Genomic DNA, 60,948 nt, shown 5'->3' on the forward strand with positions numbered 1-60,948 from the left:
ATATCAAGTTACAAGTTCATCTTCATTGCTCATTTGTTACCAGTGACTTTTGAAATATTCATTTATCGGATTAAGTTATTATTCATTGTTCCTGTCATCCGTTATCCCTGTGTGTGTCAGGAATCGGCGCTCTGCTACGTCTCACCTACCAGCGCGCTGGTGTGCAGGCCTCTGGAGGTCATGGCCCCAGTTGCGGCTGCAGGTGTGTATGGACCGCAAGCGTCATCTTCCGCATTGCTGAGTACCCCTGAGTCTGGTCCTGTGTGCATTCTGCTGTGTGCCGGCGTCCTGCCTGTGTGGTCGTTGCCATGACTCCTGCACTCAGTGGATCCTGGTGTGCAATCCAGCACTGTGTCTCCACCCAGAGTTCAGTGACCAATCACTGCAGAGCCATGGGTATAACTCCCAGTCCGTGGCTCACTCACATTGCCTCAGACAATGAGTCACATACGGTGTGCCTTGTTCTCCGGACTCCTGTGTTCCTGTTTCCAGCGATCCCCCGTGGTTACCTCCTGTCATCTCATTTTACTACAGCTCACCTGTTTTCTTCAGATTTCATCCACAGCCAGTTACCAGCTCATCAAGCAGTAAGAGACTCTCCTCAGGTGTTGCATTCATTACTACCTGTGCACTGCTAATTGCATTCCATCTGTGCATCTCTGCAAGTATTTCATCTCATTGCATAGAGACTGTCTCCAGCTTGGGCCTAGTGCGGCCATAAGGACTTTGCTATACAGAGACTGTGTGTTTTTCAAGTTTTACCGGAGTTCTGTTTATTTCATTTACATTCAGCATCAAGTCACTTTATATTTCTGTTGCAAGAGACTTTTCAGTTGTTTTGGATTCAATTACCAATCACTGTTACTTTATTGCCTGGTTTCAGTTTATCATTCACTGCTATACCATCTACTCTGTGATGCCTGTGTAATAAACATCAGCGCTTATGCGCTGGACTTTCATATTGCCTCCCCGCTTTGTACATCGCACCAACACTGACCCACTAGTGCCCCCACCGGGGACAGACAAAACCCAGAGACCTGACAGTGTGATATTAAATATCAAGCGCACATGCGCGGAACTTTTCATCAGTCTCCCCGTTTCCTCTATCACTCCTACACGGACCCACTAGGGCCCCCTCCGGGGACAGACAAATTTACAGAATCCTGACACAATCCAGGGAGACGTCTTCCTTTAAAAGGGAGCTGGTTTAGGACAGGGATGCCAGTGCTTCAAGTTCCAACCCTGTTTTAGGTGCTTAGCCTGTGCTCCCAGGATTCCTGCTGTATTCTGGTACTTCTAACCCTGCTTTGCCAGTTCTCAGTTGCTGCTGTCCTGCCGTCCCTAGCCTGCTGCTGCCCATGGAGACGCTCTTGGAAAACCCGGTCCAGTAAGACCCTTTGGGCACGGATGACCCCGGGTTTCTTGCCTCATTCTCCAAGCCACAGTCTGCAGATAATTGCTCCCAGCCAAGTCCTCGAACCACCGTTCACAGTCCACAGCTCGTTATCTCCAGCTTCATCTTTCTAGCTACAGTCTACCGTTTTTAGTCTCCAGCCACGACCCAAACTACTGTCCACAGTTCTCAGCTCTTCATCTGCAGTCTCATCTTATAAGTCACAGTCCACGGTTCTTGTCTTCAGCCACGTTTTTACCCTCACTCACAGTTCCACAGTTCTTTGTCTACAACTTCGTTCTCAAGTCACCGTTCACAAACCTCAGTTCTCTACCTCAGCTCTGTACATAATAAATACTTTCCATTGACTCTCAAACCCCGCCTACGTTCTTCATTGCTCCCTGTCCCATGCGAAGGAACTACATCCAACCCCCTCATCTTGTTCTTCCACAGCCTGCCTCCTCCTTTAGCAAATCTCAGCTGTCGGATCCTCAAACTCTGCTAGACGTGGCCCTCTGTGGAATGCCCTCCTACACACAATAAGACTCTCCTCTAGTTTCCAAACCTTCAAGCGTTCCCTGAAAACTCATCCCACCAGGCAAGCCTATCAAATTCTGGAACTGCCCAAATAATCTTCATAAACTTTCCTATCCAATTACATCCCCACGGTAGTGTACACATATTTTCTCCTTCACTTTCCCATCCTCCTGACCTCAGGCCAACATTGCTGTGTGACCACTTCATACAGCCCACCAAGAACCTTTGCAATCTGGTGGACCATTATACAACAGATCACACCTATCCTTTTATATCAATGCCTACTTCCCTATAGAGTGTAAGCTTGTGAGCACAGCCTTCCCACCTCTATGACTGTCTGTCCTTTCCCAGTCTTGTGTTATCACTGTTGTTTCCAATTATAAAGTGCAACACAATTTTCTGAGCTATATAAGTGTAACCCTATTTATGTTTCAGTTTTCCTTGAAATAGAGTGTACCTTGTTTTCTTTTTATTTATTTCTTTTTATTTATTTATAGTGCCTCCACCCAAACTTTTATGTTATAGGTAGTAACCTATTATAGTAGGATAAGTTTGGGAAAACCTGAATTTATTATATAATGTTTTACAGATACAATTTAGGATTATCTGTCTGCTCCAACTTCACCGACTAGGATATTCCTCAGGTAAGTGAACACATCACAACACAAATTCTTTTGACAAAATAAATTACGTTTACTTAAGTGTAATATAGATTAATCTCTACAGCTTTCATAACTGGTATTGGTAACAAATTCATAAGAAAATTGACACACCATATTTTAACTAATAATCCACATACCTTATAAACCCACTGTAATAATGTCTACTACATTACTGGTTTTCCACTTTTTCCACTTGGGGTTTAGATTATATCCATATACTCTTCCAATATTACTATATTACATGACTATTCATTATAAGTATAATAAATTATAAGGTACAGTAATATATATATTAGCCTATACTAACACAATACCATATATTATGTCCATACACAATATATATTATATCCCTTGAAATGAGTTTATATATATGCATATATATGTAGGTGATAAGTAGTCCTCCAGTCCTCTGAGTTTTATAAGTGAATATATATATATATATATTATAATTCGGGGATTAATCACTTGTGGTAGTTATGATTTCCTGGAGTCTAATTGTATCCCTTGAAGCAGAATCCATCTACCTGTTGTTACTACTGGTTAATGGACACTTGTATCAATATGTCACTTCAGAACAAACAATGTTTTATTATTGTATCCAAAGGTGGGATAGATGCTGTTTATAAAAGAGAGCTGACAGGAAGGCTGCCTGAATTATCCTGTAGGGGTCACTACTTTTTCTTTAAATCAATGTCTTTTGAAAAGATCTCAACCTATATATATATATATATAGCGATATCACACTGTTGAATGGGTATAGTCTTTGTAGTTCTGGTCGTTAAATAATAGTCTTCTTATAATATAAATATACAGCTTGAATCCTTATGTCAGTTTATATTGAACATATTGTCTCCATATTTATTTGGAGTTAGCTGCCATGAGCTAGGGAAATATCTTGTGATATAGCTCAAATAATATATAATGTCACTGCTATGCCCTGTTCTAGGTACATGTGGTATAGTGCCTTGTGAAGGGGTAGCCCTGTGTGCGATGATGTGGTGCATCAAGTTACAGACCTCTGCTGTCTTCACAATAGGCTCCTGCCCATTGCCTTTAACTCCTTAAGGTAGACACGCCCCTTCGTCATATCATTGGTGGGCAGTGGAACTCCCAGCCTTGCGACTGGACAGAGCTGACTGGATGCTCACCGCTGCTGCAGACTGTAGGTCATGGAGGTCAGAGGCAGCCTTAGAGGATGACAGCTGGGGACAAATTACCGTTCCCTGCTTTGTCCGTCTCTCTGTAGTATTGCCGCTGCGGTAAGGATTCAGCTCCGGCTGAGCGCTCCCCCCAGCTGGTCACTATCTCTCTGCTCCGGGTCTCCGCCTCCTCTGATAGCCGCTCCTCCGGGTCTCTGCCTCCTCGGCTAGCCGCGCCTCCGGATCTCCGCCTCCTTCAGTAAACTGGCCGCACTCAGGTACACTCGCTTCCTTCTTTGGTGCGCTACCGCCAGCCGTCGCTGCCTCCTCTCTCCCGCCGTCCGCTGACAGTTTACAGCTACTCACAGCGGCGCAGTAGAGGGGGAAGCTGCTCCCGTGGCTGCGCACCCGACAACAACCCTCTGCAGTGGCGGCTCTCCGATATTTATATTCCTCAATCTCTATCGCGTGCCACTGATCTTTCCCGCCGAAGTCGCGTGGATCACCTGTAGCTGCAGGTGACAAGTGTCATTCCATTGTCCTGATCCGCCAATCAGGTACCAGAGCATCTCAATCCATAAGTTAGTATGATGTTCACCACACACCTACACTACCAGGGGACCGGCAAAACCAGTTTTATCACTACAATACTATATATATATATTTATATATGGCAGCACTTTCTATTGTATACCTACATACATAAATTACAGTGTGAGTTAGATATAGAGAGCGGTACAATATAAAGTGATATAACTATACACATATTATTCCTATTCTAGATATACAGCATTACATAAGAAACTGTTAATAAATAAATAATACCTCTCCAGAGCTGCGTCACACAAAGGTACATACCATCTGCAGATGTCATTAACTAATGAAGGAATGCTCTGAGAAGCCACGCCCAGTATCCATGCTCCCGTAGAGGTGGTTGCTGGTACCGGTTTTCTACTGACCACAGATCTTTCACAGTGATCATGAATAGCAGCCACCCATGATATTGATGTCATTCTGCTTAAATGCCAATCTAAGTAGGACCTAAGGTCTGGGAGAGTTTCACAAATAGTCTAGCTAATGAAGACCGAGGGACAAATTAAGGCCGAAGGTTCGTCAACGTCAAGGTTGTGACCGCCTAGGGATCAAGCCAGCCACCGCAGATGCTCTAAGAGGCCATGAAATCTCCATTTTGGTAAGGGTCTGGCTCATGTGCAAAGTACATCGGAATGGTTCCGGTATGAATGGTCAACCATGTTATGGTCGACAGTCATTAGGTCGACCACTATTGGTCGACATTGACATGGTCGACATGGACACATGGTTGACACATGAAAATGGTCGACACATGAAAGACCAACATGAGTTTTTAAACTTTTTTTGGTGTCGTTTTTTGCGTAAAGTGACTAGGAACCCCAATTAGTGCACCGCGTCCCCTCGCTTCGGGCATGGTGCCTTCGCTCCGCTACCGCTTCGCTCGGCACAGATTACCGTTCCAATCGTAGTCCACGTGGATTGTAAAGTATGGAAAAGTTCCCCAAAAGAAAAAAAAGTTAAAAAATGAATGTCGACCTTTTCATGTGGCGACCATTTTCATGTGTCGACCATGTGTCCATGTCGACCATGTAAATGGCGACCAATAGTGGTCGACCTAATGACTGTCGACCATAACATGGTCGACCATGTGAACGGATACCCATCGGAATTAGGCCCACTGTGCTGCAGACTGATATACTATATTGCAATCTCAGGGTATTATTCTGTAGTGCACAGACTGGTGAGGAGGGGGCATGTGGGTCACAGACTAATAAGAAGGAGGCATGTGGGTCACAGGCTGGTGAGGACGGGGCATGTGGGGCACAGGCTGGTGAGGAGGTGGCATGTGGTCACAGACTGGTGATGGGGCATGTTGGGCACAGACTAATAAGGAAGAGGCATGTGGGGCACAGGCTGGTGAGGAGGAGGCATGTGGGGCACAGGCTGGTGAGGAGGAGGCATGTGGGGCACAGGCTGGTGAGGAGGAGGCATGTGGGGCACAGGCTGGTGAGGAGGGGGCATGTGGGGCACAGGCTGGTGATGGAAAAGATACACTATATGGATAAAAGTATTTGGCTCCTCCTGTTAATGTTGAATTCAGGTGTTTCAGTCAGAGCCGTTGTCACAGGTGTATAAAATCCAGCACCTAGCCATGCAGTCCCTATTTGAAAAAAATTGTGATACAAAATGGGTCGTTCTGAAGAGCTCAGTGACTTCCAGCGCGGTGCTGTGATAGGACGCCACCTTTACAATAAGACGGTGTGTGACATTTCCTCCCTGCTGGATATTCCACAGTCACCTGTAAGTGATATTATTACAAAGTGGAAACGTTTAGGAACAACAACAACTCAGCCACGAAGCGGAACACACTGTAAAATCACAGAGTGGGGTCACCGACTGCTAAGGCGCATGGTGCGTAAAAGTCACCAACACTCTGCTGATTCCATAGCTGAAGAGTTTCCACTGACAAAACTGTGCGGCAGGAGCTTAATGGAATGGGTTTCCATGGCGGAGCAGCTGCATACAAGCCTCACATCACCAAGTCCAATGCCAAGCGTGGGATGGAGGGGTGTAAAGCACACGACACTGGACTGTGGAGCAGTGGAAACGTGGTCTGTGGAATGATGAATCAGGCTTCTGTATGGCAGTCAGATGGGCGAGTCTGGGTGTGGTGCATGCTGGGAGAACGTTACCTGCCTGACTGCATTATGCCAGCTGTGAAGATTGGTGGAGGGATAATGGTAGGGGGCTGTTATTCAGGGGTGGGGCTAGGCCCCTTATCTCCAGTGAAGGGCAATCTTAATGCTTCAGCATAGCAATATGGGGGTAATTCTGAGTTGATCGCAACAGGAACTTTGTTTGCAGTTGGGCAAAACCATGAGCACTGCAGGGGGGGCAGATATAACATTTGCAGAGAGAGTTACATTTGGGTGGGTTATTTTGTTTCTGTGCAGGGTGAATACTGGCTGCTTTATTTTTACACTGCAATTTAGATTGCAGATTGAACTCACCCCACCCAAATCTATCTGTCTCTGCACATGTTACATCTACCCCCCCTGCAGTGCACATGGTTTTGCCCAACTGCTAAAAAATTTCCTGCTGCAATCAACTTGGAATTACCCCCTATGTTCTGGACAACGCTATGCTTCCAATCTAGTGGTAACAGTTTGGGGAAGGCATTTTCTATTCCAACATGACTGTGCCCCAGTGCACAAAGCAAGGACTATAAAGATGGGGGGGGGTCATTCCGACCTGATCGTAGCAGCTACAAACATCTTCCCAGACATGCGGGGGGACGCTCAGCACAGGGCTAGTACGCCCCGCATGTCTGGCCGCCCCCCTTCCCCGCACAAGTATAAAAGCATTGCCGCTCTTGTACTTGAAGAGTAACTCCCGGCCAGTGCAGCTTCTGCGGCTGGCCGGGAGTTACTCGTCACAGCGAATACGTGTGACGTCACGCAGCCGCTGCAGCCCGCCCCCCACGCGGTCCGGCCGCGCCTGTGTTGGCTGGACCGCGCCCCTAAAACGGCGGTCAAATGCCGCCGTGCCGCCCAGCGACCGCCTGTGCCTGTCAATCAGGCAGAGGCGATCGCTAGGCAATGACAGCCATGCGCCGGTGCACTGTGGCGCCGGCGCAGTTCTGACCTGATGGCTGCAAAGAACTGCAGCGAGCGATTAGGTCAGAATGACCCCCATGGTGTGATGAGCCCTGACCTCAGCCCCATCGAGCACCTTTAGTATGATCTGGAACGGAGACTGTGAGCCAGGCCTTCTCCTCCAACATCAACGCCTGACCTCATAAATGCTCTACAGACTGAATGGGCACAAATTCCCACAGAAACACTCCAAGATCTTGTGGAAAGCCTTCCAAGAAGAGTGGGAGCTGTTATAGGTGCAAAAGGGGGACCAGCTCCATATTACAGTATATGTATGTGACTACAATGTCATTACAGTCCCTGTTGGTGTTATGGTCAGGCGTCTGAGTACTTTTGTCCATATAGTGTATGTGGGGTATATACTGATCAGGAAGAGGCGTGTGGGGCACAGACTTGTCAGGATGGTGCATGTGGAGAACAGACTGGTGAGGAGGGGGCGTGTGGGGCACAGACTGGTGAGGAGGGGGCGTGTGGGGCACAGACAGAAGAGGAGGGGGCGTGTGGGGCACCGACAGAAGAGGAGGGGGCGTGTGGGGCACCGACAGAGGAGGAGGGGGCGTGTGGGACACAGACAGAAGAGGAGGGGGCGTGTGGGGCACCGACAGAAGAGGAGGGGGCGTGTGGGACACAGACGGAAGAGGAGGGCCGTGTGGGGCGCAGGCAGAAAGGGAGGGGGCGTGTGGGGCACTGACAGAAGAGGAGGGGGTGTGTGGGACACAGACGGAAGAGGAGGGCCGTGTGGGGCGCAGGCAGAAAGGGAGGGGGCGTGTGGGGCACTGACAGAAGAGGAGGGGGCGTGTGGGGCACAGACAGAAAAGGAGGGGGCGTGTGGGGCACAAACAAGAGGAGGGGGCCTTTGGGGGGTAGACAGAAGAGGAGGGGGCGTGTGGGAAACGGACAGAAAAGAAGGGGGCACGTGGGGGGCAGACAGAAAAGGAGGGGTGTGTAGGGTGCAGGACAGTGGGGTGGGGAGGGGCAGTATACAGGGAGCACAGGGATGGGGCAGGTATAATTAGGGAGGGGGAGACTGGGTATAGAATGACTATTACAGTGATGCTGCTGCTGCTGCTGCTATGTGTGTGTACTATACATGTCACGTGTGACACTGACACATATACAGGAGTGTGACTGCTGCGGCAGTCATACAATGGGGGCGGAACAAGAGGGAATTACGTCACCAGTCCCCGCCCCCAGCAGCGTGAAGCAGAGGCCCCGCCCCTGTATGGTAATGAGGACTCAGTGACCGCACTCCCCGTATATAAAGTCGCCGCGCTGCATGCCGGAAGTTGGAGTTCCTGTACAGGTGTCTTGCAGGTAAGCGGTGCAGCTGCAGCATGCTGGGACATGAACTTGTTATTGCGGCCGTCGTGTTGTGCGGGAGGGGGGTTCGGCGGCGGCAGCGGGTGACAGGGGAGCGGGTGGGGTGCGCGGGTGATGGCAGGTGGACTAGGGTGGGGGGCGCCAGTTGTCCCGCGCCGCGTTCGGCAGTGACCATCGATGGTGCGCTCGCATATCATCATACCATCGATGGTTCTATCCGATAATCCCATTGATGGCGGGCGGCGCCTGTCCTCAGCTGTGCAGAAAGACACACGCTATTGGACTTGGCGATTGTCATACTGGTATACAGCAGCTGCTGTTTGGAATATGTTTATAGCTTAATTTCTGTAGCAGGGTACACTGTGTATTCCACAAGGAAAACATCGGGGTGTAGAGTGGGATCTTGTTCCAGAGAGGCACCAGCAGACTAAAGCTTTAGGCTGTCCCAGGATGCATTGGGGGCGGTCACTAACTGAAGGGCTGCCTGAAGAAAAATAAAAAAGACTTCAAGGGCTGCAGCGCAGTTACATGTCGGTGTAAGAGGGTGGCGCTGCGGTGTAGTGCCTGCTGCCGTGCAGGTGTAGACTCACTACTCACCAGGCGCCGCACTCTCTCGCCCTCAGGTCACGGAACCTTCAACGGACCTGGAAATCTTCAGTTGGATCTGGACACGGTGATCCCCTCTCGGAGCCGACGACGGACGAACTGGGGAGAAAGTAAACCAGCTTAAGGGGGGGTATCAATCCTTCTTCCACCGGAAAAGGGGATACCCCAGAGGTGGCGGCGTCCTTCACCGTTTGGGTGAAAGGTCATCACAGCCTCAGCCACCCAATTTTCACACACACACACACTCGCGCGTAGTTGATAAAAGGGGTTCTCACGTCCGTGAGCAAAACCCTATTTCGGCGTTCAGGGGACAGATAGACGGACACAGATGTTACTCTCACCGTTGCCAATCTTGCACTGCAAACTCCTTCTCCACTTACAGGTCCCTGTAAGGAGGCAAAGAAACAACAGCCGTGCAGGGCCCAACTCTATACTGGTGTAACATCGCTACACTAACTATAACGCCAGAGCCCTCGAACTAGCTCTGTGTGTGTGTGGTGCAACAAACTAGACACAAACTATCAGCAAACCTGCATGGTAACCACACACAACACAATATCACAGTACAAGGTTAAATGGTGCTGTCCTTTTAAATTCCTACCTGCTCTCTGGGGAGTGGGCGCCGTACAGCCTACCCACCTCCCGTACACTTACTTGGGCCTACTGCCCCCTTACTGACCACAGGCCAGAGGCCTGACTTTGCCCTTGGGCCTAGCGCCCGCCTAACTTTGGGCTCGTGGGGTGACCTGGGCCTAATGCCCAGGGTCACCTTATATCCCTAGTGGCCGCAAACTAGGGCCTAATGCCCTCTAATGTAGCTCAGGCGTAATGCCTGCTATTACCCATGGGCCTAGTGCCTGTCTGCAGCGCCACAGGCCTGTGGCCTGACTGTGCCCACGGGCCTAATGCCCGTTCCCTGGTGCTCTAGGGAGGAAGGGATTAACCGGTGCCCTCACCGAGGGCCTACCTGTTACGGTGGGAGAGGCACCAGGGGGGAGTGTCGTTGGCTCTTCTGCATTCCTCCCCTGGTGGCCTCTCCGGGTCCTCAGCTGCGCTGTTCTACCGCTGGCCCGTCCCACCGCCTCTTCTCAGCGCCCAGCCGCCGCTTGACATCTTCTCTCTAGAGCCCGGTGTCTTCTGGCCTCTTCCGCAGCCACCGGAGCTCTTCCCGCGGCGTACTCTCCTCTTCAGCACCGCCCGGCTCTTCGCCGTTCTTCAGCGCGGCCTCCCGTCTTCTCTTGCTCCCGGCGGCGTCTGACATCACACCCTGGGGGCGGGGCCTATTACGCGGTGAGCGCCGATTGGATCGCCGCACCCACCCGTGATTGGCCGGCGCCCCGCGAGCCGTGATTGGCTTGTGGACGGCGCCGGATTTGAAATCCCGCTGCCAGCGCTTCAGATTGGCTGCCAATACCACCAAGTTTGAAGCGCCGCTGCTGCGGCTCTGCTCGTCTCCGCCTCTGGTCCGGTGCAGGGAACCAATACGCGGTCCCTGCACCGAACAACTGTCGCTGCTGCTCTGATGTGCCCTGCGATACAGGGCACATCTCTACATCAGAGTGACATTCAGTGCTGCGTCTCCGTCACCTCCCAAGTGGTGTCGCATACTCCCGCGGCTCGGTTCGTTGGTACTTGCGGCGGATACTCTCTGGTTCTAGGCACACGGTTGCAGACGCGCTTCTGGTTCGCGTGGCTGCTACAAGGAGGAGATCAGAGGGTCCCCTAGATGGGACCCTCCACTAACTCGTGCTATGATCGCAGTCTAGGGAGATGGACTGCGACGCCATCTTCGTGGCTGTTACGCACAGGGACCCCACTATATCCACCAGGACATAGGAGTACAGGTCGGGTGTTCTAACGCCCCTGTTAGTAAGGCTGCGTAGTACCAGGCAGTGAGGCCCAGCATAGGGGAGCCGGCACTTGACCTGTAGCCCCTCCCCAGCCCAGGGCACCATCTACTCCCTCACTCCCTGACTGAGACGCTGGGCGTCATCTTAGGAATAGCTGCAGCTGGTCTTCAGGACTGCAGGGCAAGGTCTCCCTTGTAAAGCCGCCTGTATACAGCGCTGTGGCTTTACAAACACTTGAGTATTCTACATGTACAGACAGCGTTCATTAAGAAAAAGTGTACCAAATACAGGATATATTGGGGGTCATTCCGAGTTGATTGCTCGCTAGCTAGTTTTAGCAGCCGTGCAAACTCTGTGCCGCCCCCCCCCACTGGGGAGTGTATTTTAGCTTAGCAGAAGTGCGAACGCATGTGCAGCCGAGCTCTGCAAAAACAGTTTGTGCAGTTTCTGAGTAGCTCTGAACCTACTCAGCGCTTGCGATCACTGCAGCCTATTAGTGTCCGGATTTCACGTCATAGACCCGCCCAGCCACGCCTGCGTTTTTGCAAACACTCCCTGAAAACGGTCAGTTGACACCCAGAAATGCCCCCTTCCTGTCAATCTTCTTGCGGCCGTCAGTGCGACTGAAAACATCGCTAGAACCTGTGCACAACGACAACGGGCTTTGTATCCGTATGACGCGTGTGCGCATTGCTGGACATGCGCAGAAATGCAGATTTTTAGCCTGATCGCTGGCCTGCGAACGGCAGCTAGCGATCAACTCGGAATGACCCCCATTGTACGAGTATTGTGATATAGATAAATACCTCCGGTCTAGGACTGTACTGTGTTAATAAAAAAGAAAAAAATTATATATATATATATATTAGTATTGTATACTAGTCCAGTGCAGTTTTATTGTCATAACTGATAATTATCTGCATTGTCACTGTGACTGTGTGTGCCTGTATCTGCTGTGAGGTTTCACTTTCCCTAAGGACTAGATGCGTCGGGGTCATTTATATACCGCGTCACAGTATTTACCTTTTACGGGTGTTCTACTGTGTATTCAGTCACATAATACCAGAATTAATCACAGGTGTTGTGTACTGGGGACTCAGTCACATACTAACGGATTTATTGGCAGGTATTCTACTCTGTCTGGTTTCATCTTACGAAATCGCTCTGTGTTGCATTTGTGTACAATGTCTTACAGAAAGAGCGGGAAATCTGGGGCGCTCCTGCATCGTGCAGAGTATGCTCCACAGATTTACCTGAGCGGGGAATCTGTGTATGATGGTCTGTTTACTCTGTCATACTTTCCTCAGTCAGTCCGTACCCAATCAGGAGCCATACTGGGCTACGTTCTCAAACCTACTGGGTACTCTAGTGGCAAGCTTGACGCCCCCTATGGGACCACCTGTGCCATTACAGCCTCAAATTGTCCCTGTGATGAATCCGCCTTGAGCGGATGGTTTGTCTAACCCAGAGGTTCTCAAACTCGGTCCTCGGGGGCCCACACAGTGCATGTTTTGCAGGTCTCCTTACAGAATCGCAAGTGAAATAATTAGCTCCACCTGTGGACCTTTTTAAAATGTGTCGGTGAGTAATTAATACACCTGTGCACCTGCTGGGTTACCTGCAAAACATGCACTGTGTGGGCTCCCGAGGACCGAGATTGAGAACCTCTGGTCTAACCAGTTGCGGTTAATCTACCTCAGGTCACTCCCGTGTCTCTGGGTCATCTAAGCGGGCTGCTTCTTCCTCTGAATCCACGAATCTCTCAGATGTTTCATCTGAAGAGGAGGGTACTGTCCTGTCAGACACTGAATCAGTTTTTCTGACAAGGACTCTGAACTGCAGATTGATGTTCCTGCTCTAGTGGTTGCTATTAAGCAAGTCCTACAAAAAACTGATGATGATGAGGAATCCACTACTGTCACTAAAAAAACTGATATGTTTAAGAGGCAGAAGGTGGTTAAAGATCTATTACTCCATTCTTACAATTTGGTGGACATCCGGCAGGAACCCTGGGCTAATCCAGGGAAAAAAAGTTCCCTCTCTCTCTAAGCGGGCCTTGACTCTCTATCCTCCCCCTGCAGAGTTATGTAACAAGTGGGGAAAATTCACCGCCGGTGTATTTTCATGTCACCCGCCTAGTGGTGTCATCCACTCTGCCTGTCACTACTGTCACTTCTCTGAAAGAAACGAAAGATAAGTGTGTGGAGGGATGCCTGAAATCCTATTTGCTCCCTTACAGGTGCTGTACGTAGACCCACTATTGCCGCCTTGGGCTGCTAAAGGTTTTGAAGCATGGGTTCAGGCAATAGAGGATGAGCTGCCCGACGATATATCTGTCAGTGCCAGACAATACCTGTCTCACATTACCAGCGCCACCTATTACAGGAGGCGTCCTCTGAGGCGGGTGCGTTGGCGGTCAAGGTGTCGACTACCTCTGTCCTGGCTAGCCGTATTCTGTGTTTAAGGTCATGGAAGGTGGACCTGAACTCCAAAAAGACCTTTGGAGGTACTCCCTTTTTAAGGGAGACATTTTAGTTGGAGAAGACCTAAATAAAATTGGGTCTGAACTGGCGGTTGCTAAGACTGCCTTCCTCACAAATACTAATTCTTCTGCACAGAAGGCAGAAGGTACCACTTTTCGTTCCTTTCGGCCTCAAGGGAAAGCAAAAGGTCAGGCATAACCACTTAGCTCAAGACAAAGCAGTCCTGAGCGCCCCGTCAGCCTGCGTCTAAACAAGACAAGCCTGCCACCTGACGGGGCGGGCTTCCCCCTGGGTGGGAGGCTGACTTCTGCAGTTCACCCAGGTCTGGTTAAAGACCACTTCAGACGCATGGGTGCGAGAAGTTGTCTCTCACGGGTATGTAGTCTCATTTAAGAGGCGTCCCCCCTCACCATTTTTGCGCCACTGTCATCCCCTGGGATCAGTTACAGGCGCAAGCTTTGCAGCAAGTTGTGAGTTCTCTCCTGGATACAGGAGTGGTAGTGCCGGTACCTCTATCCCAGAGAGGCAGTGGTAACGACTTGACCCTGTTTCTAATACCGAACCCGAATTGGTCCTTCCGGCCTATCCTTAACCTCAAATCACTAAACAAGTTTGTGAGAGTATGTGTACCTGCATATACCTATTGCCAAGTCACATCAGCAATATCTGCGGTTTGCTATTGGCAATTTACACTATCAGTTCCAGGCTCTGCCATTTGGACTGGCTACAGCTCGTCAGATTTTCACCAAGGTCATGGCCGTAATGACGGCGCATCTCCGTCGTCAGGGAATCAGGATCCTGCCATATCTAGATGACCCTGCTGATCCTGGCAAACTCCCACGATGTCCTCCTCAGTCATCTACAACTGATAGTAAGCTTCCTACAAGCCCACGGGTGGCTGATCAATTGGAAGAAATCCTCGCTGGTCCCAGCTCAGAGCATGGTGCACCTGGGAGGACTCCTGGACACACAAAGTCAATGTCTGTTCTTGTCTCTGGAGAAAGTCCTGAAACGTCAGGACAGGATAAGATACTTCCTTACCTGCTACAGAGTGTCGTTACACTCTGTGATGCAAGTGCTTGGCCTAATGGTGTCGACATTCGACATGGTGGAGTACACCCCATTTAATTCACGTCCTCTGCAGAGGTTAATCCTTTCCAAGTGGGATGGCCTACCTCATCGGATCAGGTCTCACATGATCACTTTGACTCCGGAGGTTCGGATATCACTGACCTAGAGGATCCAGGATCAGCAACTGACCAGGGGTCATCCCTTCTGGATCCCCAACTGGGTCCTGTTGACAACAGATACCAGCCTGCGGGGATGGGGTGCGGTGTTGGAGCAACACTATTTCCAGGGTCGCTGGACCAGAGAAGAATCACTCCTTTCGATAAACATTCTGGAGTTGCTGGCGGTGTTCAATGCGTTAACCCTCGCCCCACCTCTACTACAGAACAACCTGTTCAAGTACGGTCAGACAACGCCACCACGGTGGCATACAAAAACCATCAAGGCGGCATTTGAAGCCGCATGGCAATGTTGGTAGTGTCAAAGATCCTTTGTTGGGTGGAACGCCATCTGCCAGCAATATAGTCAGTTTTCATACCGATCGTCCTAAACTGGGAAGTGGACTTCCTCAGTCGCCAGAACGTACATGCTGGAGAGTGGAGTCTTCATTCGGAAGTCTTTCAACTCCTAGTGGACAGGTGGGGCCTACCAGACATAGACCTGATGGTGTCTCGACACAATCACAAAGTTCCGGTCTTGGGATCAAGGAACAGGGATCCTCGAGCAGCGTTAGTGGACGCACTAGCCATTCCATGGAACTTTCGGCTGCCATACGTGTTCCCTCCAGTGTCACTCCCGCCGAGTGTCCTGCGGAAGTTCAAGCAAGAAGGAGGAATACTAATTCTAGTCGCTCCAGCGTGGCCTAGACGGCATTGGTTCTAAAACCTGCAGGGTCTGTCGACAGAGCGTCCTCTTCTACTTCCTCAACGCCCAGACTGTCATGCCGCCGCCGTAATTGCCTCTCCGGGGGCGCTGGATCTCCGGGCAGCCGTCCTCGCTGGCGGTCCCCGGCTCCCGGCGCTCCGTCCAGCGCTCATAGTGTGAACGTCACGGGTACGCCCGGCGTTCACTGAAGGTGCGGGTGACGTCATCAAGCGCTTCTCCAATCAGACGCTGGCGGGAAGTTCAAATTCGGACGCCGGGCAGAGCTCCGGCGTCTGAGTATCATCTATTCTGCTACAGAAGCTGTGACCTCCGTGCCTCCAAGCACCTCCGTGCCTCCAAGCACTTCAGCGCCTACAAGCACCTCGGTGCCTCCAAGCACCCAGTGCTCTCAAGCGCGGTTGGTGTCTCCAGCATCTGATACTCTTCACCGATTCATCAACGCCTTTTCAAGTTCTGTCTTTCAGGAGACCTCCAGCGTCCACACGTGCCTCCTGTCTGCCGACCAAATCCTGCATGAGGAAAACCTATATTCGTCCGTCTCTGCTGCGTCCCAGTTGCGGTTCCTCTTCCCGGTCAACGGAAGAAACCCCGAGTCCACAACACCTCCAAACCAGGTCAGTGATAGTATACTCAGGCCTCATGGACCCGGGGGATCGGAACACGGACTGAAGTGCCATCCAGAACTTGGCTTCCCGCGTGCAAAGTCAGGAAGCAGCACAGGGCTAAGTGATGCAGTACCTCCAGGAGTTGTCCGGTCGTCTGGATCAGATTCAAGCATCCTTAGCTTCTGTAATTCCGGCCCTGATTCCCGTAGCCGCACCAGTTGCCGCCCCCAGCAATGTTCAACCATTGGCTGGTATCAGTCCGCACCTTCAACTCTCTACCCCTTCCCATTATAATGGGAATCCCAAAAATTGTCGAGGTTTCTTAAACCAATGCGAAGTTCATTTCGAGCTACTCGCACATAATTTTCCCACAGACAGGTCCAAGGTGGCATATATTATTTCTTTGCTTGAAGGTTCTGCATTGGATTGGGTGTCTCCACTATGGGAACGATCTGATTCATTGGTTTCCAATTACACTGAGTTCATCACGTCCTTCCGAAGAGCCCGGCAGGATGACCACGGCCTCTTCTGACTTGCTACGCATCCGTCAGGGCTCCCGATCCGTGGGCCAGTACGTGGTTCATTTTCAGACCATTGCTTCTGAACTTCGCTGGAATAATGACGCCCTGAGAGCTGCTTTCTGGAACGGTCTCTCTGATCTCCTGAAGGATGAGCTGGTCACTAGGGAACTCCCGGATTCGTTGGACGAACTGACCTCTCTCTGCGTCAAGGTGGATCTCCGGATGCAGGAACGTGGAGATATTTTACAACTGGATACCAAGTTAAAACCACTGATCAAAGATAAACCACAGATCATATATAAAAAGGCACAGAATCTAAAACAGAGTCTGGTTAGAAGTTATTTACCATCTGAAGATAACAAATTAAAGGAAAATCAGGGAAGTTTCTTTTGCTTAAAATGTGTAGCATGTAAGACAACCAAGCAAACATCAGTACAGCCCATAAAGAAATTCAAATCCAATGTCACAAAAAAAGAATTTGATGTAAAAGGTAGAATTACTTGTGACACCGAAAAGGTAATCTACATGTTAGAGTGCCCTTGTGGACACCGATACATAGGACAGACTAAAAGAAAATTGAAGATTCGCATATCTGAGCACATACTAAATACTAAAAAAGGCTTGGAGACCCACAGTGTGTCCAAACATTTTTTAGACTGTCATAATAAAGATGCTTCAAAGTTTAAATTTATGGGCATACAAAGGGTGGAAAATAATTGGAGAGGAGGCGACATTTCACAAATTTTGAGACAAAAAGAAACCAAATGGATTTATTTCATGGATACGTTAACTCCCAAGGGTTTAAACATTGACCTAGAACTTAATGCCTTTTTATAAATTAGTATAAATATATTATATACATATCACCTTATTAGAATTGCGCAAAACCATATAAACATTGAAAGAAAAAAGTAATTTTATGGACAGCTTTCTGCTTTTTCACTCCTAACAAAAAATCAGGACACATGGTAACCGCCTGTTTTAATTGAATTTCCGTTTTTTAATAAAGTTTTTTTATCCTATAAAAAGGGATTGAGGAAGTCCATCAGTTATCCTAGATGAAGGGCTTATGCCTGAAACGCGTTGGATTATACACTAAGGAACCCCTACTGTGCACCGAATTTGCAAAATCAGACTGTGGAACACGGACGGGGAACCAGCAGCCAGCCAGCCGCTAATTAAAGCCGCCAGCCGCTTGGACGGGGAACTAGCAGCCAGCTAGCCGCTAATTAAAGCCGCCAGCCGCTTGGACGGGGAACTAGCAGCCAGCTAGCCGCCAATCAAGTCCGCCAGCCGCTGATCAAAGAGCGGCTAGACATCAGCCGCCTACCTAACAACAACACCTTGTACCATGGGTGTCGGGACCGCTGCTAAGAAGCAAGAACGAACAGGGTTAAGATACTCCTAATATAAATATCAGTCATTTACAACTTACGGACTAATTATTTAGATAGGGGTAGATAGTTATCCTGATCTTCTTTTTGGCTGAACTGCAATCCAGTCCCAAATAGTCCAAAAAGGGCTGTAAACATTTTTTACTAATCTTTCTTTTTTCACAGGTTTTGCGCATACACATATTTACACATATCAAGCGCTTTTTTACTTTTACACTATATGAAAACCTTGAACTGAGCTGCTAAAAAAATCCCGTTCATAGCGCAATTTAGTACTTTTTATATTTTGGAATTCTTACTTCACCTGGTGTGCTGATAAGAATTTTGATGCCTACAGATTCAAAACTTCTAGAATCTTGGCTTTTCTACAACAAGACCTGGGTTTAGGCCTTCATCTGGCCTCCCTCAAGGTTCATTTATCTACCTTGTTGTCTGTTTGTTATGCACACCAGTGCCTGCAGGAATGTACTGGTGTCTGAGCTGTTATGCACACCAGTGCCTGCAGGAATGTACTGGTGTTTGAACGGATAGGGATGCAAAACAAATGAACTCACAGACAGACTGGGGAATATGACATTACGTACACAGAAGGTGATAGGGTAACAAAATAAACACAAAGTGAACAGAGAAGCCCAGAGGCTAAAAAACTGGGTGTCTCCCTAGTATTAGTAATGCTCAGATGGAAAAAGCAAGATGTTGTGTTTTAATACGTAGAGAACCCGAAATGCTGTTGCTAAGGGCAACAGCAAAACCCTAAAGGGTTACCAATGGGTGTGGCAGTAAACTCCTTGGTCAGAGATGGAATGATAGACACAAGGAGAGTCTCCACAATCCTAATCCTCACTTGCAGTGCACAGGTTCAGCTTACTGCCACTAAACTGACACCTGAACACCTTGCACAGTGAGACAGGATTTAAGCAGGCAAATCTGAGAATACAGCCGCAAACTTGCTAAGTTCACAGAGTAGCAAAAGAACCCCAGCAAGTTAAACGACTGACTCCAGTCTTACTGCTAGGTCTGGATTGGCAGAGTGTAGTACCAAATCCCCAGGCCTATTTGCAGTAAGCAACAACAAATACAAAGCTACACAGTACTGGCTAACTTTCAGGAACTGACTAACCAACAAAGATTCAGCATCTGCTTAACCTGAGAAGAGGCCTTATATAGCAGGTGCTGTCCACGCCCCACTCAGACCTCACAGACTGTGAGCACAAAAACCAGCACCGGATCCCCTGCCGTGCACAGAGCCTGTAACCACTGCACAGCAAAAGACCCGAACCGGAGTATCAGCTGCGCTCAGGTTACTCTGCTAGCATTTGTCTCCCGGTTGCCTTGACGACGTGGCAGCACAGGGCAGGAGACCCTAACACTGTTTGGTTTCAGAAAAAGATTGCATCTATTCCTGAAGTTCATACATTCACTCAGGGTGTGTTAAGAATTCAGCCTCCCATTGTCCCTTCTGTGGCTCCATGGGATCTGTCTATTGTTCTGAAAGCCCTGCAAGAGTCTCCATTTGAACCTCTTGAGATGGTGGACCTAAAATGGCTCACGACCAAGGTCCTGTTTCTACTGGCTTTTGGCTCTGCTAGAAGGGTGTTGGACTTAGGGTGGACGACAGGACAAAGCGCCTGTCTGATATTTCATCATAACCGGGTAGTTCTTAGAACTCTCCCTGGTTATTTACCTAAGGTGGTGTCATCATATCACCTTAACCAAGAGCTTGTTGTTCCGGCCTTTATCTCTTCTGACTTATCTCCCAAAGAGCGGTCTACGGATGTGGTAAGGGCTGTCCGTGTTTATGTAGAGAGGACTGCCTCTATTAGGAGGTCAGATAACCTTTTCGTACTATATGGTTCCCACAAACGTGGCTGGCCTGCGAATAAGCAAACCTTGGCCAGATGGATTAGAATGGTGATTGCACAAGCGTATGCGCATGCTGGACTCCCAGCTCCTGTTGACATTAAAGCCCATTCTACTCGGTCTGGTGGACCTTCGTAGGCGGAACACCGTGGCACATCCACGGAACAATTGTGCAAGGTGGCTACGTGGTCCTCAGTGAACACGTTCATAAGGTTCTATGCCTTTGATACTTCCGCCTCCCAGGATGCTTCCTTTGGACGCCGGGTTCTCATACCCGCTAAGGCGCGTCCCCTCCCTTGAGGAACTGCTTTAGGATATCGCCCGACGTTTTCCCTGTGGAACACAGTGTTCCCTGCTGCAGAAAAGGGGATTTATGGTAGACTAACCATTGTTAAATCTTTCTGTGAGGTACACTGGGTTCCACTGGGCGACCACCCTGACGCACCTAGCTTCTATGGGTTTGTATGGCATTAGCTGCTGGTACCTTCTCCTGTCGTGTGACTAACATCTACCTTTTCTTTTACCTTCTCCTGCATTGGACTGGTTAATAAAACTGAGCTCACAGTGCCTGGAGGTGGGGTTATAGAGGAGTGTCCCCCCCCCCCCCCCCCCCCCCCAATACTTCCTGGGACAGCCTAAAGCTTTAGCTTGTTGGTGCTTCTCTGGGTCCACTCTACACCCGATGTTTTCCCTGTGGAATCCAGTGTACCTCGCAGAAAGAGCTTTAACAATGTTAAGTCTACCATAAATCTCCTTTTTGAGCTTCATGGCAAAGGCTGTGAATACTTATGTACATGTGATTTCTTAGTTTTTTATTTGTAATAAATTTGCAAAAATCTCAAACTTTTTTCATGTTGTCATTATGGGGTATTGTGTAGAATTTCGAGAGAAAATAATTTGTTCAATTTTGGAATAAGGCTGTAACATAACAAAAGGTGGAAAAAGTGAAGCGCTGTGAATACTTCCCGGATGCAATGTACTCTGGTGTACTTAGGTCAAAAGGCCATTCGGGTCAAAGGGTCAACAGCCAAAAGGTCGACACTTTCCAGCCAATTGCCTCCCCCCTCTCCTCTTCCCTCTTCTCGGGCACTACTCCACCATCCAACCTACTAACCCCAGCATCCTGCGGAGAGGTAAGGTTGGGGGAGGAAATGTGCACGTCACCTAAACAGTGCTGGAAGGGTCCGGTGGCAGCTCAGCAGCTGGGGGAACGCTGGACACGCCCCCAGAGTGATGGGAACCGGGTCATGTGAAGCTGCTAATGATGGCGCCCAATTGGTGGCAAATGGGAATAGCGCCCCCATTTATCCGTATATAGGAATACAGCAGGAGCAGTGCTTATCAGCACACTTTACACGCCACATTGTCTCTGGGATGAACAATTGGGGATGGGCACTTTTATCTATATGTTTGGAGATAAGATTTTATTTTTATGTTTGCGTCTGTTTCATGGAGCAGGTCAGATGCCGGAAGCCACCTGGGGCCTCATTAGCTGCACAGTCCACCCATTAACTTCAATACATTTCCATTGTGCTGCGATCATTAGTGTTTTCTGCACTGTCAGGGAAGTAACGCCTCCGGCCGCACTCCAGTCTCATCTCAGGCAGCTATGATGGGAGGGAGTCGCAGCTCCAGACCTGACAATGCGGATGACTGCGAGTAGGTCAAAGAGATGGGATTTATTTTAATAAAAGTTCCAATTTGGGATTAAGTATCAGACTGGTCTGTGTCCGTATTCAGACCGTAATCCTGAATGATTCTTCCCCAGAGATCTATAAGGAATTCTAATGTGTGAGACTAGAAGAATGAATTCTGCAGACAGTAATACAGAGTTGCTGTATGACTATGGTACTTGTAAACTCTCTCTGATATTTATTTTAATTATTACATTTATTCTTAGACCATTTAGCTGTGAGGAACCGGAGACCTTTTACTAGAAGTCACGTAAATGATGTCACGGAAGATGGACAAGGACAGGAGTCATGTGACTGAAAGGATATTAAACCTCACTGTGGAGGTCATCCAGCTGCTGACAGGAAAGGTGAGGGGCAGACAGACAAACGTTCCCGCACAAGTTCAATTCGACGGTTACATCCCATTCACAATGTCAACCCAAAAGAAATTGTAGCCATGTATGGGGGCGTGCTACCAGAGGAAAGGTGGTAGCATTATTGTGCTCAACGGCGATTAGAGTTTCGCAATCAATATCAAATATATCTTTAATTAATAAATAAATATATATATAGTAGAAATAGTTGGCACTCAGGAGCAACGTGGATACAGACCAGGGTGCCCTCCTCAGATGCATACACGGTGTGAATGTTCGTGGTGACTGAGGCCACGGACCATGGACCCCCTCACCACAGAAGCAGGCGGCACTCCACGGATTTGATGGTGAAAAAAAATTTTATGAAGCAAAATACATGACAAGTCCAACGTTTCAACACCGCGATGGGTGTTTTTGTCAAGGACACATGGTGCAAACTTTCAGTGTGAATACAAATGCTCATCCCGGGAGTGTCACAGTGACATCACTCATATTCGTATTACTAACACAGGGACCTGACTGGGGAGGTGAGATCTGGGAGTGTCTAACACAGGGACATAACTGGGGAGGTGAGGGAGAGTGACAGTGACAAGTGTCTGCACTTTCAGTCCTTTTCCAAAGATGACTTTCATTCCGGCTGTGCAAGCTTTCCTTTAAGAGGTCCTTCATATACTCCCGTCATACATTCTTCCTATCCCTTCATGGAATTTAAATTTTAGTTATGGAGACTCTTCACCTCCTTTTTGAGCCTCTTGAGATGGTGAAATTCTGCTACTTTACCTTGAAGGTGGTTTTCCTCCTAGGTATTGCCTTTTCTGTGAGGATATTGGAATTGGTGGCCCTGTCTTCTAAGCCTCCCTTACTTATCCTTAATTCTGATAGGGTGGTGTTACGGACGAAGACCTCTTTTTACCTAAGGTGCTTTCCATTTGAACCAAGAGATCTTGCTTTCAATTTTTACTTTTGATCCTTGTGGTAGCTCCCAATTGTGGCTGACTAGCCTCCAAAGGATCTATTGCTCAGTGGATTACTGCCACTATTCGTCAGGCATATCTATCTCCCGATGCGCCTGTCCGACGTCCCTCTGGGCTCATTCGACTTGTATGGTCGTGGCCTCTTGGCTGGTTTGCCATGGTACCCCACTGGAGCAGTTGTGGAGAGCGGTGACATGGTCCTTTTGCATTCTTTTACCAGGTTTTACTTTTAACATACTGTTGGTTATAATGACGCCAGCTTTAGGCATGAGATATAGATGTCGTTTTCCATTCAGTTTTATTGATGGCTCTCTCAATACACAGGATCACACAGTAGTGAGGAAGACATCTGGGAAGTGTGGGACACCCAGTAGCCATCCTTGTGTGTCAGGAGGACTGAGCAGGACCCAGAGCCCCATCACGGTGCCTCCACCTCGCTCACTGACACATGAGAGGCACAGTGACCAGAAGATACTAGAACTCGCCAACAAGATCATTCAGCTGCTGACTGGAGAGGTGACTGCTGGGAATGGGGCATTATACAGTAACACCAGGGGATGTGTCTGGAGAGGTGACTGCTGGGAATGGGGCATTATACAGTAACACCAGGGGATGTGTCTGGGTGATGACTGGAGAGGTGACTGCTGGGAATGGGACATTATACAGTATCACCAGGGGATGTGACTGGAGAGGTGACTGCTGGGAATGTGACATTATACAGTAACACCAGGGGATGTGTCTGGGTGATGACTGGAGAGGTGACTGCTGGGAATGGGGCATTATACAGTAACACCAGGGGATGTGTCTGGGTGATGACTGGAGAGGTGACTGCTGGGAATGGGGCATTATACAGTAACACCAGGGGATGTGTCTGGGTGATGACTGGAGAGGTGACTGCTGGGAATGGGGCATTATACAGTAACACCAGGGGATGTGTCTGGGTGATGACTGGAGAGGTGACTGCTGGGAATGGGGCATTATACAGTAACACCAGGGGATGTGTCTGGGTGATGACTGGAGAGGTGACTGCTGGGAATGGGACATTATACAGTAACACCAGGGGATGTGTCTGGGTGATGACTGGAGAGGTGACTGCTGGGAATGGGGCATTATACAGTAACACCAGGGGATGTGTCTGGGTGATGACTGGAGAGGTGACTGCTGGGAATGGGATATTATACAGTAACACCAGGGGATGTGTCTGGGTGATGACTGGAGAGGTGACTGCTGGGAATGGGACATTATACAGTAACATCAGGGGATGTGTCTGGGTGATGACTGGAGAGGTGAATGCTGGGAATGGGACATTATACAGTAACACCAGGGGATGTGTCTGGGTGATGACTGGAGGGGTGACTGCTGGGAATGGGGCATTATACAGTAACACCGGGGGAAGTGTCTGGGTGATGACTGGAGAGGTGACTGCTGGGAATGGGACATTATACAGTAACATCAGGGGATGTGTCTGGGTGATGACTGTATCATTGTGTGTGTCAGGTTCCTATAAGGTGTGAGGATGTCACTGTCTATCTCTCCATGGAGGAGTGGGAGTATATAGAGGAACACAGGGGTCTGTACAAGGACGTGATGATGGAGAATCACCAGGCATTGAAGATGGATATGACAGAGAGGATAATAAATCTCTTCCTGGACATCATCTGTCTGCTGACTGGAGAGGTGAGGGATTCTGGGAATGTCATGTCCTCTTGTCTCATACATGACAGCAGAGGCCTGCAGATTATAGGCAGATAGGACATTGGTGATAAAATAGTGAAGGAGGCGATTATAGATTATTTTTATATGTGATGTTTTCATTATTTATTTCTCCAATCAAACTTTATATGAATATTCTTTTAATATTTTAAGTTTTGTTAATGACCCTGAACTGACCAGAATGTGCAAAATCAATTTACTCCTTACTATCTGATATATCGGCCCAATATGCAGATTTTGCTTTCTTCTAATGCAGCAGGTTTTATTAGTATTAATGACACGGTACAGGTATGTAAGCATCTACTGTTCACATGGTAGAATTTAATGAATGTTGTACACAGGATCACACAGTAGTGAAGGGAACATCTGGAGAGTGTGAGACACCCAGCAGCCATCACCGTGTGTCAGGACTGGGGAGGACCCAGAGCCCCATCACAGTGCCTCCACCTCACTCACTGATACATGAGAGGCACAATCACCAGAAGATCCTGGATCTCACCAACAAGATCATTCAGCTGCTGACTGTAGAGGTGACTGCTGGGAATGGTAGATTATACAGTAACATCAGGGGATGTGTCTGGGTGATGACTGGAGAGGTGACTGCTGGGAATGGGACATTATACAGTATCACCAGGGGATGTGACTGGAGAGGTGACTGCTGGGAATGTGACATTATACAGTAACACCAGGGGATGTGTCTGGGTGATGACTGTATCATTGTGTGTGTCAGGTTCCTATAAGGTGTGAGGATGTCACTGTCTATTTCTCCATGGAGGAGTGGGAGTATATAGAGGAACACAGGGGTCTGCACAAGGACGTGATGATGGAGAATCACCGGCCCCTCACATCACTGGGTAAGAGGAGACTGTCGTGTAGTGTAATGGAGAGAGCAGCTATGGGACCACCTAGATACACATCACCTGATAATCACATATATACAATGTACTCAGTCACTGTGCGTCTCCTACAGATGGGTCCAGTAACAGGAATACCCCAGGTCCTCTTTATTCCCAGGACCATGCAGAGGAGAATCACAGTGTCCCACAGGAGAGACGGGTAGGGTCTCACACAATACTGAAATACAGATGAATATACACTTAAGGATCTGTACTGAAGGTGTTTGAATATTGAACACTGATATTTTTATGTTATTTAGGGTGAAGATCTTATTGATGTTAAAGTAGAAGATATAAAAGTAGAAGAGCAGACGCATGTGATGGGTCATCAGCAGTGTAAGGAGGAGGAAATCCCTACAGATATCAGCACAGGTGAGTAATAATCACATATTCTCCTTGTTCAGTCACTACAGCAATCTGTTATTCTCCACCACCTACTGTTAGTACAGACTAATAAGGGCAAAGTATCTGCCCATTGGAGGAGTCAGGAGCCATCAGCCCCTATTATACTCCTGCTCTCCCCCTCACATCATGTCACTGTGTGTTACCAGCCCAGAGATCTGACCAGTCTCCTCCCCATACTCTCTGGTGTATCTCATACATCAGGAGCCATCAGCCCCTATTATACTCCTGCTCTCCCCCTTACATCATGTTACTGTGTGTTACCAGCCCAGAGATCTGACCAGTCTCCTCCCCACACTCTCTGGTGTATCTCATACATCAGGAGCCATCAGCCCCTATTATACTCCTGCTCTCCTCCTCACATCATGTCACTGTGTGTTACCAGCCTAGAGATCTGACCAGTCTCCTCCCCATACTCTCTGGTGTATCTCATACATCAGGAGCCATCAGCCCCTATTATACTCCTGCTCTCCTCCTCACATCATGTCACTGTGTGTTACCAGCCTAGAGATCTGACCAGTCTCCTCCCCATACTCTCTGGTGTATCTCATACATCAGGAGCCATCAGCCCCTATTATACTCCTGCTCTCCTCCTCACATCATGTCACTGTGTGTTACCAGCCCAGAGATCTGACCAGTCTCCTCCCTACACTCTCTGGTGTATGTCATACATCCGGAGCCATCAGAACCTATTCTACTCCTGCTCTCCTCCTCACATCATGTCACTGTGTGTTACCAGCCAGAGATCTGACCAGTCTCCTCCCCACACTCTCTGGTGTATCTCGTACATCAGGAGCCATCAGCCCCTATTATACTCCTGCTCTCCTCCTCACATCATGTCACTGTGTGTTACCACCCCAGAGATCTGACCAGTCTCCTCCCCACACTCTCTGGTGTTTGGTATACAACACTAGGTGTGACATCTTTCTGACCTTTGAAACATTGTAGCCATTCATTCTCTGAATAGTGGAAAGAGATGTGGTGTCACATATCCCAAGATCCTCCTGACATTACATATTGTCCTCCCTTTGCAATAAGAGTAATAATATCTGTATATGAAATACTTTTCTGATTTGCGTCTGAGACAAGTCGTATACCAGCACTAATGTATGTTATACATATATATGTGATGCTATGTAAATGCTACCTCAAAGCTGATTGGTTGCTAGGGGCAACTTTTCTCGTGGTCCACATCTCCACTCTTTCTCTAGCATCCATAAGGGATATTGGGGAATCTAGTACGATGGGGTATAGACGGGGTCCAAAAGAGCCAATGCACTTTAAATTTCTTCACTGGGTGTGCTGGCTCCTCCCCTCTACTGTGCTTACTGTGAATCTTGGGTAAACACAAACTATGCCGTGTATGCCACACCAGATTCTCTCTATTGTCATCTGATTCTGTTTCTTTGTGAACAATGCAGCCAATCTTCACAAATCAGTGAAGGGGCTGTGGGAGAGGGTCCTGGGAACCGGAAAATACAGACTACGCTAAAATCTATTTACGTGGCAGCAGGTGTATCACAGAGGCCGGTCATAGCTGGATGACCCATGTCATTCATATGTGGGTTACTCAGATTCAGGAGGGCCTCTCCAGAGCTATGTGCCGGTCACTATGGTGACTCTCCACAAGCACATTCAGGACACTACATGCGTCCTGTGTAACTCGCTCAAGGAGATGGGAAATATTAATGCTAGTACTTCTGCCATGGCAATGTCGGCGTGCAGGGCTTTGTGGTTGCGTCATTGGATTGCGGATGCAGAATCAAAACGCAGTGTGAATTCCCTCCTCTTTTCGGTGGGAATGGCTCTTTGGGGTTGAGTTGGATGCGTGGATTTCCAAAGATACGGCTGGGAAATCCACGTTCTCCCCTCTGTGGCCCCGCCGGCGAGACGCTCCTGCACGGGGCTGTCTATGCAGTCATTTCGGTCTTACAGATTTCGTTCTAAGGCCAGAGGTGCCTCAAATACGAATAGAGGCACCAGATGTAAGTCAAGAAAACCTGCAAGCACCAGCTCTCAGGAACAGACCACCAGTTCTGCTTCCACTAAGACCTCAGCATGACGGTGCCCACCCACCCCGAGGGGATCTCGAGGTGGGAGCTCGACTGCGTCACTTCAGCCGCGTCTGGTAGGCTTCCTGCCAGTATACCTGGGTCAGAGATCTCATTTCTTAGGGCTACAAGCTGGAGTTCGACGGTGCTCCTCCCCAACGATTTTTCAAATCAAGCTTATCAGCTTTGATGGCTATGCAGGTTATGTTGCAACAGGCCATCCAAAAGTTGGTCCAGTCCTACGTCATTGTTTCAGTACCAATACCACAACGAGGCAAGGGTTATTACTCCAACCTGTTTGTGGTACCAAAACAGGATGGTTTGGTAAGGCCCATTTTGAATCTGAAGTTCTTGAATCCTTACCTGAAGGTTTTCAAGTTCAAAATGGAATCCTTGCGAGCAGTGATTGCGGGCCTGGAGGAACAGGAATTCATGGTCTCCTTGGACATCAAGGATGCTTACCTTCATATTCCGATTTGACCACCTCACAACCGTACCTGAGGTTTGCCCTGCTGGACGATCACTACCAGTTCCAGGCCCTGCCCTTCGATCTGTCCACAGCTCCGAGGTTAATCGTAAAGGTGATGGCGGAGATAATGGTCCAGGGGGTCAATGTTGTCCCTTACCTTCACGATCTTCTGATAAAAGCAAGATATAGGGAGCTTTTATTGCTCCATATCGACCGCACTATCCACCTTCTGTCACACCATGGGTGGATCCTCAACTTACAGAAGTCCCACCTGGAGCCAACTCAAAGGCTCCTGTTCCTGGGGATGTTGCTGGATACTGTGGCCTAGAAGGTACCAGGGGACAAGGCGAGAACACTTCAGGAGATGGTCTGCATGGTGCTCTGACCTACTCGAGTGTTCATCCATCTTTGCATAAGATTGTTAGGAAAGATGGTCGCCTCATACGAGGCGATCCAATATGGGAGGTTCCGTGCCAGAACATTTCAGTTGGATCTCCTGAGCAAGTGGTCCGGATCACATCTACAGATGCACCGGATGATTCGGCTGTCACATCAGGCCAGGATTTCCCTCTTGTGGTGGCTTGCAGTCCTCCAATCTACTGGAGGGCCGGAGTTTTGGGATCCAAGATTGGACCCTCCTTACGACAGATGCTAGTCTAAGTGGATGGGGAGCTGTCACCCAAGGGGCGCAGTTCCATGGCAGGTGGTCAGCCCATGAAAAGCCGCAACTTTCTGGAACTTCCGTTGATCTAGAAAGCTCTGCTTAAGGCCTCTCCTCTGCTCAGGGATCACGCGATCTAAGTACAGTCGGCCAATGCCACAGCCGTGGCGTACATCAATCGGCAAGGAGGGACAAAAAGCAGAGCCTGCATGCGAGAAGTGTCAAACATACTCCCCTGGGAAGATAGAAATGCAAGAGCAATGTCGGCAATCTTCATTCCGGGTGTGGTAAACTGGGAAGCGGATTTCTTAAGTCGTCACGATCTCCACCTGGGGGAGTGAGGACTTCACCAGCAGGTGTTCCATCAGGTCATCAACCGGTGGGGCTGCCCGCAAATAGACATGATGGCTTCTCGACTCAACAAGAAGCTTCACTGGTATTGCTCACGAACAAGGAACCCTCAGGCGAGGACAGTGGATGCACTGACGTCACCTTGGCCTTACCGGCTGGTCTACCTGGTTCCCCCGATTCCGTTGCTCCCAAGGGTGCTAAAGCGAATCGGGAATTAAGGAGTCCAGGCACTTCTGTTTGGGCTCAGAGGGCGTGGTACGTAAATCTTCTGGACATGTCCGTCGAAGACCCTTGGCCTCTCCCACTAAGAAGAGATCTTCTTCAACAGGGACCGTTCATCTACCCGGACTTATGACGTCTTCAATTGACGGCAGGGAGGTTGAGCGGAACATCCTAGGGCCTTTCCAAAAAGGTTATTGCTACCATGGTTCAGGCCAGGAAACCTGTGACGTCAAAACATTATCATATCTGGAAGAGATATGTCTCTTGGTGCGAGAAACACACATATCCACCTGCAGAGTTCCACTTGGGACTTTTCTTATGTTTCCTGCAGGCTGGTGTGGATAAGGGCTTATGCCTGGGTTCCATTTAAGGTGCAGACTTCGGATCTCTTCATTTTCTTCCAGAAGAAATTGACAATGTTGTCAGAAGTTCAGACCTTCTTGCAAGGGGTACTCCACATCCAACCTCCTTTTGTGCCGCCTACGGCACCCTGGGATTTGAATGTAGTGTTGGAATTTCTACAGTCCTCCTGGTTTGAACCTCTGATGACGGTTGAAGACAAGTACCTCACGTGGAAGACTGTGATGTTATTGGCTCTGGCTTCTGCTCAAAGTGTCTCAGAATTGGGGGCCTTATCGTGTAAGAGTCCCTACTTGGACTTTTACGAGGACAGAGTGGAGCTCTGTACAGGACAGCAGTTCCTGCCGATGGTTGTCTCCGCGTTTCACCGAATCAACCTATTGTGGTTCCTTCAAATTCTGACTCTTCTCCTCCTCTGGAGGCTTTAGATGATGGACGAGCTTTGAAGATCTATAGCAAGCGAACGGCTCGGATCAGAAAGACGGATCCTTTGTTCGTGCTCTAGGATGCCTAGAAAAAGGGTTGTCCTGCTTCGAAGCAGTCCATTGCTCGTTGGATTAGGCTTACTATCCAACAGGCCCATGTGTCGGCAGCTTTACCTGTTCCTAAGTGTAGTCTCAGCCTTGCAACTGTGCTGAGCCGCTACCTGGTCGGGGAAGAAAACATTTGTTAAGTTCTACAAGTTTGATGCCCTGGCCAAAGAGGATACCCAGTTTGGGCAGGCGGTGCTGAAGCAGTCTCCACACGTTCCTGCCCATTCTGGTACGTTCCCATCGTACTAGATTCCCCAATATCCCTTATGGATGCTAGAGAAAATAGGATTTGAATTACCTACCAGTAAATCCTTTTCTCGTAGTCTGTAAGGGATATTGGGCGCCTGCCTCAGTGCGTTGACTTTTCTGCAGGTTCTCGTTATGTGGTTACCTGTTCAGATGTTGTTGTTGCCGGCCATTGCCGGTTGTTATATGTTCGTGGTGTGCTGGTATATAAATCTTACCACTCTTTGTTATCATGTTTCCTTCTCTCGTATATGTCCTTTCTCCTTCAGGCACTATTTTACCTATAACTGCCTGTAGGAGGAGGCATAGAGGGGAGGAGCCAGCACACCTAGTGAAGAAATATAAAGTGAGTCTATACCCCATCGTATTAAGTCTCCCCAATATCCCTTATGGACTACGAGAAAAGGATTTACCGGTAGATAATTGAAATCCTATTTTTTACTTCTTGATACATTAATCCCATTGTCTTACTGTCCAGAAAAGTGATCATGCTTAGGAGTATGTTTGGTAATGCTAAGGGGTATATTTACTAATGTGTGGGTCTGTAGAAGTTGGGATGTTTTCCATAGCGACCAATCACATTCTCCTTATTTATCTAGCACCTTCTAGAAGACAATTAGAATCTAAAACCCGCACTTCAGTAAATATAACCCCTTAGTTTCAGGAGAGTGGAGGCTTCTTATCCACAGATCTAGCTGGAACCTACATGCTCCTTGGCTTCTAATACTTTCTTACTGTGGCTGGGACCATGTTCCACGTAGCCATGATGGTGGGCATGGTCTCAGAATGGTACGCCCTCTGGGGTGGTGCCATTATGGGCAGTGTCGGCGCTAGGCGTCATGTATAAATAACTAAAATGTAAAATTAATTAAGAAAAACGTATTTATGTTTCACCACAGCCCCACATTGCTTCCGGCTGCTGAGTCCCTCAGTGCTGTACGGTGTAAAATCGGGCATAGAAGCTACAGGGCTGCACCAGTGGCAATGTGTGTGGATTGCAGAACACGGGGTCCGGGAGAGGAAATTCCCAGTACCACCAGCACTGCAAGAGTTTAAGTCCATGGACTACTATAAATTATATGTATTATAATGTAAGGATAACGTGTTTTTTGTTTTTGTTTTTTCAAAATGTGTTTAATTGAAATGTCCGACATACAGATAGAAGACATACAGTGGTTCTTGAAAGTTTGTGAACCCTTCAGCATTTTCTATATTTCTGCTGAAATTTGGCCTAAAACGACCTCAGATTTTCACACAAGTCCTAAAAGAAGATAAAGAGAACCAAATCACACACATGATACAAAAAAAATAGACGTGTTCATTTTTTTTATATATTTTTTTTGAGGAAAATGATCCAATATCACGTATCTGTGAGTGGCAAAAGTATGTGAACCTTTAGGCTTAGCAAATATTTTGAAAGTGTAATTATAGTAAGGTATTTCCAATTTATGGGATGACAATCAGGTGTGCATGGACAACCTGTCTTTTTAAAAGAACAGGGATCTATCAAAGTCTGATGTTCACAACATGTTTGTGGAAGTCTATCATGCCATGAACAAAGGAGATTTCTGAGGGCCTCAGAAGAAGAGTTGTTGATGCTCATCAGGCTGGAAAAGGTTACAAATCCATCTCTAAAGAGTTTGGACTCCACCAATCAACAGTCAGATTGTATACAAATGGAGGAAATTCCCCAAGAGTGGTCGACCAACAAAGATTACGCCAAGAGCAAGGCGTCTAAAAGTTTACAAGGTCACAAAGGAACACATGGTAACCGCTAAGCAACTGAAGGCCTTTCTCACATTAGCTAATGTTAATGAGTCCACTTAACAACAATTCTGTGTGCATGGCAGGATTGCAAACAGAAATCAGCTTCTCTCCAAAAAGAAACATTGCTGCCCATCTGCAGTTTAAAGATCACCTGGACAATCCAGAAGGCTACTGGAACAATGTTTTGTGGACAGATGATTCCACAATAGAGCTCTTTGGCTTAAATGAGAAGCGTTATGTTTGGAGAAAGGAGAACACTGCATTCCTGCATAAACACGGTGGTGGTGGTGGTGGTGGTGGTGGTGGTATCATGGTTTGAGCCTGTGTTGCTGCATCTGACCCAGGATCACTTGCCATCATTGATGTGACAATGAATTTTGAATTATACCAGAATATTCTAAAGGTCCATGAGCTATATCTCAGGAGAACGTGGGTCATACAGCAAGTACACAAGTCATTTGACCAATGAAGGGTTAAAGAAGAATAAATGTAAAGTTTTGGATTGGCCAAGTCAAGGTCCTGACCTTAATCCAATCGAAATGATGTGGAAGGACCTGAAGCGAGCAACATAACAGAGGTGAAGCTGTTTTGTAGAGGAATGGGGTATAATTCCTCCAAGCTGATGTTCAGGACTAATCAACAATTACTGGAAACAGATGTAGTTATTGAAAGCAAATACTGAAAGCAAAGGTTCACATACTTATGTCCCTCATAGATATGTGATATTAGATCATTCCTCAATATAAAAATGAGCACGTCTCATTTCTTTGTCTCATTTGATTTGGTTCCCTTTATCTAGTTTTAGGACTGAAAATCTGAGGTAGTTTTAGTCCAAATTTCAGCAGAAATGTAGAAAATTCTGAAGGGTTCACAAACTTTGAAGCACCACTATAGTAAGTACACAACAATTAGTGGGTTAAGGCAATAACCTGGTTTAGGAGTTAAACAATTATAAAATAAAATAATGTAGTTATCCAACCATTACCAGTAGGATATAGAGCAGGGGTAGCCAACTCCAGTCCTAGAGAGTTACCAACAGTTACCGCTTCCCAGGTCTCCTCACAGAATCACAAGTGATGTAACTAGCTCCACCTGTGGATCTTTTAAAATGTGTGAGTAATGAATACACCTGTGCACCTGCTAGGTGGTCTGGAAAATGTGAACTGTAATGCGGGGTGGGGCGTGAATAAAAAGATGCACGTACAGGTAGCATTTTATGGGTGTGTTGCTAAAGGTGGTTGCGTACAGAGATGTTCCACTGATTACATGGTAAATCATAGATGCGGGGTTGGGGAAAAAAATAAGAATTTACTTACCGATAATTCTATTTCTCGTAGTCCGTAGTGGATGCTGGGACTCCGTAAGGACCATGGGGAATAGCGGCTCCGCAGGAGACAGGGCACAAAAGTAAAAGCTTTAGACCTAGGTGGTGTGCACTGGCTCCTCCCCCTATCACCCTCCTCCAAGCCTCAGTTAGGATACTGTGCTCGGACGAGCGTACACAATAAGGAAGGATTTTGAATCCCGGGTAAGACTCATACCAGCCACACCAATCACACCGTACAACTTGTGATCTGAACCCAGTTAACAGTATGATAACAGAGGAGCCTCTGTAAAGATGGCTCACTATAACAATAACCCGATTTTGTTAACAATAACTATGTACAAGTATTGCAGACAATCCGCACTTGGGATGGGCGCCCAGCATCCACTACGGACTACGAGAAATAGAATTATCGGTAAGTAAATTCTTATTTTCTCTGACGTCCTAAGTGGATGCTGGGACTCCGTAAGGACCATGGGGATTATACCAAAGCTCCCAAACGGGCGGGAGAGTGCGGATGACTCTGCAGCACCGAATGAGAGAACTCCAGGTCCTCCTTAGCCAGGGTATCAAATTTGTAGAATTTTACAAACGTGTTCTCCCCTGACCACGTAGCTGCTCGGCAAAGTTGTAAAGCCGAGACCCCTCGGGCAGCCGCCCAAGATGAGCCCACCTTCCTTGTGGAGTGGGCATTGACAGATTTTGGCTGTGGCAGGCCTGCCACAGAATGTGCAAGCTGAATTGTACTACAAATCCAACGAGCAATAGTCTGCTTAGAAGCAGGAGCACCCAGCTTGTTGGGTGCATACAAAATAAACAGCGAGTCAGATTTCCTGACTCCAGCCGTCCTGGAAACATATATTTTCAGGGCCCTGACTACGTCCAGCAACTTGGAGTCCTCCAAGTCCCCAGTAGCCGCAGGCACCACAATAGGTTGGTTTAGGTGAAACGCTGAAACCACCTTAGGAAGAAATTGAGGACGAGTCCTCAATTCCGCCCTATCAGAATGAAATATCAGGTAAGGGCTTTTATAGGATAAAGCCGCCAATTCAGATACGCGCCTGGCAGAAGCCATGGCCAACAACATTACCACTTTCCATGTGAGATATTTTAATTCCACAGTGGCAAGTGGTTCAAACCAATGTGATTTTAGTAATCCCAAAACTACATTGAGATCCCAGGGTGCCACCGGGGGCACAAAGGGAGGCTGTATATGCAGTACCCCCTTGACAAAAGTCTGGACTTCAGGAACTGAAGCCAATTCTTTCTGAAAGAAAATCGACAAGGCCGAAATTTGAACCTTAATGGACCCTAACTTTAGGCCCATGGACAGTCCTGTTTGCAGGAAATGTAGGAAACGACCTAGTTGAAATTCCTCTGTCGGGGCCTTTTTAGCCTCGCACCACGCAACATATTTTCGCCAAATACGGTGATAATGCTGTGCGGTTACATCCTTCCTAGCTTTAATCAGGGTAGGAATAACTTCATCTGGAATGCCTTTTTCCTTCAGAATCCGGCGTTCAACCCCCATGCCGTCAAACGCAGCCACGGTAAGTCTTGGAACAGACAGGGTCCCTGCTGAAGCAGGTCCCTTCTTAGCGGCAGAGGCCACGGGTCCTCTGTGAGCATCTCTTGAAGTTCCGGGTACCAAGTCCTTCTTGGCCAATCCGGAGCCACTAGAATAGTTCTTACTCCTCTCCGTCTTATAATTCTCAGTACCTTGGGTAGGAGAGGCAGAGGAGGGAACACATACACCGACTGGAACACCCAAGGTGTTACCAGAGCGTCCACAGCTATTGCCTGCGGGTCTCTTGACCTGGCGCAATACCTGTCTAGTTTTTTGTTGAGGCGTGACGCCATCATATCCACCTTTGGTTTTTCCCAACGATTCACAATCATGAGGAAGACTTCCGGATGAAGTCCCCACTCTCCCGGGTGTAGGTCGTGTCTGCCGAGGAAGTCTGCTTCCCAGTTGTCCACTCCCGGAATGAACACTGCTGACAGTGCTATCACATGATTTTCCGCCCAGTGCAGAATCCTTGCAGCTTCTGTCATTGCCCTCCTGCTTCTTGTGCCGCCCTGTCTGTTTATGTGGGCGACTGCTGTGATGTTGTCCGACTGGATCAACACCGGCTGACCCTGAAGCAGAGGTCTTGCTAGGCTTAGAGCATTGTAAATTGCCCTTAGTTCCAGTATATTTATGTGAAGTGAAGTCTCCAGGCTTGACCACACTCCCTGGAAGTTTCTTCCTTGTGTGACTGCTCCCCAGCCTCTCAGGCTGGCATCCGTGGTCACCAGGACCCAGTCCTGAATGCCGAATCTGCGTCCCTCTAGAAGATGAGCACTTTGCAGCCACCACAGAAGAGATACCCTTGTCCTTGGAGACAGGGTTATATTCTGATGCATCTGAAGATGCGATCCGGACCATTTGTCCAGCAGATCCCACTGAAAAATTCTTGCGTGGAATCTGCCGAATGGAATCGCTTCATAAGAAGCCACCATTTTTCCCAGGACCCTTGTGCATTGATGCACTGACACCTTTCCTGGTTTTAGGAGGTTCCTGACTAACTCGGATAACTCCCTGGCTTTCTCCTCCGGGAGAAACACCTTTTTCTGGACTGTGTCCAGAATCATCCCTAGGAACAGCAGACGTGTCGTCGGAATCAGCTGCGATTTTGGAATATTTAAAATCCACCCGTGCTGTTGTAGTACTTCTTGAGATAGTGCTACTCCGACTTCTAACTGTTCTCTGGAACTTGCCCTTATCAGGAGATCGTCCAAGTAAGGGATAATTAATACGCCTTTTCTTCGAAGAAGAATCATCATTTCGGCCATTACCTTGGTAAAGACCCGGGGTGCCGTGGACAATCCAAACGGCAGCGTCTGAAACTGATAATGACAGTTCTGTACCACGAACCTGAGATACCCCTGGTGAGAGGAGCAAATCGGGACATGGAGATAAGCATCCTTGATGTCCAGAGACACCATATAGTCCCCTTCTTCCAGGCTCGCTATCACTGCTCTGAGTGATTCCATCTTGAATTTGAACCTTTTGATATAAGTGTTCAAAGATTTTAGATTTAAAATCGGTCTCACCGAACCGTCTGGTTTCGGTACCACAAACAGTGTGGAGTAATACCCCTTCCCTTGTTGTAGGAGGGGTACTTTTATTATCACCTGTTGGGAGTACAGCTTGTGAATGGCTCCCAATACCGCCTCCCTGTCTGAGGGAGCTGTTGGTAAAGCAGACTTCAGGAACCGGCGAGGGGGAAACGTCTCGAATTCCAATTTGTACCCCTGAGACACTACTTGCAGGATCCAGGGGTTCAATTGCGAGTGAGCCCACTGCGCGCTGAAATTTCTGAGACGACCTCCCACCGTACCTGAGGACTTGGCAGAAGCGGAAGAGGGCTTCTGTTCTTGGGAAGAAGCTGTCTGCTGCAGTCTTTTCCCCCTTCCTCTGCCCCGGGGCAGTTATGACTGGCCTTTTGTCCGCTTGCCTTTGTGGGAACGAAAGGACTGATGCTGAAAAGACGGTGTCTTTTTCTGCTGAGAGGTGACTTGAGGTAAAAATGTGGATTTCCCAGCCGTTGCCGTGGTTACCAGGTCTGATAGACCGACCCCAAATAACTCCTCCCCTTTATACGGCAATACCTCCATGTGCCGTTTTGAATCCGCATCACCTGACCACTGTCCCGTCCATAACCCTCTTCTGGCAGAAATGGACAGCGCACTTACTCTTGATGCCAGAGTGCAAATATCTCGCTGTGCATCACGCATATATAGAAATGCATCTTTTAATTGCTCAATAGTCCATAAAATACTGTCCCTGTCTAGGGTATCAATATTCTCAGTCAGGGAGTCTGACCACGCCACCCCAGCACTGCACATCCAGGCTGAGGCGATTGCTGGTCGCAGTATAACACCAGTATGTGTGTATATACTTTTAAGGATATTTTCCAGCCTCCTATCTGCTGGCTCCTTAAGGGCGGCCGTATCAGGAGACGGTAACGCCACTTGTTTTGATAAGCGTGTGAGCGCCTTATCTACCCTAGGGGGTGTTTCCCAACGAGCCCTAACTTCTGGTGGGAAGGGATATAGTGCCAATAATTTTTTAGAAATTAGCAATCTTTTATCGGGGGAAACCCACGCTTCATCACACACTTCATTCAATTCATCTGATTCAGGAAAAACTACGGGTAGGTTTTTCACACCCCACATAATACCCCTTTTCGTGGTACTTGCAGTATCAGAGATATGCAAAGCCTCCTTCATTGCCGTGATCATGTAACATGTGGCCCTACTGGAAATCACGTTTGTTTCCTCACCGTCGACACTGGAGTCAGTGTCTGTGTCTGGGTCCGTGTCGACCCACTGAGGTAACGGGCGTTTTATAGCCCCTGACGGTGTTTTAGACGCCTGGACAGGCACTAACTGAGCTGCCGGCTGTCTCATGTCGTCAACAGTTTTCTGTAACGTGCCGACACTGTCACGTAATTCCTTAAATACGGCCATCCATTCAGGTGTCGACTCCCTAGGGGGTGACATCACCATTATAGGCAATTGCTCCGCCTCCACATCATTTTCCTCCTCATACATGTCGACACACACGTACCGACACCCAGCACACACACAGGGAATGCTCTAATAGAGGACAGGACCCCACTTAGCCCTTTGGGGAGACAGAGGGAGAGTTTGCCAGCACACACCAGAGCGCTATATATGTATATGGACAACCTTACAATAAGTGTCTATCCCTTATAGCTGCTTATATCTGTATATTTAGCCAACTAAGTGCCCCCCTCTCTTTTTTACCCTGTTTCTGTAGTGCAGGATGCAGGGGAGATTCTGGGAGCCTTCCTACCAGCGGAGCTGTGTGGGAAAAATGGCGCTGTGTGCTGAGGAGATAGGCCCCGCCCCCTTCTCGGCGGGCTCTTCTCCCGCATTTTTCTGGAAAACTGGCAGGGGTTAAATACATCCATATAGCCCAGGAGCTATATGTGATGTATTTTTTGCCAAAATAGGTAATTTCATTGCTGCCCAGGGCGCCCCCCCCAGCGCCCTGCACCCTCAGTGACCGAAGTGTGCTGAGAGCAATGGCGCACAGCTGCAGTGCTGTGCGCTACCTTATGAAGACTGGAAAGTCTTCTGCCGCCGATTTCTGGACCTCTTCTTGCTTCAGCATCTGTAAGGGGGCCGGCGGCGCGGCTCTGGGACCCATCCATGGCTGGGCCTGTGATCGTCCCTCTGGAGCGAATGTCCAGTAGCCAAGAAGCCCAATCCACTCTGCACGCAGGTGAGTTCGCTTCTTCTCCCCTTAGTCCCACATTGCAGTGAGCCTGTTGCCAGCAGGACTCACTGAAAATAAAAAAACCTAAGTATACTTTTACTTCTAAGCAGCTCAGGAGAGCCACCTAGATTGCACCCTTCTCGACCGGGCACAAAGAACTAACTGAGGCTTGGAGGAGGGTCATAGGGGGAGGAGCCAGTGCACACCACCTAGGTCTAAAGCTTTTACTTATGTGCCCTGTCTCCTGCGGAGCCGCTATTCCCCATGGTCCTTACGGAGTCCCAGCATCCACTTAGGACGTCAGAGAAATAGGATTTTAATTACCTACCGGTAAAACCTTTTTGAGTAGTCCGTAGAGGATGCTGGGCAGTGCCGTAACTAGGCATTTTAGCGCTGTGTGCAAGAAACAACCGTGGCGCCTCCCCCCCCATGTAAGATAGGGGCAGTGCGCAAAAAAAATCTAGGGGCGTGGCTTCACGGGGAAGGGGCGTGGCCACAAAATAATAGCAATTCATACTACGGTGCACAGTAGTCTCCATTATTCAAATTACGCTGCACAGTAGCGCCACTACACCAGGTAGAGCCCCTTTTATACATTACAGCAGGCAGTGTCCCCCTTTTTACACATTGCGGCATCCAGTCCCCCTTTTTACACATTGCGGCAGCCAGTCTCCCTTTTTACACATTGCGGCAGCCAGGACCCTTTCTTACACATTGCGGCAGCCAGGCCCCCTTTTTACACATTGTGGCAGCCAGTCCCCCTTTTTACACATTGCGGCAGCCAGGACCCTTTCTTACACATTGCGGCAGCCAGGCCCCCTTTTTACACATTGCGGCAGCCAGTCCCCCTTTTTACACATTGCGGCAGCCAGTCCCCCTTTTTACACATTGCGGCAGCCAGTCCCCCTTTTTACACATTGCGGCAGCCAGTCCCCCTTTTTACACATTGCGGCAGCCAGTCCCCCTTTTTACACATTGCGGCAGCCAGTCTCCCTTTTTACACATTGCGGCAGCCAGGACCCTTTCTTACACATTGCGGCAGCCAGGCCCCCTTTTTACACATTACAGCAGCCAGTCTCCCTTTTAAAACATTGCGGCAGCCGGTCCTTCTTTTTACACATTGCGGCAGACAGCGTCCCTTTTTTACAATTACAGCAGACAGCGTCCCCGTTTTTACACATTACGGCAGACGGTGTCCCCCTTTATACACATTGCGGCAGCCAGTCCCCCTTTTTACACATTACGGCAGCCAGTCCCCCTTTTTACACATTGTGGCAGATAGACCCTTTTTTTACACATTGCGGCAGCCAGGACCCTTTTTACACATTGCGGCAGCCAGTCCCCCTTTTTACACATTACAGCAGCCAGTCTCCCTTTTAAAACATTGCGGCAGCCGGTCCTTCTTTTTACACATTGCGGCAGACAGCGTCCCTTTTTTACAATTACAGCAGACAGCGTCCCCGTTTTTACACATTACGGCAGACGGTGTCCCCCTTTATACACATTGCGGCAGCCAGTCCCCCTTTTTACACATTACGGCAGCCAGTCCCCCTTTTTACACATTGCGGCAGATAGACCCTTTTTACACATTGCGGCAGCCAGTCCCATTTTACACATTGCGGCAGCCAGGACCCCATTTTACACATTGCGGCAGCCAGTCCCCATTTTTTACACATTGCGGCAGCCAGTCCCATTTTTTACACATTGCGGCAGCCAGTCCCATTTTACACATTCCGGCAGCCAGTCCCATTTTACACATTGCGGCAGCCAGTCCCATTTTTTACACATTGCGGCAGCCAGTCCCATTTTACACATTCCGGCAGCCAGTCCCCCTTTTTTACACATTGCGGCAGCCAGTCCCATTTTACACATTGTGGCAGCCAGTCCCCCTTTTTTACACATTGCGGCAGCCAGTCCCATTTTACACATTGCGGCAGCCAGGACCCCATTTTACACATTGCTGCAGCCAGTCCCATTTTTTACACATTACGGCAGCCAGTCCCATTTTTTACACATTGCGGCAGGCGGTGTCCGAGAGAGAGACAGACAGACAGACAGAGAGAGAGAGAGAGGGGGGGGGTATACTTACCTTCTCCCCGCTGACAGGCTCCTCGTGCTGCTCCCTCGGTGGCGGCAGTGAGATGAGAAGGAGGAGGGGGGAGCAGGGAGCCGCAGCAGCGCTATGTTATTGGTAGTAAGCGCCGCTGCAGCATCCCCCTCTCCTTCTGTATTGGCTGCCGGGCAGCCAATACGGAAGGAGAGGGGGATGCTGCAGCGGCGCTTACTACCAATAACATAGCGCTGCTGCGGCTCCCTGCTCCCCCTCCCTCCTCCTTCTCCGCTGCCTCCGGCCTCCGCTGATGTCTTCAGCTTCACAGCGCTGCGCACGGAGGCGGCATGTAATGAGTCAATTTGACTCATTACATGCCGCTGGCCGTGCGCCCCCAGGGCAACTGCGCTGTGTGTCAAGCCCCCTTGGCACACACGTAGTTACGGCTCTGATGCTGGGGTCCACATTACTAACAGGGGGTATAAACGGGTCCTTTGGGAGCCATGGGCACTTTAAGAGTTTAATAGTCTGGGCTGGCTCCTCCCTCTATGCCCCTCCTACCAGACCCAGTCTAGACATAGTGCCCGAGGAGACATACTTCGAGAGAAGGAAATACACAGATAGTGGTGAGATTCACACCAGCTCACACATAACAGACAACCAAGCTAACTAGCTTGAAACAAGTCAACAACCGCTGAACAACATTACTTAACCAAGTAACAAGGCAGTACTGAACCAAGTAACAACTGCAGGAAAATGAAGCGCTGGGAGAGCGCCCAGCATCCTCTACGGACTACGAGAAATGGATTTACCGGTGGGTTATTAAAATCCTATTTTCTCATATGTCCTAGAGGATGCTGTGGTCCACATTAGTAACATGGAGATGTACCAAAGCTCCCAGTACGGGAGGGAGAGCGCGGAGGCTCCTGCAGAACAGATTGACCAAACTTAAGGTCCTCAGAGGCCAAAGTATCGAACTTGTAAAACTTTGCAAACGTGTTCGACCCAGACCAAATAGCTGCTCGGCAAAGTTGTAAAGCAGAGACACCCCGGGCAGCCACCCAGGCAGAACCCACTTTATGAGTAGAGTGGGCCTTATCCGATTTTGGACGCGGCAATCCTGCCGTAGAATAAGCATGCTGGATAGTGAACCTGATCCAGCGAGAAATCATCTGCTTAGAAGCAGGACACACAATCTTGTTGGGATCATAAAGGACAAACAGACAGTCCGACTTTCTGTGACGAGAAGTTCTCTTCACATGAATCTTCAAAGCCCTCACAACATCCAAGGACTTTGAGGTAATTGAGGAGTCAGTAGCCACTGGCACCACAATAGGTTGGTTGATATGAATAGCCGACACAACCTTTGGTAGAAACTGCTGATGCGTCCTGAGGTCAGCTCTATCTTCATGGAAAATCAAGTAAGGGCTCTTGCAGGACAATGCCCCCAATTCTGACACACGTCTAGCAGATGCCAATGCCAACAGTGTGACAGCCTTCCAAGTAAGAAACTTGACTTCAGCCTCCTGTAAAGGTTCGAACCAATCCGATTGCAGGAACTGCAGCACCACGTTAAGATCCCAAGGTGCCGTAGGAGGCACAAAGGGAGGTTGGATGTGCAGAACCCCTTTCAAAAAAGTCTGAACCTCAGGAAGGGCAGCCAATTGATTCTGGCCGAAATCTGGACTTTTATGGAGCGCAGGCCCACATCCATTCCTGCTTGCAGGGAGAGGAGAAACCGCCCAAGTTGAAATTCCATCGTAGGAAACTTCTTGGATTCACACCAAGACACATACTTTTTCCAAAACCTTTGGTAAGGTCTTGACGTTACTCTTCCTAGCCGGTATCAGGGTAGGAATAACCTTGTTGGGAATGCCCTTCCGAGCTAAGATCTGGTGTTCAACCTCCATGCTGTCAAACATAGCCGTTGTAAGTCTTGATAAGCGAACGGCCCCTGTTGCAGAAGGTCCTCTCGAAGAGGACTCGGATCTTCCAGTAGTAACTCCAGAAGATCCGCGTACCAAGCCCTTCTTGCCCAGCCCGGAGCAATGAGGATCGCCTGAACTCTTGTTCTTTTGATTAGTTTGAGAATCCTTGGGATGAGCAGGAGTGGAGGGAATACGTACACTGACTTGAACACCCACGGAGTTACCAGGGCGTCCACTGCCACTGCCTGTGGATCCCTCGACCTGAAACAGTACCGCTGAAGCTTCTTGTTGAGGCGTGAGGCCATCATGTCTATTTGAGGTACGTCCCAAAGACTTGTCACCTCTGCAAACACCTCTGGGTGTAGGGCCCCACTCCCCCGGATAGAGATCGTGTCTGCTGAGGAAGTCCGCTTCCCAGTTGTCCACTCCTGGAATGAAGATTGCTGACAGCGCCGCTGCGTGTCTTTCCTCCCAGAGGATGATTCTTGTTACCTCTGACATTGCAGCTCTACTCTTCGTTCCGCCCTGCCTGTTTATATAGGACACCGCTGTGACGTTGTCCGACTGAACCTGAATGGCTTGATCTTGCAGAAGATGTGCATTCTGGAACTAAGGGCCATGTACAACGGTCTTCTACAGGCGGTAGTTCCAGAAAGTTTATTGGAAGAATGGATTCCAGACTTGACCACCTTCCCTGTAAGGTTTCCCCTTGGGCGACTGCTCCCCAACCTCTGAGACTTGCATCCGTAGTTCGAAGAATCCAATTCTGAATCCCGAACCTGCGGCCCTCTAGTAGGTGAGAGGTTTGCAGCCACCAGAGGAGCGAGAGTCTGGCTTTCGGAGACAGACGTATCCTCTGGTGCATGTGAAGTAGAGATCCCGACCATTTGTCCAGGAGATCCAGTTGGAAGGACCGTGTATGAATTTTCCGTACTGTAGAGCCTCGTAAGAGGCAACCATCTTCCCCAGAAGGCCAATGCACTGATGAACCGATACCCAGGTTGGCTTTAAGACATCCCGGACCATTGATTGTATCACCAATGCTTTCTCCACCGGTAGAAACACCTTCTGCACTTCCGTGTCGAGGATCATCCCTAGGAAAGACAATCTCCTTGTCGGCTCCAAATGTGACTTTGGAAGATTCAGGATCCAGCCATGATCCCGGAGTACTCGAGTTGTGAGAGCAATGTTCTGTAACATTTTCTCCCTGGAAGATGCTTTTATCAGTAGATCGTCCAGGTATGGAATTATGTTCACTCTCTGCTTGCGGAGGAGTAGCATCATTTCTGCCATTACTTTGGTGAACACTCTCTGTGCCGTGGGGAGGCCAAATGGCAGTGCCTGTAACTGATAGTAACAGAGCAAATCTGAGATAAGCCTGGTGTGGCGGCCAAATCGGAATGTGAAGTTATGCATCCTTTATATCTAGGGATACCAGGAATTCCACTTCCTCCTGACCTGAGATGACCGCTCTCAGAGACTCCATTTTGAACTTGAATTCCCTCAAATAGGGGTTTAAAGATTTTAGGTTCAATATTTGCGTCACCGAACCATCCGGTTTCGGTACCACAAAAAGGTTTGAGTAGTAACCCATGTTTCTCTTACATCCTAGAGGATGCTGGGGACTCCGTAAGGACCATGGGGTATAGACGGGCTCCGCAGGAGACATGGGCACTTTAAGACCTTTTAATGGGTCCTTCCTCTATGCCCCTCCTCTAGACCTCAGATTCTGTACCCAGAGGAGACTGGTTGCACACTAGGGGAGCTCTACTGAGTTTCTCTGGAAAAAGACTTTGATAGGTTTTTTATTTTCAGAGAGCACTGCTGGCAACAGGATCCCTGCTTCGTGGGACTGAGGAGAGAGAAGCAGACCTACTTTACTGATCGGCTCTGCTTCTTAGGCTACTGGACACCATTAGCTCCAGAGGGTCGGAGCACTTGGTACGCCTAGCTGTTCGTCTCAGAGCCGCGCCGCCGTCCTCCTCACAGAGCCAGAAGATAGAAGCCGGGTGAGTATGAGAAGCAAGAAGACTTCAAAGGCAGCAGAAGACTTCAGATCTTCGTGAGGTACCGCGCAGCGCGCCATTGCTCCCACACACACACACACACACACACGAGGCACAGCAAGGGTGCAGGGCGCAGGGGGGGGCGCCCTGGGCAGCAATAATTACCCTTATTAAAGTTCACTGGCAGCACGCATAGATACTGCATGGGCAGTATATACAGAACCCCGCCAGTATAAAAATTAGCGGGACCGAAGCGCGCCATCGAGGGGGGCTGAGCTTAGTCCCTCAGCTCTAACCAGATCCATTTTCTCCACAGCTTGCTGCAGAGACGCTGCTCCCAGACTCCCTTCACCGCTGTATACAAGTAACAGGGTGCAAATCAGGGAGGGGGGGGGGGGCACATTAATTTGGTACTAGTGTGATACAAAAAGCGCTTACAGGTCTGGGACGTTATTAATATTTCAGACTGCAGTGGCGCTGGGTGTGAGCTGGCAAACTCCCTCTCTGTCTCTCTAAAGGACCTTATTGTGGGTCTGTCCCCTATATCCCAGTGTGTGTGGGGGTGTCAGTACGTGTGTGTCGACATGTCTGAGGCGGAAGGCTCTTCCAGAGAGGATGCGGAGCAGAATGTAATAGTGACTCCGACGGCACCGCCGACTGCTGATTGGGTAGACATGTGGAATGTTTTGATGAATGCAAGTGTGGCTTTATTACATAAAAGGTTGGACAAATCTGAGTCCCAGAACCAAGCATGGAGACAATCCATGGATATTAATGTGTCACAGAACCCATCAGGATCCCAGAAACGTCCCTTTACCCAGATAGCAGACACTGATACCGACACGGATTCCGACTCCAGTGTCGACTATGATGACGCTCGGTTACACCCAAGGGTGGCCAAGAGTATTCAGTACATGATTATTGCAATAAAAGATGTATTACATATCACAGAGGACCCTTCTGACCCTGACACACGGGTCTGTATGTTTAAGGAGAAGAAACCTGAGGTAACATTTCCCCCATCCCATGAGCTGAACGCTCTATTTGAAAAAGCTTGGGTAACTCCAGACAAAAGACTGCAGATTCCTAAGAGAATTGTTATGTCGTATCCTTTCCTCTCACAGGGCAGGTTACGGTGGGAATCATCACCCACGGTAGATAAGGCTTTGGCGCGTTTATCCAAAAAGGTGGCTCTACCGTCTCCAGACACGGCGACACTAAAGGATCTTGCAGATCGCAGGCAGGAAACTACCTTGAAATCGATTTATGCAACTACGGGAACCCTGCTCAGACCGGCGGTAGCGTCGGAATTGGTGAGTAGTGCGATTGCAGGATGGGCAGATAACTTGTCATCTGACATGGACACCCTCGACAGGGAGGGTGTATTGTTGACATTGGGTCACATCAAGGACGCAGCGTTATACCTAAGGGAGGCTGCGAGAGATATTGGCCTCTTGGGATCAAGGGCCAATGCCATGGCAATTTCAGCTAGGAGGGCGTTGTGGACCCGTCAATGGACTGGTGATGCTGACTCCAAGAGACTTATGGAGGCCTTGCCGTACATGGGTGAACTTTTGTTTGGGGACGGCTTCGCGGACCTGGTTTCCACAGCTACCGCGGGTAAGTCTTCTTTTTGCCTTTTGTTCCCCCACAGCAAAAGAAAATGCCTCCATACCAGATGCAGTCCTTTCGGTCTTATAAATGTAGAAAGGGACGTGGATCATCCGTCATCGCCAGAGGCAAGGGTAGAGGGAAAAGAACACCAGCTGCGGCTAGTTCCCAGGAGCAGAAGTCCTCTCCGACCTCTACCAAATCCACCGCATGACGCTGGGGCTCCGCTGCGGGAGTCCGCACCGGTGGGGGCACGTCTTCAGCCAGGTCTGGATTCATTCGAACTTGGATCCTTGGGTGCTAGAAATTGTAACCCAAGGATACAGATTGGAGTTCAAAGATGTGCCTCCACACCGATTTTTCAAATCTGCCTTACCAGCTTCTCTCTCAGAGAGAGAAATAGTTTCACCTGCGATACAAAAGCTGTGTCAACAGCAAGTGATTATCACGGTTCCCCTGTTGCAACAGGGAAAGGGGTTTTATTCAACTCTATTTGTGGTCCCGAAGCCAGACGGCTCGGTCAGACCAATTCTGAACCTAAAATCCCTAAACCTGTATTTGAAAGGATTCAAATTCAAGATGGAATCTCTCCGGGCAGTGATTTCCAGTCTGGACGGGGGGGATTTTATGGTGTCACTAGACATAAAGGATGCATACCTTCATGTCCCCATGTATCCTCCTCATCAGGCGTTCCTGAGAGTCGCTGTGCAGGATTGTCATTACCAATTTTAGACGTTGCCGGTTGGGCTTTCCACGGCCCCGAGGATTTTCACCAAGGTAATCGCGGAAATGATGGTGCTCCTGCGCAAGCAAGGTGTCACAATTATCCCGTACTTGGACAATCTCCTGATAAAGGCGAGATCAAGAGACCAGTTACTGAAAAGCGTGGCACTCTCTCTGAGGGTACTACAACAACACGGCTGGCTATTAAATTTGCCAAAGTCGCAGTTGATGCCGACAACTCGAATGTCGTTTTTGGGCATGATTCTGGACACAGAACGGCAGAGGGTTTTTCTCCCAATGGAAAAAGCTCTGGAACTCCAGAACATGGTCAGGGATCTGCTGAAACCAAAAAGAGTGTTTATTCATCAATGCACTCAAGTGTCGGGAAAGATGGTGGCGGCCTACGAGGCTATTCCGTTTGGCAGGTTCCATGCAAGAACATTTCAGTGGGACCTACTGGACAAATGGTCAGGGTCCCATCTCCAAATGCATCGGATGATAAGCCTGCCCCCCAGGGCCAGGATATCTCCTGTGGTGGCTCCACAGTGCTCACTTCCTAGAGGGTCGCAGGTTCGGAATCCAGGATTGGGTTCTGGTGACCACGGATGTGAGCCTCCGAGGCTGGGGAGCGGTCACACAAAGAAAACATTTTAAGGGAATATGGTCAAGCCAGGAGGCTTGTCTGCACATAAATTTGCTGTAATTGAGGGCCATATACAACGGCCTGAGACAGGCGGAGCATCTTCTTTGCAACCTACCTGTACTGATCCAGTCAGATAACATCACAGCCGTGGCACATGTAAACCGCCAGTGCGGAACAAGAAGCAGAGCAGCGATGGCGGAGGCCACCAGGATTCTTCGCTGGGCGGAAAATCATGTAAGCGCTCTGTCAGCTGTTTTCATCCCGGGAGTGGACAACTGGGAAGCAGACTTCCTCAGCAGACACGATCTCCATCCAGGAGAGTGGGGGCTATATCAGAGGTCTTTGCAGAAGTGACAAACGGTTGGGGACTCCCTCAAATAGACATGATGGCGTCACGCCTCAACAAAAGCTTCGGACGCATTGTTCCAGGTCGAGGGACCCTCAAGCAATAGCCGTAGACGCACTAGTGACACCGTGGGTGTATCAGTCGGTCTATGTGTTCCCTCCACTTCCACTCATCCCAAAGATATTGGGGATCATAAGAAGAACAAGAGTTCAAACGACACTCATTGTTCCAGATTGGCCTCGAAGGGCCTGGTATCCAGATCTTCAGGAAATGCTCACCGAAGATCCTTGGCCTCTTCCTCTAAGAGAGGACCTGTTACAACAGGGGCCGTGTGTGTTCCAAGACTTACCGCGGTTACGTTTGACAGCATGGTGGTTGAACACCAAATCCTAGCTAGGAAAGGTATTCCAGGAGAGGTCATCCCTACTCTGCTTAAAGCTAGGAAGGAGGTAACGGTGAAACATTATCACCGTATCTGGAGGAATTATGTGTCTTGGTGTGAATCGAAGAATGCTCCTACGGAAGATTTCCATCTGGGCCGTTTTCTCCACTTTCTACAGGCGGGGCTGGATATGGGCCTAAAGTTAGGCTCCATTAAGGTGCAGATTTCGGACTTATCAATATTTTTTCAGAAGGAATTGTCCTCTCTTCTAGAAGTACAGACTTTTGTGAAGGGAGTACGGCACATCCAACCTCCTTTTGTGCCCCCAGTGGCACCGTGGGACCTTAACGTGGTGTTACAGTTCCTTAAATCACATTGGTTTGAACCACTTCAAGCTGTTGAGTTCAAATTTCTCACTTGGAAAGTGGTCATGTTATTGGCCTTGGCATCTGCAAGGAGGTTGTCAGAATTGGCGGCCTTGTCTTACAAGAGCCCCTATCTGATTTTCCATGTGGATAGAGCGGAATTGAGAACTCATCCACAATTTCTACCTAAGGTGGTTTCGTCGTTTCACATGAACCAACCTGTTGTAGTGCTGGTGGCTACGGATGTCTTGGAGGATTCCAAGTACCTTGATGTAGCCAGGGCTTTAAAAATCTATGTAGCCAGGACGGCTCGTATTAGGAAAACGAAGGCTCTGTGTATCCTATATGCAGCCAACAAGGTTGGCGCTCCTGCTTCCAAGCAGACTATCGCACGCTGGATCTTTAACACGATTCAGCAGGCCCCTTCTACGGCTGGATTGTCGTTACCAAAATCAGTAAAGGCCCATTCCACTAGGAAGGTGGGCTCTTCTTGGGCGGCTGCCAAAGGCGTCTCGGCTTAACAGCTTTGCCAAGCAAGCTACTTGGCCGGGTTCAAACACTTTTGCAAAATTCTTTAAGTTTGATACCCTGGCTGATGAGGACCTCTCTTTTTTGCTCAATAGGTGCTGCAGAGTCATTCGTACTCTCCCGCCCGGTCTGGAGCTTTGGTATAAACCCCATGGTCCTTACGGAGTGCCCAGCATCCTCTAGGACGTAAGAGAAAATAAGATTTTAAACCTATCAGTAAATCTTTTTCTCCTAGTCCGTAGAGGATGCTGGGCGCCCGTCCCAGTGCGGAATAAATCTGCAGTACTTGTACATAGTTATTGATAAGTCTACACAAGGGTTGTGTTGCAGTTCAGATCAACCTGTTGCTGATCTTATTTGTTCATACTGTTAACTGGTTTAGTTATATCCCAGCTTGTACGGTGTGTTGTGGTGTGAGCTGGTACGTATCTCACCCTTAATTAACAAAATCCTTCCTCAAAATGTCCGTCTCTTCTGGGCACAGTTCCTATAACTGAGGTCTGGAGGAGGGGCATAGAGAGAGGAGCTAGTTCACGGCCATTAAAAGGTCTTAAAGTGCCCATGTCTCCTGTGGAGCCCATCTATACCCCATGGTCCTTACAGAGTCCCCAGCATCCTCTATGGACTAGGAGAAAAATGTTTATCGGTAGGTTTAAAATCTTATTTTTTTCAGATGATGTGGACCTGGAACAATGACATTTGGCTTTTCCAATTTTTGAATGGCTTCCTGTAGGATAGTCCTTTCTGTCAGCAAAGCTGGTACGCCTGATTTGAAAAATCTGTGAGGTGGGAGTTCTTGAAACTCCAGTCTGTACCTCTGGGACACAATATCTTGCACCCAAGGGTCCAGTCCTGATGACGCCCAGACGTGACTGAAATTTCTCAGTCATGCTCCCATCTGCCCGATCTCCAGGCTAGGAGGTCCACCGTCATGCTGACGATTTTGAGGAAGCATAACCAGGCTTCTGTTCCTGGGAACCTGTTGATGCAGGTTTTCTGGATTTCCCTCGACCACCTTTGAAGAAAGTGGAACTTGGCCTTTTTAACCTTTTGCAGTCCGAAAGGACTGCATTGTAGACGGAAGATAAGATTTTCTCGTCGGTGGAGTGGCTGAGGGAAGAAAGGTTGACTTACCTGTGGTTGCCGTGGAAATCCACGCATCCAATGCCTCCCCAAACAGAGCCTGACCTGTGAAGGGTAGGTTCTCCACGCTTTTCTTGGATTCCTCATCCCCAGACCATTGGCGTAGCCAGAGACCCCTGCGTGCCGAGACAGCCATGGAAGACGTCCTTGCATTCAGATGACCCAGGTCCTTCATGGCCTCCACCATGAAACCTGCAGAATCCTGTATGTGACGTAAAAACATTTCAATGTCGCTTCTATCCAGAGAATCTAATACCGGTGGTTCGGTTTCAGAAGGCTGAGACAGTATATTGCATTCCTGAGTACATGGAATAGACTCCTCTGGAGAAGAGAAACACTCTGCAGCACAGGACACACACACAAATAAATGTAGAGACCGTTTCCCCACAGAGTATTTCAGAGAGACACAGAATATGAGGAGCCAGCACACACAGCGCCCCAGTAGGCAGTTATATGATAAATGCCTGGCGCTGACTGGAGTAACTTCAAACAGTTAACAAAACACGCTCCCTCCCTTCTATAACCCCTGGTACCGCACAGGATAGCTGGAGTTATGTGGAGGGCAGCGCTCCCTGTCAGTGTCTCTGTGTGTGATCTGCAGGGAGAAAATGGCGCTGGTGAGTGCTGGATCCTCTCTGAGGACAAGCCCCGCCCACTGTAATGGCGCGCCTTCCCACACTTATGGTATTATACTGGCTTGAGGTGAAACTGCAGCTAACAGTAGTACAAGCCCCTGTAGCTTTCTGTGACCAGTTTTTAGGGTATTGCGCTGGCCCAGGACGCCCCTCACAGCACCGCACACGTACCTCTGAGCCTTCCAGAGCGCAGCATCAGTGTTGCGCTCCCACCCTAATGCCGCCATTCTTACCGGCTCCTCGCTTACCGGGGCGTTGGCATCCTACTCACCACCGTATCTTCTGGCTCTGTTAGGGGGTGGCGGCAGTGCTGCGGGAGTGAGCATAGAGGGAGGAGCCAGCCCACACTATTTAAACTCTTAAAGTGCCCATGGCTCCCAAGGGACCAGTCTACACCCCATGGTACTAAATTGGACCCCAGCATCTTCTAGGACGTATGAGAATCATATATTCTTTTTTACTTGAAAGTAGTTTTTCTTTTCTTTTTTTTGCATTAAGGCATACACTGCACGACACGATCCAACGCATCGGAATTATAAAACAGCCTAGTGTGTACGCATTGCTTTGCAACGAGCATTCCCCTCGGCAACTAGCTTTCCCCTTGCCAACGAGCATGGATCTTAGGGGGGTCATTCCGACCCGATTGCTTGCTGCAGTTTATCGCAGCAATCGGTTCGTAACTGCGCCGGCGCCGCAGCATGCCGAATGGGCAAAGGCCGTCGTTCCCTAGCGATCACCTCTGCCTGATTGACAGCTAGTGGGCGGGTGGGGCCATTATGGGGGCGTGGCAGGACCATGTGGGGGGCGGGCAGCAGCGGCTTCGTGACGTCACATGCAGCCGCTGCGACGAGCAACTCCCGGGCGCAGGAGCTGCGCTGGACGGAAGTTACTCAACAAGTACAAAAGCATCGCCGCTGTGCAATGCTTTTTTACTTGTGTGGGGAAGGGCAGATAGACATGCGGGGCGGACTAGCCCTGTGCTGGGCATCCTCCCTCATGTCTGGGAACATGATCGTAGCTGTGCTAAATTTAGCACAGCTACGATCAACTCGGAATGACCCCCGTAGTGCATGAAAACCCTGCCAAAGAGTATGACACCTAGTGTGTAAAACCCCTGGCAATGCACATGAAACCCCTGGCAACAACAGGTAAAAAATATAAAAAACAATCTTGGGAGGCGTGACAAAATTCAAAAAAGTTACCACTGAAAGGGTTAATGTTACATCTTTCAATAAAACCATTTTCTCTGACGTCCTAGTGGATGCTGGGTACTCCGTAAGGACCATGGGGGGTATAGACGGGCTCCGCAGGAGACTGGGCACTCTTAAAAGAAAGATTAGGTACTATATCTGGTGTGCACTGGCTCCTCCCTCTATGCCCCTCCTCCAGACCTCAGTTAGTATCTGTGCCCGGCCAGAGCTGGATGCACTCTAGGGGCTCTCCTGAGCTTCATAGAAACAAAGTATTTGTTAGGTTTTTTATTTTCAGTGAGATCTGCTGGCAACAGACTCACTGCTACGAGGGACTGAGGGGAGAGAAGCGAACCTACCTGCTTGCAGCTAGCTTGGGCTTCTTAGGCTACTGGACACCATTAGCTCCAGAGGGATCGAACACAGGCCCAGTCCTCGGTCGTCCGGTCCCGGCGGCTGAAGACTCCGGTCTTCATTAAGGTAGCGCACAGCACTGCAGCTGTGCGCCATTGCTCCCTCTGCACACCACACACTCCAGTCACTGATGGGTGCAGGGCGCTGGGGGGGGGGGGGAGAGGGTGCGCCTTGGGCAGCAATTAGAGTACCTCACATAATACAGCCAATATACTGTATATGTACATAATCCCCCGCCATAAAGCATATAAAAAAGCGGGAGAAGTCCGCCGAGAAAGGGGCGGGGCTGTCTTCCTCAGCACACCGGCGCCATTTTCTCTTCACAGCTCCGCTGGAAGGACGCTCCCCAGGCTCTCCCCTGCAGTTCCAGACTTCTAGGGTAAAAGAGAGAGGGGGGGCACATAAATTTAGGTGCATAACTGTGTATATTAGCTGCTATAGGGGAAAAATCACTCTGTATAGTGTGCATCCCTGCATTATATAGCGCTGTGGTGTGGGCTGGCATAGTCTCTCTCTGTCTCCCCAAAGGACTTAGTGGGGTCCTGTCCTCAGTCAGAGCATTCCCTGTGTGTGTGCGGTGTGTCGGTACGGCTGTGTCGACATGTTTGATGAGGAAACTTATGTGGAGGCGGAGCAGGTGCCGATAAGTGTGATGTCACCCCCTGCGGGGCCATACCAGATTGGGTGGATATGTGGAAGGTATTAAACGACAGTGTCAACTCCTTGCATAAAAGGTTCGATGACATAATAGCTGTGGGACAGCCGGCTTCTCAGCCCGTGCCTGCCCAGGCATCTCAGAGGCCATCAGGGGCTCAAAAACGCCCGCTACCTCAGATGGCAGACACAGATGTCGACACGGAGTCTGACTCCAGTGTCGACGAGGATGAGACTAATGTACAATCCACAAGGGCCATCCGTTGAATGATTACGGCAACGAAAAATGTGTTGCACATTTCTGACATTAAACCAGGTACCACTAAAAAGGGTATTCTGTTTGCAGGAGGCTATCCTTAAGTCTGTATATACACACACAGGTACTATACTGAGACCTGCAATTGCTTCAGCATGGATGTGTAGTGCTGCAGCAGCTTGGTCCGATACCCTGTCAGATAATATTGATACCCTAGACAGGGATACTATTTTGCTAACCATAGAGCATATTAAAGACGTAGTCTTATATATGAGAGATGCACAGAGGGATATTTGCCGGCTGGCATCTAGAATTAATGCAATGTCCATTTCTGCCAGAAGAGTATTATGGACTCGGCAGTGGACAGGTGATGCTGATTCTAAAAGGCACATGGAGGTTTTGCCTTATAAGGGTGAGGAATTGTTTGGGGATGGTCTCTCGGACCTCGTATCCACAGCAACAGCTGGGAAGTCGACATTTTTACCTCGGGTTTCCTCACAGCCTAAGAAAGCACCGTATTATCAGGTACAGTCCTTTCGGCCCCAAAAAGGCAAGCGGGTCAGAGGCGCTTCCTCTCTGCACAGAGGCAAGGGAAAATGGAAAAAGCTGCACCAGACAGCCAGTTCCCAGGAACAAATATCCTCCCCCGCTTCCTCTAAGTCCATGACGCTGGGGCTCCACAGGCGGAGCCAGGTGCGGTGGGGGCGCGTCTCCGGAACTTCAGCGACCAGTAGGTTCGCTCACAGGTGGATCTCTGGGTTCTGCAAGTGGTATCTCAGGGATACAAGCTGGAGTTCGAGGCCACTCCCCCTCGCCGTTACCTCAAATCAGCCTTACCGGCTGCTCCCAAAGAAAGTTAGGTAGTACTGGCAGCTATTCACAAGCTGTACCTCTAGCAGGCGATAATCAAGGTACCCCCCTTCAACAGGGACGGGGTTACTATTCCACATTGTTTGTGGTACCGAAACCAGACAGTTCGGTGAGACCCATCCTAAATTTAAAATCCTTGAACACTTATATAAGGAAGTTCAAGTTCAAGATGGAATCGCTCAGGGCGGTTATTGCAAGCCTGGAAGAGGGGGATTTTATAGTGTCATTGGACATCAAGGATGCATACCTACATGTTCCCATTTACCCACCTCACCAGGAGTACCTCAGGTTTGTGGTACAGGACTGTCATTACCAATTCCAGACGTTGCCTTTTGGTCTGTCCACGGCACCGAGGGTATTTACCAAGGTAATGGCCGAAATGATGATACTCCTTCGAAAGAAGGGAGTTAGAATTATCCCGTACTTGGACGATCTCCTGATAAAGGCGAGGTCCAAAGAGCAGTTGCTAATCAGCGTAGCACTATCTCAGGAAGTGCTGCATCAGCACGGCTGGATTCTGAATATCCCAAAGTCACAGCTGATTCCTGCGACGCGTCTGCTGTTCCTGGGTATGATTCTAGACACAGAACAGAAGAAGGTGTTTCTCCCGGAGGAGAAGGCCCAGGAATTATCATCTCTGGTCAGGGACCTCTTGAAACCAAAACAGGTGTCGGTGCATCACTGCAGGGGAATCCTGGGAAAGATGGTAGCTTCTTACGAAGCGATTCCCTTCGGCAGGTTCCATGCAAGGATCTTCCAGTGGGATCTATTGGACAAGTGGTCCGGATCGCATCTTCAAATGCATCGGTTGATCACCCTGTCCCCGAGGGCCCGGGTGTCTCTGCTGTGGTGGCTGCAGAGTGCTCATCTTCTCGAAGGCCGCAGATTCGGCATACAGGACTGGGTCCTGGTGACCACGGATGCAAGCCTCCGAGGTTGGGGGGTAGTCACTCAGGAAAGAAACTTCCAAGGACAATGGTTGAGTCAGGAAACTTCCCTACACATAAATATTCTGGAGCTAAGGGCCATTTACAATGCCCTGAGTCAAGCAGAATCCCTGCTTCAAAACCAACCGGTGCTGATACAGACAGACAACATCACGGCAGTCGCCCATGTAAATCGATAGGGCGGCACAGAAGCAGGATGGCAATGGCAGAAGCCACAAGGATTCTTCGATGGGCGAAGAATCACGTGCTAGCACGGTCAGCAGTGTTCATTCGGGGAGTAGACAACTAGGAAGCCTTCCTCAGCAGACACGACCTCCACCCGAGAGAGTGGGGACTTCATCCAGAAGTCTTCAAGCTGATTGTAAACCGTTGGGAACAACCACATGTGGACATGATGGCGTCCCGCCTCAACAAAAAGCTAAAAAGATATTGTGCCAGGTCAAGGGACCCTCAGGCGATAGCTGTGGACGCTTTAGTGACACCTTGGGTGTACCAGTCGGTTTATGTGTTCCCTCCTCTTCCTCTCATACCCAAGGTACTGAGGATAATAAGAAAGAGAGAAGTAAGGACTATACTCATCGTTCCGGACTGGCCAAGAAGAACTTGGTATCCGGAACTTCAAGAAATGATCTCAGAGAACCCATGGCCTCTGCCGCTCCGACAGGACCTGCTGCAGCAGGGACCCTGTCTGTTCCAAGACTTACCACGCCTGCGTTTGACGGCATGGCGGTTGAACGCCGGATCCTAAGGGAAAAGGGCATTCCAGAGGAAGTCTTTCCTACGCTGATAAAAGCTAGGAAGGACGTGACAGCAAAACATTATCACCGCATATGGCGAAAATATGTTGCTTGGTGTGAGGCCAGAAAGGCCCCAACAGAGGAATTTCATCTGGGTCGATTTCTGCACTTCCTACAGTCAGGAGTGACTATGGGCCAAAAATTGTGATCCATTAAAGTCCAGATTTCGGCCCTATCTATTTTCTTTCAAAAAGAACTGGCTTCACTGCCTGAAGTTCAGACGTTTGTTAAGGGAGTGCTGCATATTCAGCCCCCTTTTGTGCCTCCGGTGGCACCTTGGGATCTCAACGTGGTGTTGGATTTCCTAAAATCACATTGGTTTGAGCCACTTAAGACCCGTGGAGTTAAAATATCTTGCGTGGAAGGTGGTCATGCTGTTGGCCTTGGCTTCGGCCAGGCAGGTGTCAGAATTGGCGGCTTTGTCGTATAAAAGCCCATATCTGATTTTCCATATGGACAGGGCAGAATTGAGGACTCGTCCTCAATTCCTTCATAAGGTGGTATCAGCGTTTCATTTGAACCAACCTATTGTGCTGCCTGCGGCTACTCGAGACTTGGAGGATTCCAAGTTGCTGGACGTAGTCTGGGCTCTGAAAATCTATGTTTCCAGGACGGCTGGAGTCAGGAAAACTGACTCGCTATTTATCCTGCATGCACCCAACAAGCTGGGTGCTCCTGCTTTAAAGCAGACTATTGCTCGCTGGATCTGTAACACGATTCAGCTTGCTCATTCTGCGGCTGGCCTGCCGCATCCTAAATCCGTAAAAGCCCAGTTCACGATGAAGGTGGGCTCTTCTTGGGCGGCTGCCCGAGGGGTCTCGGCTTTACAACTTTGCCGAGCTGCTACTTGGTCGGGTTCAAACACTTTTGCAAAATTCTACAAGTTTGATACCCTGGCTGAGGAGGACCTTGAGTTTGCTCATTCGGTGCTGCAGAGTCATCCGCACTCTCCCGCCCGTTTGGGAGCTTTGGTATAATCCCCATGGTCCTTACGGAGTACCCAGCATCCACTAGGACGTCAGAGAAAATGAGAATTTACTCACCGGTAATTCTATTTCTCGTAGTCCATAGTGGATGCTGGGAGCCCGTCCCAAGTGCGGACTCTCTGCAATACATGTATATAGTTATTGCTTAACAAAAGGGTTATTGTTTTGAGCCATCTGTTAATGAGGCTCATTCTTCTTTCATACTGTTAACTGGGTATAGTTATCACGAGTTGTACGGTGTGGCTGGTATGAGTCTTACCCTGGATTCCAAATCCTTTCCTAGTAATGTCAGCTCTTCCGGGCACAGTTTCCCTAACTGAGGTCTGGAGGAGGGGCATAGAGGGAGGAGCCAGTGCACACCAGATATAGTACCTAATCTTTCTTTTAAGAGTGCCCAGTCTCCCGCAGAGCCCGTCTATACCCCCCGTGGTCCTTCTGGAGTACCCAGCATCCACTACGGACTATGAGAAATAGAATTACCGGTGAGTAAATTCTTAGTTTTTACTGCTTATTATTCCTATTTCATCTGAATATATGTAGGTAGACTAAATATATTAAAACATATACAAATTACACTCCGAGATAAGTGAAAATGAGAATATTAGTTATGGTTTTCTCCTGTACTTTAGGATTGTTGGGGAGGAGTTTGTGGAGTCTTAGCTGATTCTAGGAAGATTTAGTACCTCTCTGATCTGGTTCACCCTCCCATCTTACCTATTTCTCTGTTGTGTGTGAATTTACTGCATTGGTTCAGCTCACTCAAATGAAGAACCAAGCAACAAGAATGTGGAATAATACCAGGGGGATTCCATTATACAGGTAATAGGCTTTTTTTAAGAAGTCACGGCACCGTGCCTGTGGTCACAGCATGATAAAAAAATAAAAAATAGAATGTGTTTAAAAAAAAACAAAAAAAACATTTGGTTTAAACCAGCCAACCCTGCTCAGATGAAGAATTTGCACCTACCGTAGGGCTGGTGCACATTTCCATGAGTGTCTCAGGCCTCACAGATTCAGATGTATGGCTGTACACCAGGAAAGGTCTGGTTAGCACATGGAGTGAATTGGACAATTACATTGAATGACTAACCTCCTATATTTGTACCCACAGACCCATCTAAAGATCCATCTACTGATATAAAGGAGGAATCAGTCTCATGTGATGGAGACCTCACACACACTGAAATGTATACAGCCGCAGATCATACACAGAAAATATCTACTCGTATAAAAAGCAACTGCATTACAAATGCGTCTTGCTCTGGATGTGAAAAATGTTTTACTCTTAATTCAGACCTTGTTATACATCAGAGGAGTCACACAGGAGAGCCACTATATTCCTGCTCAGAATGTGGGAAAGGGTTTAGAAGTAATTCAGAACTTCTTGTACATCAGATGATTCATACAGATGAAAAACTGTTTTCTTGCTCAGAATGTGGGAAATGTTTTAAAGTAAATTCACATCTTGTTAAACATCAGATGATTCATACAGGAGCATCCCCACATTCCTGCTCTGAATGTAAGAAATGTTTTAGATATAAATCAGAACTTGTTATACATCAGAGAAGTCACACAGGTGAGAGACCTTATTCTTGCTTGGAATGCGAGAAATGTTTTCCAATTAAATCACTACTTGTTAGACATCAGAGAAGTCACACAGGTGAGAGACTATATTCTTGCTCGGAATGTGAGACAGTGTGTATAAGTAATTCAGAACTTGTTAGACATCAGAGAATGCATACTGGAGAGAAACCGTTTTCCTGCTCTGATTGTGGGAAATCTTTTACACTTAAATCAGTTCTTGTTCAACATCAGAAAAGTCACACGGGGCAGAGACCATATTCCTGCTCTGAGTGTGGGAAATGTTTTACACGCCATCCACATCTTGTTAGACATCAGAGTCTTCACACCGGAGAGAGACCGTATTCTTGCTCGGAATGTGGGAAATGCTTTATACGTAATTCTCAACTTGTTGTACATCAGAGAAGTCACACAGGTGAGAGACCATATTCCTGCTCAGAATGTGAGACAGTGTGTATAAGTAATTCAGAACTTGTTAGACATCAGAGTCTTCACACCGGAGAGAGACCATATTCTTGCTCAGAATGTGGGGAAGGGTATAGAAGTTTTCCAGAGCTTGTTAGGCATCAGAGATTTCATACAGGTGAGATACCATTTTCTTGCTCAGAATGTGGGAAAGGGTTTGAAGTAAATGCACTACTTGTTAGACATCAGATGATTCACACAGGAGCATACCCATATTCCTGCTCTGAATGTGAGAAAGGTTTTTCAATTAAATCAGAACTTGTTATACATCAGAGAAGTCACACAGGAGAGAGACCGTATTCTTGCTCGGAATGTGGGAAAGGGTTTAAAAGTAATGCAGAACTTGTTATACATCAGAGACGTCACACCGGAGAGAGACCGTATTCTTGCTCTGAATGCGGGAAATGCTTTACATGCAATTCACAACTTACTAAACATCAGAAAAGTCACACAAGAGTGAACCCATGATATAGGTCTGAGTGTAAGGAGAGGGAGTTATAGTAAGACAGAACTTTTACACGAGTGCGGTCACCCAGGAGAATACTCATAATTCATTCTCTGTGTAAGAAATGTTTTACATGTTTATGTTCTGTACGGCAGAATGTGTGATTATTACTAATAATAACAAGTATTAATATACTCTGCACTGAGCCTGAGTGCGGTTATCTTGAAGCTTACGCCTAGATTTCCCAGAATGAAATTCACACCCCGCTATATGGTACCAGCTCCTTTACTGGTTCCCTACGTTTTCTGTGTATCTCTTCTACATCCTCCTTTGTCATTAATTGGTTTTTCTCTTTAATCCATCTGGGGGACGCTGCGCACTTACTTACTAATGGGTTAGAGTGTGTGGGAAGGGAGTTTGGCACAGAACCTATAGAAATCAACTCCTCCCCCCTCTAACCCCTCCCATCTACATCCTGTTCAGGAATTACCTCAGTTTTTAGTTTTGTGCCTGAGGAGTACAGGCACAGTTTCTATGCCTATAGTTTTTAGTTAGGTTTTCTTTTCCTTTTATTTGAGTTTTGTTGGATACTTAGTCCCTGTTTACAGGTGACAAGTATAGGTAGAGTGGGGTTAGCTAGAGGAGGCTGTTTAAGCCAGATTTCC

At 48.6% G+C, this 60,948-nt stretch overlaps 1 protein-coding gene across 1 annotated transcript; it reads left to right on the forward strand.

Annotated features, from left to right (window-relative positions):
• Window positions 1-6,259: 6,259 nt before the first annotated feature.
• Window positions 6,260-60,488, forward strand: LOC134983621 (zinc finger protein 345-like). The gene is made up of 6 exons (XM_063949297.1): window positions 6,260-6,505; window positions 13,436-13,600; window positions 16,097-16,246; window positions 16,906-17,088; window positions 25,903-26,014; window positions 58,904-60,488. The coding sequence occupies exons 1-6, from the start codon at window positions 6,260-6,262 to the stop codon at window positions 60,304-60,306; spliced, it is 2,259 nt and encodes a 752-aa protein (XP_063805367.1). The 3' UTR covers window positions 60,307-60,488.
• Window positions 60,489-60,948: the final 460 nt, after the last annotated feature.

This window comes from Pseudophryne corroboree, assembly GCF_028390025.1.
Source record: "Pseudophryne corroboree isolate aPseCor3 chromosome 3 unlocalized genomic scaffold, aPseCor3.hap2 SUPER_3_unloc_2, whole genome shotgun sequence".
Taxonomy (NCBI): Eukaryota; Metazoa; Chordata; class Amphibia; order Anura; family Myobatrachidae; genus Pseudophryne; species Pseudophryne corroboree.

Coding starts and splice junctions, on each gene's coding strand:
- LOC134983621 (XM_063949297.1), top strand. CDS start 6,260: ATGGGTTTCCATGGCGGAGCAGCTGCATACAAGCCTCACATCACCAAG. Junction 6,506..13,435: donor AGATTGGTGGAGGGATAATG/GTAGGGGGCTGT, acceptor GCTCCCTTACAG/GTGCTGTACGTAGACCCACT. Junction 13,601..16,096: donor GGAGGCGTCCTCTGAGGCGG/GTGCGTTGGCGG, acceptor TCTGTCTTTCAG/GAGACCTCCAGCGTCCACAC.